Source organism: Aristolochia californica, unplaced genomic scaffold (genome assembly GCF_029961685.1).
Source record: "Aristolochia californica isolate CCGP_79_NKW_82.1479 unplaced genomic scaffold, dmAriCali1.0.hap1 SCAF_9, whole genome shotgun sequence".
Taxonomy (NCBI): Eukaryota; Viridiplantae; Streptophyta; class Magnoliopsida; order Piperales; family Aristolochiaceae; genus Aristolochia; species Aristolochia californica.
Window position 1 is genome coordinate 26,955,340 of NW_027182290.1, and position 72,089 is coordinate 27,027,428.

At 37.8% G+C, this 72,089-nt stretch overlaps 2 protein-coding genes across 3 annotated transcripts; both read left to right on the plus strand.

Moving 5' to 3' along the window:
* Positions 1–2,788: 2,788 nt before the first annotated feature.
* LOC137940458 (calcineurin B-like protein 3) lies at positions 2,789–43,288 on the plus strand. 2 transcript variants are annotated; one of them, XM_068785534.1, is made up of 10 exons: positions 2,789–3,003; positions 4,977–5,070; positions 18,337–18,491; positions 22,411–22,493; positions 22,610–22,669; positions 33,029–33,137; positions 34,078–34,130; positions 41,028–41,108; positions 41,360–41,472; positions 42,949–43,288. In XM_068785534.1, exons 3-10 carry the CDS (start codon positions 18,368–18,370, stop codon positions 43,004–43,006), a joined length of 681 nt encoding a protein of 226 aa, XP_068641635.1. In that variant the 5' UTR covers positions 2,789–3,003; positions 4,977–5,070; positions 18,337–18,367; the 3' UTR covers positions 43,007–43,288. The 2 variants fall into 2 exon arrangements, with proteins under 2 accessions (XP_068641635.1, XP_068641636.1); XM_068785535.1 differs by having other exon boundaries at positions 4,977–5,041.
* Positions 43,289–53,431: 10,143 nt separating this feature from the next.
* Positions 53,432–57,610, plus strand: LOC137941582 (hydroxyproline O-galactosyltransferase GALT6-like). Its single transcript, XM_068787054.1, has 7 exons — positions 53,432–54,899; positions 55,239–55,471; positions 55,600–55,890; positions 56,002–56,130; positions 56,220–56,393; positions 56,666–56,773; positions 56,874–57,610. The coding sequence occupies exons 1-7, from the start codon at positions 54,017–54,019 to the stop codon at positions 57,078–57,080; spliced, it is 2,025 nt and encodes a 674-aa protein (XP_068643155.1). The 5' UTR covers positions 53,432–54,016; the 3' UTR covers positions 57,081–57,610.
* Positions 57,611–72,089: the final 14,479 nt, after the last annotated feature.

Below are 72,089 nucleotides of genomic sequence, written 5' to 3' on the forward strand. Positions count from 1 at the left end.
GATTAAGCAAAACCATGCCAATAAGGGATTCCATGTATGATCGATCACTGCCTAGACATTGATCGACCATACATGTATTGCACATCGAGTAACTTTACTGCATGATCAATCGATTTGTGTACACAAATTGATCAACTTAACTTGTCAGACCCAACTGTAAAATATTGATCAATCATTCCAATCAATCAAATCAGTCATTTCTGACAAAAAAATAATTATTATACTTGATTGATCGATCATTCACTTACATTGATCAATCATTCACTTACATTGATCAATCATTCACTTACATTGATCGGTCAAAGAGATGTTGACTTTTTGCGAATGTGCAATAAAGGGTAGTTTGGCTTAGGGAACTTCTAAATACCCCTCCAAATATCTTAAGGACGTTGAGTTGTGCCTATATTTAAAATCTAAACTATGGAAAATTAATTTGAGCCTCACTTCCTCATTTTTATTGATTATAAGAGAAAATTCTGAAAATTGCCCAAACTTTCATTCTTTCTTCCACCAAGCTGCCTACACATATTGATTCGAGCTTAAATTTTGAAGACTTGGATCACACTTGGAAATTGGGTTGTCTCTCCAAAGCAATTCGTAAGTTTTTTTATTTTTCCTTTTTATTTTTCATTGGAAATATGTAAAGGTTGTCTATGATCTTAGTCTAGAAAGAAAAGAACCTCTAGAGCTAAAATCTAGTTGTAATATTTTGGGAGAGATTGAAATTGTGTAATAGGGTATTACACATGGCTTAAAGTGAACCAAAATCTCTTTTGTATTCCTCCAACTATTAGAGTAAGATAGTAGATATTCCTAAGCAAGCGTTCTTGGGTGGTGCTAACAATAGAGAAACATTGATAACAAAAATTATTTGTGTTCCTTTCTATGGTTGTGTGCTTATGTGTTAAATTTATAATTCACATTTAAATTCCATGATTCAAATGAATGATTAATTAAGCACATTAATAGTTTTTAATTATAAAATCTCAATTCATGCCTCCCCCACCTTGAAAGGCCACCTAAGCCAACAACTTGTATAGTTATCTAACTTTCCTTTTTTTTACTTCCTCTTGTTAAAAAATAAAATGAGATACTAATAAAGCATGATCAATCATTGACTCAAACATCGTCCATCATATAGAATGATAACACTAATGTTATAAAGCATAATTGATTATCTCATGTTGCATGATCAATCATACAAAACTTTGCAGAGCCAGTTCTACAAAGTATGATCACAATCGAATTGGATTGGTTGATCAACGAGTTTTCTAAATGGTTGAGAACTCATTGATTGATGCCCTGATCAATCAAATAGGCTTATGGAACATAAAAATTATAGTCGTTATACATGGTTGATCAATCATACATTTTCATTGATGAATTAACATTTTTTGTAGGATTTTGTTTATAGGAAAAAAATGGCTAATATACAAATAAGCTCCTACACTCTTAGATGACAAGGAGTTGAACTTACAGTGGCAAACCAAAGTTCTGAAAGTTTATTTATGGGCTCATAATTTCACTTTTACCCTTTTGAAGAAAAACTCCAATATCTCCTATATCCTACTTTGTCTTCGCATATTTGTATTCAAAGTTCCTTCAAGCTCCACTACATCTTCATCATGCTTAAAATTTTGGACGGTTGGATCTCACTAGGAGAAGTGCTATCTCTTTTTAAAAACGTTGTAAGTTTGTTTTTACTATTTTGTATTTTATACTTTCTTTTATATAGGTTATCTAGTACCTTAAATCTAGATTAATTGAAATTCTAAAAGCTGAAATCTAAAAGGGGAGTGCCAACTTGAGTCATAATCTAGTATGCATTGAATCTTTTAGAGAACCTGAAATCTCATTGTAATTTTTGTTAAGAGAGAAAATATTTCTAAAAATTAAATTATGTAATAAATTAATAAGTTAGTGACAAATCAATCAAAAGAATGATTTGTCATGATTTCCTAAAAATCAAGAAACAAATCATGAATGATTTTGATTTCTTAAATTAAAGAAATTTGAATCCTTACTTCAACTTATAAATAGGTTTGCATTGATGTAAAAAAATATTCTGATTCAATAGAAAATTTTCGGTTCTCTCTCTCTATCCGTGGATTGGGCTCCAAAGGCTGAACTACGTAAAATTATCTTGTATGTTTTGTTCCTTACATTTTTAATTTCATTTTTACAAAAAAATCCTTCAATTTTTAGCTAATAGATAATATTAGTAGCATTTTCCTGAGAAAAAAATTATTGGGTGGTGACTATGATTAGAGGAATATTGAGAGCAAAAACTTATTGTCTCCGTATAGTGTGTGTTTGTTTTATTATTTGTCACACTTAAGTTTTTAATTTAAAATCTCAATTCAGCCCTTCTTGAGAATAACACACTTTATAGGCCATGGTTATACGGTTTTGTGCAATCTGCAGGATGCATTTAGTTGTTAATCAATGACAAGGGAATTTATCATTCTTCTCAAAACCATATGGGTAGAAGCTTTCCATATATGAAAAAAAATTTAAAAAATTTAATTATTAATTTACCTTTTTATTTTACTCAATGTATTTGTCATATTAAACATCTATCAAGTTCATATGAAAAAAACCCTTAAAAAATATATGTGAATATCACATAAAAAGGGCCAGTAGTAGAAGTAAAAGTAGAAAGTAAAAATAACTCTTTGCAGAAGAGCTCGAAGACCCAACTTCGATGTAAATCTTTGGGCAGTTGGGCTAGCTTAAGCCTTAAAATTCGAGTTTCGATACTCCTCAATTTCTATTTAGTTATGAAATACTAAATATATATTTCGATGAACCATCCGTAACCCTATTCTTCCTCTTCCTCCAGGAATTAGGCTGGAAACTCCTATCGTTTTGTGCCTTCCGGTGACCCCTCCCATCATCTATTTTTAAAGAAAAAAACAGAAAAAAAGCATCCGTTCATACGGCGATCATATTCAAATTTCACTTCGAAAGGCGGTCTTCTGTATTTCCATAAAAAAGTTTCAGGTAAAATTTCCTGACCTTGGTTTGTTTCTAATAATTAAACTGGTTCTTTCTTTGCATTTTGTTTTTTCCAATTATTGTTTGTTGCCTGAAATCCGAACTTGGATGTGCTAGTTCGAAATTTTCCACATTTTGGTTTATATTACGTTGGTGAAGAAATTGGAACATCTTTGGGGTTCGGATTAGACGCTCGATGGAATGGAATCCACTTACTTTTCTCACTCGTGAATAAGTCCAAGGGAGATTGACCATACTTCGTTGGCTGCCGCTGTCTGGAGTGTGGTAGTAAACCCTTCCAACCAGACACAACAGTTCGTTGGAAAAAAATTCTTCGGTCACGGTCATATGATCAGACTATTTATTTTCTTCTGTCCATTTTTTACAGCTGTGCTCTTTTTGAGTGCTGAGGCCTTTCAGAGATAAGCCTATCTGCCGTCTGGGTAGCATGTGTATCAAAGAAATAAAAAGCTAATGCACTGGCCTGCTACACCAGTCTTATATTGCTCTTATTCATATTGCTTTCTTCAACAGATCATTAAAATACTGCTTCCAAGTCACTCTATTTTCTCTTGAATTTGATGAGTATATCATATACGAGATAGATTGGGATTGTTGCCAAATCCCAATTGCTATCTCGATTGCACATTTCCAGTGCCAAGTGCTCAAATCCAGATATCATAATCCTTAAACAAGAAGAAAAAATTATAGGCGTGGATACAGGGAAAATTGTGTATTTAACAATAAAACACGAGTAAACAGCATTGAAAAGCCCAGAGTGCTGAAATACCACTGAATTCATCATTTATAAACTTACTGTTGTTTTTTTAGTATTATCTTCTAGTACATAGAATAATTGCTGCACCACTGATTAGTGGACTTAGTTTTGGTTAATGCCGCTTGATTTGATTAATGAGTTTGATTGTTTGGTTTAATGTTTGAAACTGGACAAGCCATAATTGATGGTCTTTTGTTAACTTTTTTTTTTTTTAATTTTTCACTATAATGCTAAAAGAGTGCCTTACTATCATTGTGAAGACAATTTAGAAAATGCAAAAGTCATAACTAAAGAAGCATGTGATTTAGCGGACCAAACAAGATGCTAATGGGATGATAATAGATGGGCTCAGTTGGGTGGCCTTGGTAGTATGGGGCTTAGATATCTTAGATGTTTTGAGTTGTCGTTTTAGAGCTTCCATATAGATATTTCTCTTTGATACAGATGCTGATTGTTTTAGAAGTCAAGACACAACTGCCTCAGGAGGGTATGTATTTTTGCTACAAGCATGTTGTATCTTCCAGAAATACAAAATTTGAGTGAGTATTTGGAGATCACATGTTTTGATGGATAGTTTGGATGGACTCTTTGACCTCTGACTAACCTCTGCTCCAGATGATAATATAATTCGAACAGTCTGTCTGAGAGATAGATATTAGAATTTTGAAGGAAAATTGTGGGAAGTTTTGGTCTTGTTTGTTGGAGATTTTTTCCTACACTAGTGCCTATGCTTCAGCTATAGAGAGAGGAGAGCCACAGGAGATAAGTATCCTTTTGCTACTCTTTAATTTTTATTATTTCAATAGAAGAAGACACAGTAATTGTATGCAGTAATTTGATTTGAATATATCATCTCTCAGATTTTTGGCTCTGTTGTCATTTGTTCCAACTAGTTTTGGGTCTAGTTGGAACAAGTCCTGTAATCAGCCCTTAATTCAAAAGGGCTTATCAATTTGTTCACAAGTAACTCTTGCTTTCTTCCATTTTTTTCTTTCTTTCATGTTTTTTATGTGCATGCTCTACATTCATCTATGTTTTACTTAAATGAAGGGGAGGAATCCTTTGTGTTTTAGATTCAAGTAGTCTGGCCACTGATGAAATTTGGGATCCATCTTATTATTTAAAGATTCTTTCACATGACTCTCATTTCTTGATGGTAGATTTCTCATCCTTCATTTTATTTTTATTTTTTTATCAACAGAAGATAAAGTTGCAGGAGATGTTCGACAAATGGAGTTTTATCCGCTACTGTTAACTATCCCAAAGGTTCAAACATGGCGTGTTTCTAATTTCCTGTAAGATATTAATTCATAGTTTAAACGTGGATGAAATTTAGAGGACGCAGTTAATAGAGATGAATGTGGGGGTGAAATAACCTTACGTAGAAGAGGTTAGATGTGTTATTGAATGGTGATGTAAATCAAAATGAGGTGCAAGTATGTTATCCTTTACAATGTGCAAAAGATTATCCCTCTTGAACCTTCAGCTCTTAATCTTTGTACCCTTAGATCTTGAGCTCTTTAACCCCACCAACTCCTCCCCTTACCACAACTGGTAGTCCATGTTTTGTTGTTCTGTATGCTTAAAACGCTTCCAGTAGCTTGTTAGTATCATTTAGCAATGCTTTTTAGCCGTACCCTATGTTCACAATTACTAAAAGGCCTCTATAAATTAACCTCTTTTTTGAGATATGTGTGGACCATGTTATAGGTTTGGGTATTTTGCTGGCTCCAAGTTTTGATCTATTATGATGTGTGATATATAAGTGTGTGCACATACTTAAAAAAAAGGAAAGATATACAAGGATATGTGTTTTTTTTCCTGTTAGAGGTTTTTGGAATCTTTGTAGTCTATGTGAATTTTCATTTTCAAAGACTTGGAAATGAAAAAAAATCAACTGTGGTATTTTCTAGATGATGTGTTTGTTTGGTGTTAATGTAGCATGTTAAACATTCTTGTTGACATTGCTTTTCTGTCAAGCTCTTGTTTGTATCTCTACTCATGGTCGTGCATACTTTTGGTATCAATGATTGAACTTTGCTATATCACTTTTTAATAATCTTTATTTTTTTTAGATATTATATTTTTAAGTGTTTCCTGAGTGGTCATTTAAAAAACAAAGTGTTTCCTGAGAGGATCTTTAAGCTCAAAATGGGAAGAGCGCTGAAAGGGGCCATTTGGGTATGCTCAATGTAATAGAGCTTTTATAAAGTACTTTTTTATTAAGTCTAATACATCTATGAGGTTTCTTCTTATGTAAAAAGCTTGTATGGAAAATAAAAGGGAATAGTTACTTCTTATACTTGAGCCCATAAATTGTGTTTGGATAACCTTATTTAAAAATTGCATCTTGACTTTAGCAAGACAAACATTTCCCTTCTTAAGTATATATTAATAGCTATTTTAAGAATCAAATGTTATAATTAATTTTATCTTATTTCCTGCACACAACAAAAATACAAACTTCAAATATAGTCAAAAAACTTTTTCTGTACGATTACCAAAAAAAACATGAAACATGACTTGCAATGGTTTTTGGTTATAATAACCTTTATTAATAGCTATGTGAAGAATCAAATGTCAAAATTAATTCTATCTTGTTTCCTTAACACAAACACAAATACTAACTCCTATTATAGCCAGAAAACTTTTCGTAGTGTAGTTACCAAAAATACCCTACCATGAAACATGACTTGCAATGGGTTTTTGGTATAATTACCTACATTTGGAACTAAGCAACCAAATGTGGCTGACTATTTACAACAAATAAATCTAAAAATATTATAATAAAAGTAGATGAATCTTAGCATCTCTGAACCACCATCATCTCAAAAGAAATTTCGAGTGCTCATTCCATTTTGAGCTTAGAGGCCCATTGAGAGAAATACACTAAAATAGACAAATTATATTAAAAATAAAAAATATTGAAATGCAGCAAAAATAATTCAATTGTTGAGACTTCATTTAATAGGAGGTTTGTCTAATTACTATAAAGGATAACTTTTTAGCTGATGAGACACTTGAAGATGGTATCTTTGATTCAGCAATTTTCTCAGGAAGCCCCTATATTGAAGGGAAGGAAATTGTGCCTGCAACAAACATGTGATAAAATTAAAAGAAGTCTGTGATCCAATGTGGTGTTTTTTTTTTATTTTGTTTTTTTTTATAAAGATGTATTTATATAAACAAGATAAATTACAGAAGAGGAGGGAGCAGATCCCTTACAACCAGCGATTATAGGGTAGCTCCTTGCTTGGCAAGCACATCTACTGCTGAATTTGCGGATCTCGGAATGTGAAACCAAATACAAGATACAATTGAGGTAATTTCTAAAATCTCCCGAAACATATCCCAATGTTGCCACGGGGGAGGGGAAATGTACACTCATACCATCCAATGACCACCTTTGAGTCCTGTTCGATATGAAGAGGACCACTGCACTTGTCTCTGAAAGAGCCCAGAGAGGAGGCCATGACGCTTTGCTAACGTAGAGTCGGATATGCCTAGAGGGCCGGCATATGAGAAAAACTAATTACCGAAATGATCCGAAGTAACCCCTCCGAAACCAGAAATCCCAGGATTACCAAGAGAAGAGCCATCAAAGTTCAACTTAAGTTAACTAGGTTTAGGAGGAATCCGTTCTTGCAAAACCGGGACCTTTGTCCCAGAGTGCATCATTGCCAAATTTCTCCAATTTTCACGGATAGGGGTGCCGACAAATGAGGAGAAAGACTTCTTAGTTAGAAGTCAAGTAGATATATGACCCACCACTCGGTCCGCGAGCCAATCTGCAGATTCACTTTTTGCATCAAATCATCTTCCATTGCGTTCATTCCAAAGCCCCCACGGGATGAAACTAGCACAAGCAGTGAACATCACATTTTCGAGGCTAGGTAGAGGGGTACCAATGAGTGACCTACTGAAGGAGATCAGATCAGCCGCCAAGCAGAATTGTAACCCCAACATACTAAGAATGGAACTCCACACCTTCCATGAGAATATACATTGAAGCAAAATGTGGCTTGCGGTTTTAGCTTTAGTGTTGTAAAAAGGGCAGAGGGGGTCAATTGAGGGGTGACCTCTTCTTCTAAGCACGTCTGCCGGTTGATCGGTCTCACCACTAGTGCCTATAAGGTGATTGCACGCCTCGCTAATTGCCTCAGGGCAGTTCTCCCTATTGCCATTCATCATGGCCAAAGTGCTTTTATCAAGGGAAGGAACATATTAGATTCAACCATGGCATGTCACGAGCTCATCCACCTTTTTAAGGTTTTAAAGCTCCCCAGATTCATCCTCAAGCTTGATTTTGAGAAAGCCTTCGACAGAGTTAACTGGAAGCTTCTGGACATTCTCTTGGAGAAGATGGGATTTGGGAAAAAACGGCTCTTCTGGATCCAAAGCTGCATCTCCGTTCTCCTCAACGGAACGATCTGCGGGTATTTTTAGGGATCCAAGGGAATCAGACAGGGAGACCCCCTTTCCCCCTTGCTTTTCAATGTGGTGGTAGAATATCTCTCTGCCTTGATCTAATCGGCCAAGAACTTGGGATGGTTCCTCTCCATAGCGGACTGTGCAACCTTTGATATACTGATCCTTCAATTTGCAGATGATACCATTTGATTTGGGGTTGGTACTATGGATCTGATCAGGAAGCTGCGTGCTATTTTGGGATTATTTGAATTGGCTTTTGGTCAAAACATCAACTGGAAGAAAACCACTCTCCTAGGCTACCGCATCGACTCATCCGTGCTCTGGGGCATGGTTGACTACTTGGGATGCTCTTTGGGAAATTTGCCAGTTACATGTCTAGGGCTCCCACTTTTTGATTCTTGGCCTTCAGTGTCGCTTTGGTCCCCCCTTATTGAGAAATTTGAGAAGAGACTAGCTACTTAAGAGGGGTAAGCTTTTATCTACATCGGGGCGTCTCACTCTCCTCAAGTTTTGTTTGACAGGGCTGCCAAACTATCTGTTATCATTCATGCACTATCCGGCCTCCATTTGCTCCAAGATTGACGCCATCCGTCGGCGCTTTCTATGGAACACCTTCGTTATAGGGGTGGTTTAGGCATTCGACCTACGAAGGAAATGATCAAAGCCCTTATGCTCAAATGGAATTGGAACTTTAATGTCAAGCATAATAGTCTATGGAGAGATATGGTTAGGTTTTACCTTCAATTTTCGGGTGCCTGGTGGAGAGAGGGTGGCGTCACTTGCCTCCTATCCCTGATATGAAAATTAGTTCAAAAGCTCCTCCCAGTATTCAGAGATGCAACTTCCTTTTACACAGGTAATGGAAGGACCCTCTTCTTCTAGTCGGATGAATGGTCCGGCCCCTGCCCCCTCTCTGAGGTCTTCTTGGGACTCTCTAGGGTGGATAGGGACTTCTCTTGTTTAGTGGTTGATTCTTGGAGGGAACAATCTTGGAGTTTCCGATTTTGTCAGGGACTAAATGATGAGGAAACTTCGCCTTTTTGTTCTCTACTCGCCAGACTTAGTAGCACTACTATCCATGAGCATGCAATTGATAAACTGACATGGAAGCCCAATATTAATGGCCGATTCACGGTTGCCTCCGCCTACTCTCATATCAAAAAGCAAGACTATAGTATGCATGAGCACAAGGCAAACCTTGCATGGAAGCTCTCAACACCTAGTAAAATCAAATTTTTTCGTGTGGACGACCATCAGGGGACAAATCCTCTCCTTTGACAACCTCCATAAAAGAGGCTACACCGCCCCTAATCGTACCTGTCCCCTTTGTGGTGTGTACGATGAGACAGTTTAGCATGTTCTCTTACATTGTGGGTTTTCTTGGAAGTCTGGATGAAGATCTTTTAGAAGATTGGACTCTAAATAGGGCTACACCAGGATCTCTTCGACACCTATGAGATGGTTATGGGGATCCGCCTTCCTAGGTGGGGTAAGTTAATTCTCTTGGCATGCCTTCTGCATGTCCCATGGTGCCTATGGCTCGAGTGAAATAACCGGAGATTCAACTCTAAGACTAGCACCCCGGACAATACGGCTTCTTATGCAGTAGGCCTTATCTTGAGCTGGTTACATACTGGGAAGAATTTGCCTCTCTATCGGGTGTTTTCCTTCAGGAAAACTGGAGTTTGATCACTCTTATGGCGGGCTCCTATAGGACTTTGGTTATGAAAACTTGGGATCCTCCCCTTTGTGACAACATCAAACTCAATTTTGATGCCAGTATTTTAGGCTGGCCTAGGCCGGTTGGAGCCGATGGTGTTTTCAGAGATAGCAGTGGAGCCCCTATTCTATCTTATGCTGGGCTGGTGGGCATTGCTGATTCAAATATTGCTGAAGTGAACGCTTTTCTATTCGGCCTCTAAATATTCAAGGATCGTCTCCATGGCAAGTTGATTATTGAAGGAGACTCAAAGACTATCATCAATTGGTGTTCAAAAGATAGCTCCTCCCCTGGGCGCCTCTGGCCTATCATTAATTGTATTGCTGACATTGTATCATCTATTCATTATGATTGGAATCTCATTCCTAGATCAGCCAATTATTTGGTTAATAAATTAGCAAAATTAAGAACCTCCCAACAATCTCTCATTGTTTGGGAAGGCTTCCCCCTTTTGTAATATGCTCGTTTGAGCTTTTGTCTTAATAAAATTCAGCATCATTAAAAATAAAGAAAAGTAAAACTTCAATCAGCCATAATACCCCCATCAATTCTTCATCAAACCTTGCCTTGCCCCAAATCACATACTTATTGCTCCATCTAATCAATGACCCAATCAATATTTCACCCAACCATCCAACAAAGCACTCTCCCAAACTTCCACTTTCCTTGAAAACTTATCCAAACCATTCATCATCGACACCCATCCATGATAATCATCATGAGCCAAACCAATCCAATCAAATTTCCAAATCAATCTCTGAGATTGGTGAAAATCATACACTACATATCTCTCAAAGCAGATTATTTATCCTCATAGAACTCCTTGGTCTGCTTTGTCCATTGTTCCTTGTTAAGTTGGGTCCAAGGCCCATCCCAAAATGACTAGCCAACTTAGGAAACCACTTTCCTAACTAATAAACTCAAGATTTTTGTACTCATTAATCCACGTGGGACTATTCCTTAACACTCCCCTTCACAGGTAGGCCCTCTTTTGTGGCTCTACAAGTGGATAGTTTTAGGTGTAGGCCCTCTTTTTGTGGCTCCATAAGTGGATAGTTTAGGTGTAGGCCCTCTTTTTGTGGCTCTACAAGTAGATAGTTTAGGTGTAGGCCTTCTTTTATGGTTCTACAAGTGGAGAGTTTAGGTGTAGGCTCACATATGAGTACTTGCTCTGATACCATGTTAAGTTGTTCCAAGGCCCGTCCCAAAATGACTAGCCAACTTAGGAAACCTCTTTCCTAACTAATAAACTCAAGATTTTTGTACTCAAGATTCCTTAACACTAAAACATATATCAGGAGAAACTTTTGTCAATCACCTACAACTCCAACAATCAACGCCCAATGCTGATGCTGATCCAGGTACTCCTATTTCCATCCAATGCCCATGTTGATGCTGATCCAGGTACTACTTCCATTCTTGGACAAAGGGATAGGTCGCCATCCAAAAGTTATGAGTCCTCCTCTATTTTAGGGTCTCCAAAAGAATTTTTTTTCTTGTGGAGTGCTTTGCATGGGAAAAATTTCACTTGTGATAATACGCTGTAGGGCTAGCGGCTTTTATCTCTAACCCTTTATGCTTTGTGGAGTTGAGAGCAAAACAACCAACCACTTGCTACTTCATTGCAGATTTTCTTGGTGCATTTGAAACAGATTTCTTGGGTTCGTTGGGATGAGTTTATGTATCACAACATCTATTTTTGAATTCCTTTATCTATGTTCAGGGATTCGTCTTCCTATGCGTGGGAAAATTATGATGCAAATTTGTTTAGGCTTCATTCCTTGGATGATCTGGTCGGAGAGGAATTTTAGACATTTTCAAGAAGTATCTTCTTCATGGGAGTTTTTGGCTGTGAAGGCTTTATCTCATGGAGTTATTTAATGATATTTCTAGTGACATGTTGACAAACAGCTGGGCTTAGATTGCTTTACATCATTCGGTTTCTCTCCCTAAGATGGTTGAATGGTTTCCTTCTGATTTTCATCCTATAAAGATTAAAATTTTGATGGATCATCTTTGGAGAACCTTGATCCTAAGGGTATGGTGGTGTATTTAGAGGATCTTCTGGCAGAATCTTGACATCCTTTTCGGGGCCTATTGGTATCTTTGACGCTTCTTCAGTAGAGCTTCTTGCTCTTAGGCAAGGTCTTTGTATTTCTTGTGAGAAATATTAAGGGCAATTTCATGGTGAAGGGGATTATGTAAGTGTGATTAGTTGGTGTGAGGGCAAGAAATCTCCTCCTTGGCGGCATTGGCTTTGTTTCTATGAGATTCAAGACTTTAGCTAGTGTTTTTGTTTGTAAATGGAGTTTGATTCCTAGATCTGCTAATAGCTTAGCTGATTCTTTAGTTAAGGAGGGGGTCTCTCTTCAATCTCTCCTTGTAAGAGATTCTCCTTTTTTATGTTTTTTTTGTTTGCCTCTTGGCTTCTTAATATAATCACGTTTTTTCTCAAAAAAATAGCAGAATTGGAGTGGCTAAGAAGAGTTGATATTTTCATATGAAAAGCAGCTTTTCTAATACCCCATCAAGTTCAAAGCTTGAACCACGAGATTGAAAAGGAGGGAGGAGAAAGGTTCCCTTGCCTGGGACCCTTGTTGCCCCATAGCGTCCATTGTTCCCTGATTTATTAGAATTTTAGAATTTTTTTTTGAAATTGTAAAATTTATAATTTAGTTGAGGTAATGCAACTATTTATCTATAGCCTTCATTTGCATCTAAGTCCTATCTTCTCCATAATCTTGTTTAAAAACCCAATTAACTTTTTTAACTGCTAACTCGAGGTCAAGCTTACCATGAGATTGAAAAGGAGAGGGGTGAAAGGGTCTCCTTGTTTGAGACCCTCGTTGCCCATAGTGTTCATTTCTTCCTTCATTTATTAGAATTGAGAATTTGGCTGAGGTAATGCAACTATTTACCATAGCCTCCATTTGCATCCGAGTTGCATCTTCTCCATAATCTTGTCTAAAAACCCAATTTACTCTTTTGAATGCTTACTCGAGGTCAAGCTTGAGGATGACTTTTGCTTTGAACTCTTTGATATGGTGATGAATGAGTTTATGAGCGGCTAAGGCAAAATCTAGGATCTGTCTACCTTTTTTTTTTTTTTAGGAAAGTGATGATTTTATTAAAACCAGAAGCAAAACAAACAAGATTAGGCAGACCTCCCCCTTACAAGAAGGGCATGGAGAGAGGCCCCTGCTTAGCTCAACCATCCGCAACAAAATTTGTAGATTTGGGTGGACCAAATACAAGGTGGACAAGAATGTCAAGAATGTAATAGTATACATCCCAATGATGCCATGATGGAGAAGAAAGAGAGGAGAACCATCCAACAATCATCGTAGAGTCTCCTTCAATGTGCTGTGGCCAGGAGAAGTGCTCGTGGAAGATGATGAAGCCTTTGAGGGGCTTGAAGCTCGACAACAGTGGAGTTAGAAATGCCCATAGGTCCAGAGTAGGACATGAGTTGATTACCACCTAAATCATGGAAGACACCACCGTAGCCTGCCATGCCAGGATTGCCGAGAGAACTACCTTCAAAATTCATCTTGATGAAGCTTGGATCAGGGGATTGCCACTCCTGCATCTCTAGAGGCTTCGTCGGGGAATGGAACCAAGAGGAGATGAGGCTAGCAATAGAGGAGATGATCCGACCACGGGAAAGATGCTTGGTGTTGAAGCGCCTATTGTTGCGTTCCATCCAAATGCCCTAGGGGATGAAGGCAACACAAGCTGAAATGATCATCTTTCCCAATTTAGGGAGGGGAACCCCGAGAAGCAAACTCCCAACCGAGAGGATGTCATTCGACAAGCAAAGTTGGAGCCCAAAACGACTGAGGATGCTCATCGACATGGCCACACAAGGGGCAAGAGGTGGACACACTGAGGTGGCAAGTAGTCTCCTCCCCATGGCCACACAAGGGGCAAGAGGTGGACACACTGAGGTTCCCACTGCGATGACGGTTGATTGCAGTGAGAATTCTGTTAAGCCCAACAATCCATAGGATGAATTTAACCTTTGGGGGAGCAGAGAGACGCCAAATAAGAGCCACCTCATGGTTGGGGTTGTCGAGGTTCATCCCTTGATGAGGGAGTAGGAGGAGGAGACAGAGAACATATCACTAACCTTTGGCCACCAAATCATCGAATCATCCAAAGCATCATGAGTCCTAGAAGAGGAAATCACCTCCAATAGGCGAGAGGCAAGAAGGGCATCTGCATCATCAAGACCCCGACGTAATCAGAGATCCCATGCTCCCTAACGCCAAGCTTCCGCGACCGTCAGGCAACATTGTGTGCAGGCCCGCCAGATGCTATCGAAAGAAACCTTCAAAGGCCTGGAACTAACCCACCAATCCTCCCAAAAGCGAATCGAGCGACCATTACCAATGTGGAGGCGAATGCCCGGGCCGAACAACGGGAGGAGAGGAAAAATAGGTCTCTAGATTGGAGATAGGGCAACTCTCCTCCCTCTCGAGGTCCACCACACCTCATGCTAGTTGAGCTTGAACGACACCATTGATTTCCAAAGCTTGTTGCCGACAGTGTTGAATTTCTAGATCCATTTGAGGAGGAGAGCCATATTCATATCCTTGGTGAGCCTAACACCCAAGCCCCCTATAGATTTGGAATTGCAAACATCCTTCCAACCCACCAGATGATACTTGAACTCAGTAGAGGAGCCTTGCCAAAGGAATCTCCTCATCAAACCGTCAATTTGGTGGCATATCGAAGTAGGACAATGCATAAACAAAAGGAAATAAGTTGGGATACCAGCCAAACAAGATTTGAGAAGGGTAAGCCTCTTAGCTTTAGAGAGGAGACGACCTCTCGGGAGATTCCAGCCTCTCAATAACCGGGCTTCATAGGTCCTTGTTGATGCGAGAGGTGAAGAAGTGGAGACAGAGGTAGGTGGGTGGAAGGGTAGAGAGGGAGCAACCCAAGAGATCCGCCATGGACTGAAGTTCCTTTGAGTTGATGTTGAACCCCAATAAAGTGGTCTTCTGCCAATTAACTTTCTGCCCTGAAGCAATCTCAAAAACGGCCAGTAAGGTCTTGTCCTTCATAATATAGTCCGAAGATCCAACCCCAATAATAGTATCATCCGCATACTAAAGGAGCGGAACGCTGAAAGCCTCAATGCTGCTAATCGGCTCCAGCCAGCCAACCTCCTTAGCCTTGTAGGTCATAGCTGAAAGGAGCTCAACCACAATATTGAATAAGAGGGGGAGGGGGGGAAGCAGATCCCCCTGCCGAATTCCCCTAGATCCTTTAAATAGAGGGAGAAGGAGGCTGAAGAGATACAAGTTCTCATCCAAAACCTCCAATGGTCTCCATATTCAATTTGGCTCAAAAGATTGTCGAAGAGGTCCCAAGTAACCCCGTCGAAATCCTGTTCTAGGTCCAACTTCAGCACAAAGCGAGGTTGTTAGAGCGGGAGTAATGATCAAAGAGTTCATATGTCACCATAGAGGAGTCCAGAATGTTCCATCCCCTAAGATCTGCATCAATGATGGAAGATCTATATGAGGTTACCTCATTACCAACTCATAGTGAGGTAACTCGGTTAGTCTTCTGGCTCGCGGAGGCGACGACATGAAAAAATTCAGTGTTGGTGTCCCCTTCTTTCAACCATTGGAAACGGGCACGTTGTTTCCATCACACTTTCTCCAAGTGAAGAAAAGCATGGAGACAAGTTTGTAGAGTAGTGTGAGAAGAGAATTCAGCATTTGAGAGATACCTTTGTTCTTTAGTCTGGTCCAAAATGCCAATCTGGGAGAGAAGGGAAGCTTTCTTAGCACCAAGGGAGGAATTCATGTTAGAAGCCCATGATTTTAATTTGTCTTTAAGGAGCTTTAGTTTTTGAGGGAGGTGTTGGAAGACCCACAAACCCACACGACCAGGGAAGACCCACATATCCAAGTGTGTTGGAAGATGGGCCCAAGCCCATAAGACCAAGGAAGGCCCACATATCCAAGTGTGTTGGAAGATGGGCCCAAACCCATAAGATATGGACCCACCATGATCACGTGAGGTGGCATGAGAAGCCTTACACAATAAGAAGTCTTACAGAGCCAGAATTATTATGGAAGCAGGTTTCATAGAAGAGTTTCAGTTTAAAGGTGTTTTAGTCATGTTAGTCTTCTATTTATATTGGGTTATTTAATTATGCTAAGACTTATCTTTAAGTGTTAGAGTTTGGGTGTAATTGGGACTTGACCACCAATCGGCCAGAAGATGATCAAAGTCCACATTTAGCATCCATGAGTTCTCAAAATGGAAAGGAGTTGGTCCCCATCTACCAAAAGATGTGGATAGGAGAATCGGCTAGTGGTCAGATCCCACATGATTAAGAACCTTGCCAGAAGCGTTGTCATAAAGTTGTAGCCAGTTAGCTCTCACAAGAAATCTGTCGAGCTTGGAAAGGATGGATTGGGGGGTTTCTGGGTGGTTGGGAGTTAGCAATTGTGAGGGATGTCCTTGATGGTTATGGTCTGAAGGAAAGGAGAAAGCTGCTGTGCTGGGGGGTTGGAAGAAGCGGTGGAGCTGAAGAGGTAAATGTGGTAGAAGTGGTGGGTTGTGACTGGGGGTTTGTCTCAAGTGAGTTTGGCCGAGGGGTAAGCCCTGTGACAGGGCTAGCCATAGGATAGGGGCTAGGTGCCCAGACACCATGTGGTGGATGACCCGGCCTAGCGATGACTTGGTCATTCTGAGTCAGTGGGGAGAAGTGCTGCAGTGAGGGGCTCTGATCCCGCATCCGGTGCCTGGCGCCATCAACAACAGACAAATCATCAAAGATTACCTTTGTCCAGAAACAATCGTTGTCAACCGAGAGCTGAAGGAATTGGGACCCTGACCAATGCTGCTCCAGGATGATGAGTAGTCTCGCCACGGTCCATGCGAGACAGCGAGGCAGACTCTGATGCTTAGTAGAGGAGCCTACCAAAAGAGGCGGCAATCCGCTGAAGAGTCTCCTCTCACCAAAGCTCGACCGGGATACCCCAAATCGAGATCCATTGCCCATATTGAGTGATAGGAGTTGATGGGTCCCAGTCAGTGAACCTTGCAAACGGCGCCTGGCAGCAAGATAAGGCGTTTAAAGCATTGGCCGAGTCGCGCATGTCTGTCTTTCCACGTAGGATCTGTCTACCTTTTAAGAAGGCTGTTAGATGCATGTTAATGAGCTTGCCCTTCACTCTTCTAATATGATATGCTAGGACTCTAGTAATGAGCTTGAAGGCGATAGATAGCGAGTGATAGGTCAACATCTCATGCTGAGAGGCCCTTTTAGTAATAACAGTTAGAAAGGAAATGATGATTGAGCTACTTGTGATACTGAACTTGAGGAATTTTTTAAACTTTTCCATGATGTCATCTTGGGTGTTCTCCTAGTTTGCCTTGAAGAATTCAGCTCCAAATTTGTTAGGCCCAACAACTTTATCGTTGGGCATAGCAATGATGGTGTCCTCAACTTTTTCTACCAACAAATTGGATTCGAGATGGGCAGCTGGCAGAAACTGTGATAGCGAGCAGAAGGTCCGAAAGGCAGATTATCTATGTAGAGGCAAGATAAGTGACTTCTAAGAATATTTGCAACTTGAGATGGGTCATTGGTAGTTTGTCCATCCACCTCTAATCTCTCAATTGTGTTTTTTTTGTAGAGGCAATAGTGTGGAAGAAGGCGGTGTAGCTTGATATCTTGTAGCTTAATAAGGACATCAGTCACTCAGTGGTGTCTTAACAAAAGACGAAACTTGTATAATAAAAAGACAAGATTGGAAAATCATAGTATGGCCATTGTTGATGGTTTGGTTATTATGGATTTGTGTTCTTGATGTGTTTGATGTGGTTATGCGTTAAATTGAATACAAATGTTTATTCATATTTTTTCATGTCTCTTGAACTTGGTCTCATGTACTTAGATCAGCCAATTCAGTTGCTGATTTGTGCTAAATTGCCCCTCCTCTCTCCCCCCACCCCCCCTCTACCTCCCTTCAATCTCTTGTTGTTAGGGGAGGCCTTCCTTGATGTATCCTCTTTCTCTTTGAAATAAAATTATCAACATTTAAAAAAGAAAAAGAAAAAGTGAAGATGTCTGTATCTTGACCATAAAGAATATCCTTTTGTCAAGCTACTCTCTTACATAAATATTGTTTTACTTATTTTTCTAGAGAGTTCTGAACTTCTTGAAGAACGAATGATTGTTTCTTGTAAGCTCAATAATAATGAGACATCTTCGTTGATGTCAACTTAGACAATGTACTTGACTCTTTTGGATTTATCCTTTGCATCTCGGCTAGGATCATCAGAAGCACTGAATAGTCAAAAAGTGGTTTCTATTATTATATGTTAATGTATGTACATTAAAAATTGGTCTATGTTGTGATGCTTCTTTGAACGACTGCAGGTATGGAGTATTTTGACACGAGACAAATATCATGTTGCAGTGCCTGGAGGGATTCAAGCATTTATTTTTTGTCTTGTTTAGGTGTTGTGATCTTGAATTGTACAAGCAGTCAAAGGGCCTTGAAGATCCTGAACTTTTAGCCAGGGAAACAGTTTGTATGTTTGATAAGTCTCTCCCTCTATCTCTGTAAATATGAACACATAAGTTTTTGATGTTTGGATCTGATAGGCTGGCTTCTATGTGTTCTTTAGGCTTCACAATCTTAATTTCCTCTTTTAGTTTATGTACTTGTTTTCATGGATCCCTTTTGTTCGTGCAGCCCGACGTAGTGGTTGTACTCCTTGGATTTGTTTGTCTATGTGGAAACTGCATTGAGAATTCTGAATTTTATATTTTGAGAAAAAAATTGACACGGTTTAGAGCACATTGCCACTGTTTTTTATTGATTGCCAATCATTATCTTGTTTGTTAAAAAGTTGATAATCTTATTGTAATTCTTAGAAGTTATAATCTAGAGTTTATGAAAATTGTTTATTTTCCAGGTAAAGTCATTTCTTGTAGAAAGTAGTTCCTAGGGTTTAAGGGGAGCATGGAAAAACTGTGTTGGCGTCGCTCTTGACCAACCACTTGAAGCAGGCCTTTTGCTTCCACTGAATCCATTCAGTGTGAAGAAGGCTCTGGAAGTTGCATTGCAGGGAGATGTGGCTGGAGAATTCTGAATAAGTAAGGCCTCTTTGCTTCTCAATCACATCCAGGGCAGCGATCTGAGACTGAAGAGAGGACTTGTGAGAGGTGGCATTAAAGTAGTGCTCTGAGGACCAAGATTTGAAGTGCTCTGAGGACCAAGATTTGAGTTTTTCTTTGAGACGCTTTAGCTTGCGCGGGAGGGACTAGCCGTCATAGTTGGGGTCTCCAAAAGCCCCCCCACCAAGAGGTGATGTTATCAGCAAAGTGCTTGTCTGCCAGCCAAGAATTGTCAAACCTGAACAAGGCAGGGCCCCATTTGTGAAGCTTGGTATCAATCTGAATGGGCTAGTGGTTGGAGCCAGATGGGAGGCCTGTCTGTTTGACCACGTGAACGTCTTGCCAGAGAGGTTGATATCTTCCAATTCAAAGCTATCAATAAAATTTGTAAACTGGCTCATGGTGGTGGAAATTCTGGTAACAAGGGGGAGTTCTCATAGCAAAAACGAATAGCGTTAAAGTCCCTGGTAAGGGGCCATGGAATGGGGTAGTGGGGCAGAAGATCGGTGACCTCTTCCTAGAAAGTGTGACGCTCCCAGTAACTGGTGGGACTGTAAATGCCAGCCAGACCCCAAGTGAACCTAGTGCATCTGTTGCGAAGCTTGATTCCTATAGAGTAGGAACCAATCAAATGATCTAAAACCTAAACCACGGAGGAGTTCCAAAGCAGAAGAAGGCCTCCGGAGGAGCCACTTGCATTAATAGCCAGCCATTCCAAGTTATTACATCCCCATAGATCATGAACAAAAGCGTCAGAAGGATTCTAACGTTTGGATTCTTGAAGGATTACAATAGAAGGGCGACTCCTTGAAAGGAGGCTTCGAACAGTGGCTCTCATTCGGGAGAATCCAATTCCTCGAATATTCCATGAGATTACAATCATTTCTTGCCTTTTTTGCTTAGTCCTGAGGCAGCCCTGCCTCCCAAGAGGTTATCACAGTAAATCATGCCCATTCTTCTAGCCAGTTCGGATATACGAGTCCAAGTTTCTTCATCGAACTGGTCTCGCTCATACTGCAATGCCAAGTAGAATTTCCGGTTCCTATCTACTAGCGGAGGGAAGCAAAACTATCCAAGGACCATGTCCCCCAGCTGGTGCGGAGGGCAGCTGGAGGGGGGTAATCAAGTGGATGGGGGGGATCTGGTGTTGGGAGGAAATGCCAGATGGCACGAGCGAGTTCTGTCCAGCCAAAGCTGGAGTTGGTGGCCTTGGGGATGGTTATGCGGGCCATCGTCGTGAGATCTTTGTGCTGTGAAATGTGGCACTCTGCGCGTCCTCCATGTTGAACAGTTCTAGGGACCCGACCAAAGCTCCCTGGCCCGAGTTGAGGGGTTGGAGTGCGGTCTGTCAGACTCGCTTGTTCTCTCTGTGTGATTGGAATTGTAGCTTTGAGGTGTGTGCGGAACGTCAGGAAGCCTCGAAACATCTTCTTTGCAGTTACAAGGTGCTGTCGCTTGCGGGAGGGGAGAAAGACAGCCTAACTCTGTCCACGGTAACGGCGTTGAGGCTGATCTTCCCGATTGAAAGGAGTTTCCGATCGGGAACAGCGGTTCCTTCCCCCACTCTAGTGCCACTGGAGCCTCTTCCCTCAGTCTGGTCTTTCTCGGCGAAGATCTTGCTCGCCGCTCGTCGATCCTTCCTCTTGCATTGCACCTCTCTCCCGCGTCGTATCTCTCTCTTGATCCTCTCTCCCGCATCGTATCTCTCTCTCGATCCTCTCTCTCTTGCGTCGCATCTCTCACTCCATCTGATTTCTCTCGCTCTCTTCACTCTTCGCACCTCTTGCACCTCTCTCTCGACTCTCGCATTGACATTTTTAACTCATAGTTTATCTTCTTCATTTGGTTAGCTCCAATTAAAATCTTTGTGTTGTGTCTATTTTGGGGTGGTTGATAGCAGAGCAATATAAATTCTGCAACCTTTGTAGTGTCTCCATGGAGAAGGGTACTGCAAGCTGACCATCTAGAGAGTTTTATGGAAGTCCATGATCTAACCGAATGTTGTAGTGCTATTGAGGTGAATTGCGGTCCTGCTTTTTTATGGATGTTGAGAATCCTTGGAGGCTGAAGTGTTTTCTTTCTTTAAATGGTCTCATTTCATCTTGCATCTCTTCCTCCTCTTTGACCCTGTAGATGAAGTGATGAATGGAACAGTTTTTTTTTTCTTTTTTATGGAAAAAAAAGAATAAGCTACTGAGTTTATGACCTTTGGAGTGGTTTGTCATTCTGAAGAAGGTGATGACTTAGATGGATAGAAAAACAAAGCCCCGTCGTTTGCTGGCTATCTGGAAGTTCTGAAACAACAAAGTCTATTGCTTGTTTCCAGATTAGCTCTTCTTCTTCTTCTTTTTTTTTTTTTTTTGTTTCTTTCATTTTTCACTTTTATGGAAGCATTCTGTTATTTTTTTTTAAAATTTTTTAACAAAAGAAAGCATTTTTCTCCTACTTAATATGGTGAAGGTGGGTCAGATAGTTTTATAGGTATCACAGACTTCATGTAACTAATGGTCTTTCATTTGTTTCCTTTCCTAATTAAAAGAAGAATTTTTGTAGATTTTAAGATGAAAAGAATGCATGGGGTTAATCAATTTTTTTGAATTTTCACTTGGCAATTCTTTTTAAGATATTGATTAATGGTCCAGGCACTCCTGCAAACCCATTGAGACTTGAGCCCAACATCTTATATTAGAAACCTGCCCATGCGACCATTGATCCAAATGCCCAATACAATTATTCATGCCATAACCACTCTGAAATGATTGAGTATTCTTCTAAATATATAATGACATATCCAGGCTGACTGAGAAAGCTGGAAGGAATTGATTGTTTGTAGGAGAGCAATTTTTATCATGGGGCAAAGAGACCATACAAAAGAAGGTTCAATTGGAAAAATGTTACATAATTGTAGTAGATAATTCATCTGACGGAATGTATCCATTCAACAGACTATTGGTGCTCTGTATTTGAAAAATAATCTTCTTGTATTTTCTATGCTTGGTTTCTATTTTCTAATTTGTTTCTTATTCTAACAGAAACTTCTCTCTCTCTCTCTCTCTTGTTTTAACATGACATTTGGTAACTGTAAAAAGGCATAGCATTCGGATATAATGTGTTACCATGGCATTGCTAGTACAATTGTTAATCATGTTTAGTGGCATCAGGATTATAAAATGTACGATTTAGTGCTTATGAAATTTGATCAGGTGTAGGCTCTAATGATGACAGACTTATATCATATACTAAAAAAGATAAATCTAATTTTGTTTCCCTGTTTTAGGAAGTTAACCTGAATCCAACTTCAGTTTATAACTCTGCTTTATCTGTTTACAGTCAGTGTTAGTGAAATAGAAGCACTATATGAACTGTTTAAGAAGATCAGCAGTGCTGTTATTGATGACGGTCTGATCAACAAGGTCAGTTTGGCTGTTTTGATTGTTGAATGGAGAATGAGAGTAAATTGATATATTTTGACCCAATCTACTTATTCAGTACTTCCATCTATGTTGATATAAGTTCTAACTAATTTTAGGAAGAGTTCCAATTGGCATTGTTCAAGACAAACAAAAAAGAGAGCTTATTTGCTGATCGGGTATGCTCTTTGATATTGAAATTATTGCTTTTATTTTTATTTATTTTTTGAAAATGAAGAAAAAAGATTCATTAAGTCCAAATAGAGAGTGTTATATAAAAAATGATTTTTATTGAGTTTTGCACATAGTTTCTTTGAATTTGGCTGAAATCTTTTTACAGTTGTGCTGAAAAAAATACTAACCTTTTACAATGAAATTGACTTTTCAGGTTGGTTAGACATTTATTGCATACGTTAGGTTAGCACTTCAAATCCTCATATTTTTCTGGGGGTGATTTTAAAGCTAGATATGGAAAAGGTTTTTGATATATATATATATATATATATATAATTCTGATGAAATTTATTGAACCGGGAGCCAAATAGCCCAAAAAAAGGAAAAAGAGAGAGGAAAGAAAGAAAATAAAGAAACATTGATATAAAAAAAAGAAAAAGATCAATGGGAGGGGGAAGCCATATTCATAAGATGGCTTTGAAGAGTTAACCCTCCCTTAAGAAAGTATTCCACCTTAAGTGTTTCTTTGGGACCCAAGAAGCTTGAGAGCCTGAAATAATATCAGCAATAAGAAGAAACTGATGTGTGAATCTCGAAAGAGGGTCACTTGAGCCTGCTTCCGAATGTTGATAGAGGATGAGAGCCCCCCTCAATATAGGTACTGCTTGAAATAAAGAGTAAGGCCATGAAGAACAGCCCCATCTCTTCAGCTTCAGTGGAGTCCCCCACACTTAAAGAGGCCTGAATACAATACCGAGCTGCAGCCATCATGGTGACAAGCAGCACTACCAATCCCTCCCAGCCCTGGATTCCCCAATCAAAATTGAGCTTCACTGAGCCTGGGAAGGAGGGATCTGAGATGTAATCCTGATGATACATATGGGGAAGCTAGTTGCAATGTTTGGCCAAATGAGGTGAAGAGCAGCACCTGTATAGTCCTAAAATCATCGGTGAACTGGGTTGTAGCAAAGACCATATGAATCAATTATTCAATGACAGTGCCTAGTGAACCATATTGGTTAGAGAAAATTCGGTTATTGCTCTCAAGCTGCAGACACCAGGGGACAGCAGCACTAACAATCTTCCAGAGTGAGGTGCCGAGCTTGGGAGGGAAACGGAGGAAATTTCAAAAAGTCATTCAGATATTTTTTTGGGGGAAACTGAGAGATAAGCCAAACCTCCTAAAAGAAGAGCACCACATTTCATAAACAAAGGGACAACTAAGTGGAGATGATCAATAGGTTCTTCAACTGCATCACTGAAATGGCAACTCTGATTTGGGGCCTGGAAAATGCAGCTGTGGAGAATGCCACTAGTGATCCCTTGCTGCGATTTCCAATGGAAGGCCTTCACCTCTGGGTGGCAATACTTTTGCAAGCAGCAGCTGGAGTCTTTCAGGAGGAGAGGCAGAATCATCAACAGGGGAGGCATAGGAGGAGGCTATGAAGAGCTTTCCTAAAGACTCATCAATAGGGGTAGCATCGAGTCGAGCCAAGCTTGAAACCTGCATATGTTCAAGCTTGGCTTGATCTGAATACTTCGAACTCGAGCTCAATATATAAATGTGTTAAATTTAGGATTCCTTTTGATGTAGGGATCCTAAATTTAATGCTCTGATACCATGTTAAATTTAGGATCCCTTTTCCAATATTCCGAGCAAAAAGGGGAAGAAGGCTCTCGGGTAGAGAGAAGAAGAGAAGAGGAACAAGGTGTGCGCCAAGCAAAGAGTGAGAGATTTACTCAAGAGAAAATTGTAGAACTTGATTAATTCCGAATTACAACACCTCTATTTATAGTAGAGGAAGTGATAGAGTCCTTAAACAATTAACCTTTAAATCTCCTAATTACATTTCAACTCTAACTCTCTAAGATAAGTCTATCATGAAAGGATTACACAATCTAATAGATTTATAATATAAGTTGAACTATAATTCTTCTTCAATAATGTGGAAATAAGGAGGAGGCCAGCTCGTGGCCTTATCCTTGTGGGTCCCACGTGATCTTCCAATTCATATTGATAAGATTCCAGCTCGTGGTATCTTTGTGGGTCCCACTTGATCTTCAAGTCTTCTAACTCATTTCAGTTTGTGCTTATTATCTTCTTAACTCGTGCTAGCTTGGGTGAGGACTCTTCTTGGCATCCCATGTCCTCATGGTGGGTCCCACCAGCTTGTGCACCATGGTGGGTCCCTCATTGTAACAAAATGCTATATATTTGCATAAAATTATACCAAAGTACTATACATCTACATAAAATTGTTGATAAACACTACATAAAATTATACATAAAAAATGTCCAATAATCTAACACAAAAAATTTAAATGAAATTACAATATCAAGCTTATGATCACTCAAACAAAAACTATAAATCTAGTATAAATTTAGATTAGTTAGATAAAAATTATAAACCAAATATTAAACTCAAAATTCGTAATTTTATTATTCACAACCACAAAATTTAACTGGTTTTAACAATGAGAACTCATTCCTAAAAAACTAAAATGAATGACTAACTCTAGCTTTTTCTCTTTGTACTAGAAAACAATATGCTAAGTCCCCGTTCACATGAGCAAAATCTCTACCTATGACAAAAACAAAGTTTCCATTATAGTGTCAGATGTTGAAAAGGGATACACAAATCGAAATTCAATATATAAACACGAACCCAAAAGGCATATATACATTTCAAACGGAGGATACATAAAGATACGAACTAACCCAAAAGGCTTATTCTTTTTCACTACGTATTCCTCTTCAAACGGTCATATTCATTTCATTTTCAGAAAAGGAATTTCAGCGGCAAGGTGAGCAAAGATTCTCTGAGAAGACCGATGTGTGTATTGGAAGGGGATACACAAATCCAAATCCAAATTTATCATAAAAAACTTTTGATCACTAAAAGGCACACAAATAAATATATTGGAAGGGGATACCCAAATCCAAATCCAAATTTATCATAAAAATCTTTTGATCACTAAAAGGCACACAAATAATTATCATTGATTTACCCAACCCTTGCCACTTGTTTGTTGTAATATAGGATACACAAACTAATCATATTGGTTAAAATGAACGCAAAAACAAATCCTAAAGAAATCAAACGAGATCAACTAAAATATTTTTAAAAGTGGATGTATGAAGACCAAATAACATTACAATGCATCGAGCTAGTAATCAAGGCGATGACAAAAGTTGGCATAAAACTCTTAATCATGAAGTCCAACACGATCAACGAATTCTAGTAATCTCCAAGAATTGTTAGAAATGATAACTCAAAAATCAATTTCCAGGAAGCATGCAAAATAGGGTAAAATTTCAATATCTTCTTGATAAAAAGAAAAATAGAAAAGAAAAAAATCAAACTTTTCACAAAACCAAATCTCTACATCCTCAAAATCATAAGAATTTTTTTTGACAGACTTACCTTTTACATCTCTTTTCTTCCATCGGCCACACCAACAGTGGCTTACAACCAGTTGAAGGATAAAGAATTGAAGAATGAAGAGGCTGAGGAATAGGGTAGGACGAGGTACGAAGAAAATCGGCATCACAATTTTAGAAAAGGGCATCCAGGGAGTTCGAAATCAATTTTTTCGAGTCAATCGCTCAGATTAATTACGAAATTGGAGAAACAGATTGTTGCAGAGGATTAGAGTTTGCATCAGTTGTGGTTTTCCTGTCAACTGGCCTTTGGATTTTTGAAGAAAATGTCCGACATCGAAGGAGGAATCGAAGACGAAGGGCGAACTTATCTAAAGTTGTGAAAGGGTTTAGCATTTAAGTAAACAAGTCGGATCGTGAGCTCGTGAACCGAACCATGACTCAGTAGAGTTCTGCTCATTTACTTAATTGAGCTCAAATGCTTGCTCGAACTCGATTCGAGACTAATTCGAATCGATCTGAACCAAGCCGCAGCCGAGCCAAGCTCGAGCTTTTCATGAACTAGCTCGGTTCGATGCCACCCCTACTCAGCAGTTCAGATTTGGTATTTGTCTCCTCTCCCAGTGTACCAAAATTGATTAAGGAGGCATTGGGGCCTTATAATATCAGAATCATTATCAATTTAATACCCTATATCTGAGTTTAGGTCCTGACCACCTCTTTATGCTGCAACTTTGGAATCAACATTTGAGATGGTAGGATTACTAACAGCACTGAAGATCAAGGGAAACATGTTAGCAAGTCAACCATTACTGGTCCATTTGTCATGATCACGACAACCAACACCAATTCTGATAGACCTTTAGAAGAAAAGGGGAGGGCCCCTCAGATAGCTTTCCTGATGGATGAGTTAGTTCGGGATTTGACTCTTGGCGGAAGATGCGGATTACACGAAAACTATTTCCAAAGGTCAGAACTGCTAGAGGTTTTGAAGCCTTCTTCACTGTGGAGGTCCAACATCCTCATGGTCCTTTTGAATCAACATCTTCATTCCCACCGCTTTTGACGAATTCGATTCGAGGGGACAACACTTGGATGAGGCCTCATAAAGCTACCCACTCAAGAGATCTGGTGAAGAAGAAAACCTTTCTACACTTTTTTTTAGGGAACCTTATAATTTGGATGTGACCACATAAAACATTGTGATGTTGCTATTGTAAATTGAAGTATGGGTTGCAGCCAGGAGGAGTGTGACTGGATTACCTCTGACCTCCAAATACTTTGTAACCCCACCATTTCTTTTTTGGGGAACAACAGGTGGTTGATCCGATTGGGCAATTATGTAGATTGTTAGATAATTCTTGCAACTTGGAGCTCATCTTTGCCTATTCTGTCCTCTTCAATTACCGTATGACATGGATCCACATCAACGAAATCCTTTAGAGTTCGGACGAAGATTTTTGGATTTCCAATTGAAGTTTGGATTGATGAGTTTTTTCGTCTATATTGACGGATCTCAACAAGGTCTCTATGGTCAACGATAATAAACAACATCATTGACCTTGCATTTTGCATGCATTAGAATTTTCTCCTATAATTGCAACATCAAGGACTGATGAGTGAATGTGGTTATGGGAGATGTCACTTTTGCAGTGCACTTGCAGCTTGAAGTTGTGGCTATGAATGAGCTTCTTGTCAGAGGTGAAGGCGAAGGTGAAGGTGAGGTGACTCGGTTGTGTCCCAATCTGCACACCAATATCTCCACCAACCCCATCTCCTGACAACATTAATAGCTCTCACCACACTACCCTTCATCCATTGATTACGAGCCACAATCATTAGAATACTCACATCACACCCCTCATCCATTGACTGCAAGTCATACCCTACCTAACCCGCCCATAAATACCAACATCAACCTCACTACCAAAAATAACTAGCCAGATATTGGGGAAACTAGGGAAAGTTCAACTCTAATTCACTCAACATCCTCCTGTTGAACCCTGCCACACAGTATAACACCACAATCCCATCAACCCTCTCCATTCTTCCCCTCACATACGCCAGAAAAAAAACCCTCCACGGACCACATACTGAACTCCAACATCTATGGCCAACTGACGTCTCTCCTCTCATTGATCTATGTCAAATTATGTGCTCCTCACCTTCTCATAGTGTTTGTTCATCAACTCATCACTCTACCTCTCTAAATTCCTTTGGATCCTCCCGTTTTTTGTCAACTCTTTAGTTGCTAGAGCCTACAATAAAGCTATAGGGAGATTGAGGGTGACAATTTTGATGCAAAGACAGTTGGTGGCGGGAGAAACAACGCAAAAAAACAGGGAAAATCTGAAGTGAACTCTCTTGGGATGGCCTTGAAGAAGTCCCAAACTTCTCACTTCTTGATTTTATTGAAGGCTAGAGGAAACAATATGATGAGGAAACTTGGCAATGGATGTTAGAGTTCGGAAACCGTTTTCACGAAGTTATGAGCAAAGATGTGAAAAATGAAGGAGTTGCATAAAAGAAGGTAAAAGATGATAGTGGTCTCAGGGAATGTCAAAGAGTCGGGAATCCTAGGAAGGAGCAGCTGTTAGAACTTTGTTGGAGTCAAGGAAAACTCTATTATTTGTTCTCCATGAAACAAAGATACAAACAACCACTAATTTAATTGTGTGGGATTTATGTTGCATTCCCCTACCAGATATGCTCTTGGAGCTGCAGGAGGTTTCTTATGGCTTGGGACAAAGCTATTTTGGAACTGGAAGATTATAAAATTGGAGAATTCTCCATCTGTATCAAGTTTAAGGATAGAGAAGCTGGGTCCACCTGTTGTCTTGGTGGTGTCTATGTGCCTTGTCGAAACAAGCAATGTGCTCACCTATGGGATGAGTTGTCCTAGGTGGTTTGTTGACAACTTCCTCGGTTATTTGCTTGGAATTTTAACACAATTCATTTTGTAATGAGAAATTCTGTCTTCTGTTGGCATCTCAGCTTCCATGAGATGTTTCTGTGATTTTATATGAACTTGTGAAGTGGAAGAAATCCTTACATTGGGCAAATTGTTTACTTGGAGCAATAAGCAGTTGACACTGATTTTATCTAAATTGGATAATTTTTTGTCTGCTAGATTATATTTGATAACTGGCCCATTTTGCTAGACACAAAATTGAGTGCTTGGCGAATAAACCTCTTTCATTACAAGAATTCATGGTTAGAAGACTAGATTTGCTGTAAACTCATGGAAGAATGGTGGAAAGAAGCCACTATTGAAAGACCGAAGTGTGGTCTCATTGCCATGAAGTTGAAGGTTCTGAAAAGGAAACTTTAAACCTGGGCCAAAGTCAAGAAAGGGACCATCTCTGCCCAAATGAACAAGTGGATGCCCTCTTCCTGCTTGAAGAAGATAAACTCGTCTCCTCCTCTGAGCTTTCTAATTTTGTCTCCGCTCCACCAAATTTCAGACTCTAAGCAACCATGATAGAGTCAAATGGAACCAATGAACAGAGCTCTACACTGAGGAATGCAGCAGCAGGCCAGCTCTCAGCCAACTTCCTCTTCAAAGCTTGACAAAGGCTCAACGAGAATGGCTTGAGGCACCTTTAACTCAGAACAAACTCGAGGAGGCAGTTACTCAAATGCCCTTGGGCAAGGTCCTTTGATTCGATGGCTTAACGGAGAGTTTCTTTGAGGTGGTCTTTTATGGCAGAAGATATTAAGCGAATGATGGATGAGTTCTACAAAAATGGGATAACATTCAGGAATTGTGGGGCATCTTTTGTCGTGTTAATTCCGAAGAAGGAGAATGTTGAATTGATATCTGATTTCGTCCAATTGGCTTTATCTCGGGTGCTTACAAGTTTGTGTTCAAAGTTTTGGAGAGGCTAAAACGTGTCCTACCTCATTTAATTAGCAAGGAGCAGAATTTGTTTATCCTTGATACTGCTATGGGAAGAGCATGAGATACTGGTCATGCAGAGTACGAACTCTCGAATAATGCACAAGTTGGATTTTAAGAAGGCCTTTGACAGAGTTTGCTTGAGTTATCTTGATCCTTGGCTCGATAGCATGGGCTTCGGGAAAAAATGGAGATAATGGATCTAAAGTTGCATCTCTTTGGTTCTTGATTCGATGGTTATTATTGATAGTGCTTGGGGATACTTCAAGGGTTCTAGGGGATCCCACCTCGCCTCTTCTATTTGACATCATGGCCAAAGGTCTTACCAATCTCTCTTGGCTTGCTATAAATATTGATTCTCTAATGCCTTTTTTAATGATGGAAGAATGAGCATATTTGGGGAGGGGACAGTGGAGCAGGCCATACACATCAAAGCTCTTCTCAATATCTATGAATTGATGTTTGGGTAAAGAATAAATTGGAGTGAAACAACTCTATATGGTTTGAATGTCCATCTGAGTCCTTTGGAGGCTATGGCTACTAAGCTTGGATGTTGCAATGGAACCCTTCCTGGTATATCTTGGATTGCCTCTATTTGTCGGCAGAATGGATAAAATTCTTTGGAACTCGGTCCTTCAGGAGCTGCATACTCGTCTCTCTACTTGGAAACACAGGCTTATTTCCAAAGCAGGTTGACTGACCCAAATTCAGTCCTATTTTTCTGGTATACTTGCCTACTCTCTCCATTCTCCATTGCCCAGTCACTGTAGCTAATCGGATTGAGAAGTTTGTTGGTACTTCCTTTGAAAGGGGTCAGCTGAGGGATTCAAGCATCATTTTGTGAAATGGACTCAAGCTTGCAAGCCAAATATTTATGAGATGTTGATAATTTGAAGGATCAAAGATTTTAGTACTGCTCTTTTAACAAAATGGTGCGGGCAAATTAACATTTTTTTATATTTACCTTGAGTTCCTTTGTCACGAAAAAGATAGGTGAAGATGGAGCTCACTGGTGGTTGGGTGGGGGCTCTCGTGGCTGGCTCTGTTGTCATTGGAGATACATTTATCATAATTTTAGTCACTTCACTCAGCACATCCAATTCTTTCTTGGCAATGGGAATTGGCTTTATTTTTGGTTTGATCTTTGGGTCAACAATTCTCCTTTGAAAGTTAGCTGTCCTCGACTCTTCAACTTGGCTTGAGATAAGATGGTCTTCCTCTCTAGCATCACTACTGTTGGAGCTTTTAGGATGCTAATTGGAGTTCCCTATTGTGAAGTGAACAACCATGACACCATTGACATACACAATCTTATCAAGAATCTGGATTGTCTTTATTTCTAGCAGGATCAACTGGATAAAATGATGTCGTGCCTGCAGCAAATGGCTCTTTTTCTCTTGCTTCTTGCTACAGCTATTGACCAAGGACTCCTCTTCCATTAGCCTGATGTTGTCTTCGCATGAAATGTTCCTTGTCCTCCAAAGATGCATTTCTTCATTTGGAGCTCTTCATGGAAAATTCCTGACTGGAGACAACCTTCTCAAGAGAGGTTCCTCCATTGTCAGTCCTCTTTGCGCCCTCTACAATTCAGTGGTTGAGTCAGTTGACTACCTGCTCCTTCGCTGTGATAATAATTGGAACATTTGGGGATATTTCTTTGATTCATTTTGCCCTCATATCTGAACACCTAGCACACTTTTTAGCTTCATAGAAATCTATTCCAACAACCTTCTCCTGATTCTTGGTTCCACCATGCGTAAACCTACTTTGGTATTCGTGCCTTGGGCAGTTTGGGGAGAGCGCAACCAGCACAGTTTCAGACAAAAGTCTTCTCTATGGAAGGTGGCTGCTGAATAATCAAATCCCAGCTGATTTGTTAGCTCTACACGTTGGAGTTATTTCAGGATGTGTAGGGGTGGTTTTTTAGAAGCAATTTGCCTCAGGTTGCCCTTCTCTAGAGGGTGACCTAAGCAAGTTGGATTTTGATGGATCGTCCCTTGGAAATTTTGGTCCTTCCGGCTTTGGTAGTGTTTTTATGAACTTTAGTAGCATGGTCCTTTCTTAGGCTGGGGCCTTGGGCATTTCTGATTCAACTTCAGTTGAGTTGCAAGCTCTATGTCATGGACTTAGAATTTTCAAGGATAGAATTCAGGGGCAGCTTCACGTTAAGCACTCTAATAGCACATTATCAGTTGGTGAATGGGAGCCAAGTCTCCCTTTTGATGGCATTGGCACCATTTATTTGGAGATTTTGGATTTGTCTTCCAATGTTGTTTGTAGTTGGAGTCATGTTCATGGATCAACAAATTTTCTTGCTGATTCTTTAGCTAGAGAGGAGGTTTCCTCCAATCCTTCATTGTAAGGGATCCCACTTTGTAGTGTTTTTCATGCTTGCCTTCGGGCTTTAATGAAAAATGTCTTTTCTAAGAAAAAATTATTCAAGCAAGCTTTATTTTAAGAAAGTGAGAAATTTATCAAGAGAAGAAAAATGTACAAAGGAGTGAAGTGACTAATAATACAAATGGAAGTAAAGAAAACAAACTAATGACATCAAAAGCAAAAGAGTCTGTGAATAAAACATTTTACAGATCAATGCCATGTCTCATCGAAGAATATACTATAACGTTGTTCAAGTAAACTTTTATCATATTGATACAAGAAAATACCAAATAATTGATGAGGATTAACATTTCTTTCTTCCTTCTCCCTCCTTTCTATTTTTCATATCTGTTAATCTTTCTTAAGTCATTGGACTCTAACAAGTGATGATACCAAAAATATCTTTGCGACAATTTGGTTCTTTCTGATTCTCCGCTTGCTACTAAAGATTTTTTGTGTTGACTTAATGATGGACTCATTTTGAGAATATCTGGTATAAGACATTCATTTTTGCTCTTTATAATTATATTTGGGTTGTCTCATATGTGATGTAAAGAATTCTTTGAGCAAGTAGCCTTAATTTTTTATTGTCTAGTGCTGCTGGTGCTGGCATGATTTTTATCTACTAAAAAAGAGAAGACACATATTTTTCTTTTTACAATTTCTACAGTAATATCTCTTTTGGTTTTGTTACACTTTTTACAGGTATTTGACTTGTTTGATACTAGGCACAATGGAATATTAGGCTTTGAGGAATTTGCACGTGCCCTGTCTGTCTTCCATCCTAATGCTCCTATTGATGATAAGATTGAATGTAAGTAGTTGTGCTTGTTCGCTTGCCTTTGGTGTGACACAGTACTGTGTGTCCATTATCTGGGTCCTTCTATGAGAGGTGATACTAAGTGTGATGGATAAGCCTGACATTGAGTGGAGCATAGGAGAAAAATGGTGTTTGTGGTATTTAATGGTTTATCAGTGCTCTCATGTGTACAATTTACTGGAAATAAAATTCTTTTAGGCTGTTTTTAGAACACAGAAATTGGGGAAAAAAGATAAGAAAGAGAAAAAGAAGAGAGAGAAACAAAAAGAGAAGAAAAGAAATTTATTTTCTCTTGTTTGTATGCCCATGGAAAATAAAAGAGAAAATAAACATGGTTTCTCTTGTTTGGACGCACAGGGAAAGTGGAAAAGAAAAGAAAAATTAATAATTTTTAAAATTTTAATAATTTAAACTATATACAAGCCTAAGAACAAAATTATTGTAAATACCAAAATATTATTTATAGACTTTTATTTGTAAATTTGTTATAAAGAAGCATACTATGATTTAATATTTTTATGAATTTGAATTTAAGACAATACTTTTGTCGTTTTATATTACAAATGATTATATTACTATAATTTGAATTTGAATGATTTTTATACTATGATAAATTTTCTCTCTTATTATTATTTTTTTTTTCCAAATTCCTTATTTTTTAAAGAGAGTCCATTAACTAAGAGAGAAAGTAAGTTTCTCATATAATTTCTTTTCTCTTCAAGAATCTGTGCTGCCAAACACTAGAAAAGGACTCTCTCCCCCTTTCTTTTCTTTTCTTTTCTGTGGTTTTCAAAGATGCCCTTAAGGTTCAAGTAGTATGAGTATATCTGTGCTTACTTTTATTTGGTAATTGTTGTTAGTTTCTTTACTTTCTGGTCATCAACTTCTGTATTTTTCCACTGTTTTTCCTACTTTATATGTTTTGGCCTTGCAGTTTCTTTTCAATTGTACGATCTCAAGCAACAAGGGTTCATTGAGAGACAAGAGGTGAGGTGTTGCTATCCTACACAATGTGATGATTATTTGTAGTAAACATATGCTTTTTCCTGTTTGAAATAGAGGTTACATATTGACATTTATCTATTCTTCATTGGAATTCTGATTATGATTGCTAAAATGCTCATGAAGAGACAGGTCTGTGCTCTCTCTGTCTCTCATACATGCGTTGTTAGGATAGTTTTACAAAAGGACTACAAAACTCCTGAACCAGTTAAAGTGAGGTTATCACAATATTTAAACAATAAGTTACTGCAACTAAATGAAAAACAGAATAGCAGCTGCTCAGTCTAATTCTGATGCTGCCCCACATGCTGGTGCATATAAGTCACAGATGCCTAACTTGCCACACTTCTTTCAATTGTGCTGAAGCCAATGTTTTGGTGAAGATGTTTGAAATTGGATTCTTTGAGGGAACATACTTCATCCCTTAGGCAATGACAGTTTATTTCAATATGTTTTGTTCACTTGTGAAATATGCAGTGGATGCTTATAAGGATAGCAGCTTGATTGTCACAATGTAATTTCATAGGTTCTTCAAATTGCAAATACATTTCTTGTAGTGATGACTTTAACCACACTATTTCACAAATTACACGAGCCATGGTTCTATATTCTACCTTGACATTGATCTTGCTGCAACATTTTGTTTCTTACTCCCTCTTGTAATTAACTTTCCCTCTATTAAAGTACAATACTATTGAGGTAATTTCCTGCAATCTTGAGATCCAGCCCAATGTACAGTAGCAAAGCCTTCTATACGAATATTGTCATGTGACTTATATCGCTGCCCTTGTGCTTGTGACTTGTTCAAATTCCTTAAAATCCTTTCTAATGCGAACTTATGAGAAAACTCGAAGGTATGCATATACTGGCTTATTAACTCTACAAAATTAATGAAATATAATTGATATGTAAGTTTGGAATATGAGATAACCCAACGACAACCTTCTCAACTACAAGAAATTTCTGGTTTTCAAGTTCCAAATAAAGAACTCTGGTGATGTTTTGTAGTAGCAGTAGCTGACACAAAAGAAAAATCCACACAGAAATTATACTCAGCAAAAGAGAAAAAACAATGGTGCTCCAACAGCCAAAAGAGAAAATTTGTATTGAACTTAAAAATTAATTGTAAGTTACAACATGTCTCTCTATTTGTAAGCTGTAAAGCTATCGTGACCTTGCCAAAATAGGCAATATCACTTTGGTAGAATTTTCTTAGAATTATGACTTTCTAATTACAATTAGACCACACTAAGTAGAAACTACTTGCTAGAAAAAAATTCCAGCACTTAGAAACTACCAGCAATGGACTTACTAACTTTATGACTTTTCTAAATTTACCACAGATAAAGGAAACTACTAATCAAACACTTTCCTAATTAAAAATCCACTGATTGGACTGACTAACAAAATAGAAAAGTAACTAAAGTAGAAATGTAACTAAAAACTTGCTGATTTTACTTTTCTAAAAAGTGATTTTTCAAAAAAAGTTAAGTTGCTGCCCTTTTAGTCTTTCTCTTTTCTTTTCTGCTTCCTCCTTTTATAAACCTTAAATGGCTTAGAATGACTTAGTTTGTCCTCATATTTTTTAGCCATTTCCTCAAGAAATTAGTTATGTATTACTTTGCTAATGATGATCACTAGAAAAAAATGTGTGGGTATGATCGCAATTAGATAATTAACTTCTCTCATAACATTCTAAAAGATTAGGATCTTCAAATAAATCATCTCCATTTCAAAAAATAAAATAAAATAAAATAAATCATCTCCATCCAACTTTGCATTCAACTAGACATTAAGATCTATAGGTGCACTAACTGGCCGACAACCTAACACCCCAATCAAATCTTGATTGTGCCACTTCAATCTTGCTAAAGTATTTGAGAATCCTAAATTCTTTCTTTGGATATGCAAATGTAACCCAAGCTTTCAAGAAATAAATGTAACCCAGCCTTTGCGTTTGGATGCCTCGGGCCTGCTAGATTTGGCGGAGTGATTCATGACGAAAGTGGGAATCTTCTTTTATCATATGCGGGACCGATTGGTACATCAGATTCAACCAGTGCCGAGTTACACGGGCTGTATAATGGGTTAAAACTCTTCAAGCAAAATATGGAGGGCATTCTCTGCATTGAAGGCGATTCAAAGGTAGTTATCAATTGGTGTACGAATCCTTCAAAACTTCCTTGGCGGCATTGGGAGTTATATGAGGATATATGTACTTTAATTTCCCAAATGCATTGCAAGTGAAATTATATTCTTAGATTTGCTAATCATTTAACAGATAAACAAGCTAAACAGGGCGTTTCCCTCCAACAACTTGTTGTGGAGGAAGGCTACTTTAGCTAGGTATTGTATTATATCCTTTTTGCATATATATATATATATATATATATATATATATATTCACACACTTATTTCAAAAAAAAGAAAAACAATGTTAGGGGTAGCTATGGGTCTCGTTCAGGTTGGTTCCAGGTCAGGTCAACTTAAACTTGTTGTTAGACAGGTTGACCTGACCTAACCTGTTTATTAAACTGGACCATACCCTTTCAATTTCGGGTTACACCACTTAAATATTGATAAATAAGAAAATACAAGAAAATAAAAAAAAAGTGAATAAAATTAATGGATATGAATTGTGTAAAAGAATTGTATTGCGAAATTAGTTGTTTTAGTAGTAAAATCTAAAAAACTAAGCATTTGGTCTAGTTTAAATATATTGAACCAAATCATTTGAGTCCAATTTTTGCTCTTTTGATCAAGTAAAGGACCCATTTGGTCCTATGTCAAGTCTGAACCTGACCCATTCATTAATTGGATCATGTGATTAAACCCGTACCCAGTTTGTTTATAACTTGGTTTAGGTTCAGGTCAAATCAATGGGTCGGGTTCGAATTAAGTTATTGGGCTGGAAATTTTGCCACCCTTGAATGTCATTCATGTGTACAAGCATGAGTAGCAAACCCTCTATCTATCTTCTTCATAAACACCAAATTGTCCACTACACCTCTTGAATCCAAAGCCAATAATTATCGTACTAAACTTATCAAACCTTGCTCGTGGGAATTGCTTCAAGCCATAAATGGACTTGTTCAACTGACACTCTTTTTCTTCACCTCATCTGCTAATTCAGGTGGTTGTTTCATATATACTTCTTCTTGATGATATGCATTAAGAAACACTTCTTAACATCTAGTTGGTAAAGGGCCCAACTATACTTTCCCACAATGGGAATAAGAAACCCAACTAAATGTATCTTTGCCATTGGGATAAAAATCATAGGGTAATCTACTCCGTATGTCTGAGCGTATCATGTTGCAACTTAATGGGCCTTCAACTGCTCGATGCTTTCATCTAGTTGTGACTAATAGTAAATACCCCCTAATAACCAACTACTTTCTTGTTAGTTGGCAATTGTGTAAGAACTAAAGTATATATTTGATTTATAGCTTTCATCTCCTTCATTGCTAGACTCCTACCTAGATTATTGTCAGTTTGTTGGTATGTCTATGGGACAAATTAAAATGACAATATTTATGGAAAGAACAATAAGTTAGTGAAAATAGATGATTAGATACAAAATAAAAGATAATATGAGAAGAGCGATCTTTTATTGTGTACAAGATTATCATCTGAGGACATCTTCAAAAAGATTATCATCTGCGGACCATAAACAACGTGTCAAAATTGTAGGTGGATGTACCTCTATATGATCATCAAACGTCACAAATGGAGCAAGTTGATGAACACTTGTTTCTACTCATCTAGAGGTAGAGGTTGATTTTGTTGCTTGTACTTCCAAACAAGTCTTTGCTAAATTCTATGTTGAAAGTAGGTATGGAAGAGTCTTACATGACTCTCAAAATAAAAAGTCTTATAGAGCAATAATCCTTATGGCAGAATCTTACAAGAGTCCAAGGCTGTAAGTATCCCAAAAGTGACTCAGTTAAAGATGTTTTAGTTATGTTAATCTTTTGTTTATATTCTATTATTTAATTACACTAGGACTATTTTTAAGTGTTAGACTTTGGGTGTAACTGGGGCATGGTAGTATATAGTTTAACCCCATTCAACTTGTTTCTTCTATTATAAATAGAGGTTCATTGTACTCAGTTATAATCAAATCAGTAAATTATTTCTCTTTTCCAGAAAATTAACATATTATCAAAGAAGGGTCTATAAATTGATACAACTCAATTTAAAGAGATGATGTGTTCCTCTCTCCTAGTCAGGTTTTTAGTTTATTTTATTTTTTCTCAGCTTTTGCCATAGTTTACTTTTGTTTTTTCACCTCGTGAGACTCCTGCACTTGTTCTCCTCAATCTTCTTTTTTTACTTGATGAAATACCAAACAGTTTGATACGTTGTTGCATGTCTAGTTTAATTTTTCACCTTTTCGTTAGGCCCCTCTTACGTTTTTGTATGTGCACTTCTATTTTTTGTGCCTACAGTCTATCTCCAAAGCTTATGAGTTATCATCAATGGGTCAACTCCACTTTTGCCCCATTTTTTTTATTTTTGACGTTTTTGAAGTCTTGTAAGGAAGAGGAATCTGATCAGACTGCACCTTTTTATTTGTGGGTCAGAAAATTTTGGAGATGTAACACGTCAAGTTGGTTGCTGAGTTGTTTACTCCCTTCTGGATGTATCTATTGCCTGAGATGTCTTTGGTGTCAGCATTGTCGTTGTGGCCTTCTCTTCCTCAACCAAGTTGGCCTGTTCCATGTCCCAAGTGGAGTGCACAGTTTAAAAACTTGTAAAAAGTATCCGTTCCTCTGAAATCTTATCTTAACAAAATATCCAACTCACTTGCAGTATAGCTCGATGGAGGGACTGCTCGAGGAACAAAAGAGGCATCCTTCATTAACTGCCCAATGTGATGCCGTGTCTTGTGTAGCTTCTCACATAGCATAGACGTATCCTTGGTTGTTATTACAATTCTACTGTTACAGTTTCCTTCTAACTCTATTACCATGGTGTTTATTTTATCTACCTTTTATCCCCCCATAAACTTTTTTAATTTGGTGTACCTTTCTTCTACCATCTCTTTTTGGACTATCATTTTCCCTTTTAGGCTAATCCCTTGTTAAGTTAATCAGGTTGGTTCTTTTTCTATATTTGGGTGTTTTAAAGTCCATTGAGACTTTTTTACTACTGCCCTTACATGGGTTTTTTTATCGCAATCATTTGAGTGATAGGTGTTACCCTATGTTCGAATCCTTTGTTGGTTTAGACTCTTTTTTATCACCCATATTTTTTATATTTTAGAGTTTGTCTATAGAGTACTTACCTTTTGAACACCTTGATGAAGAAGATAATTCCTACAACAATTTTTTTGTTTCAAGCTAGGATCACTGTCATTACTGCCCAGCTTGAAGGGGAGAATAGAAGAACAAGTATGGTGGACAAGGTAGGAGACATAATCTACAATGAAGAATTCCTAGTGTAATCAAATTTTTACTTGTCTAGAATATCTAAGTCAGAGGGAGTACAATATAAAGAATTTTTTCTGGAAGACTAATAATCTTTTTCCTTGCAAAGTTATAAACTTTAGCTTGAGGGGAGTGTTGAAGAGTAGGTATGGGAGAGTCTTACATGACTCTCACAACAAGAAGTTTCATAGCGCTACAATTCATGTGGCAGAATCTTATAGGAGTCTCATAAGTGGAAGTCTCACAAAAGTGACTCAGTTAAAAGGTGTTTTAGTTATGTTATTCTTTTGTTTATGTTCAATTGTTTAATTACTCTAGGACTTATCTTTAAGAGTTAAACTTTGGGTGTGAATGGGATTTGGGTAGTTTATTTTGAATTTGATTCTACTTGTTTCTTCTATTATAAATAGTGACTCATTGTACTCAGTTGCAATCAAGTCAATGAATTATTTCTCTTCGCTAGAAATTCAACATTCTTCAAGGAGAAGTTTTGAAGAAGAGAAGAAGAGAGAAGATAAAATTGGAAAATAGGAGGAGAACATAAATTGACCCCAAATTGTCATGTTAAACCGTTTAAATGAAAATTTTATATGATATGACTAAACTGCTTCTCTAGGCCTGCCTATACAGAAATACTAATTAAACCAGCAAACTAACAAAATAAAACAGACCCAATTACATTCTGTTTGCCCACGAAACCCATTTAGCCTAGAGGGGACACATGTACATATGTGAAAAAACCAGAATACCTTTTAACTTCAATGGTTCTGAACAGTGAGCTATAGGAGGTGTATTTATTTATGAGGACCTTGACCATTGTGACTCACTGGAATAATAGAGCATCTTAAAAATAGTGACATCAGTTGAAGTGAACAACTTCTTAAGAGTAGGATGTTGATGCATTTCTTTTTTTGGGGGTACTCCCAAAAAGTATGCTTAATTGCAGGAAGAGCAAGTTTATTTTCCAAGAGATAAAAGTATCAAGAAACATTTCCAAACACTCATGAGTTGATGGAAAGGGATTCTCGCTTTAGGAATAGAACTAGAAATCAAAGTTGTCGTCTGCTCGATGACATCCATTTTATCTGATAACAAGCAGTGAGTACAGGTGGCACAAAATTGAGGTACATTAATAGCACTGGAGAAAAATTTGGTATTATTTTACCTTTCTGCTACACCATTAATGTGGTGCATATACACATGATGTTTGGTGTGGAATTTTGTTTCAATACAGAAGGATGAAAATTTTGAGGAGATTATGACAAGGGCAGTGATATGATATTGTTTGCTATAAACCCAGAGGTTGCTACTAGCACTGGAGTTTAAGACAAGAACAGTGATATGATACTGTTTCCTGTTAAAAAAAATTATATTTTATTGCTCACTTGTTACTGAGGTTCTTAAAAGCCTTTAAAGAGGACTAGCTAATACTTTGGTATCTGATTTGTAGGTGAAGCAAATGGTAGTGGCCACTCTTGCAGAATCTGGAATGAACCTTTCTGATGATGTCATAGAAAGTATCATTGATAAGGTGACGAGTTTATTATATGCTTTTGTTTTCCTTATTTCTTTGTGTGCTAGAATCTGTGCCTGATTATGTTCAAACTTTTAGTTATCGAATTTTGTTTCTTGTTTATTCAAAACTGAGATAAGTGCCAATTTTTCTGGAAGCACTCCCTATAATGTATAATTGCTATTACCCTTTTAATCCTTGTGAGGTCATCAAATTTTATTTGTTTGCTTGTTGTATATGTAGTAATTTGGTTGAGTGTTTTGTTCCAGACATTTGAGGAGGCTGATACCAAACATGATGGAAAGATTGATAAGGAAGAATGGCGGACCCTTGTATTACGACACCCTTCTCTTTTGAAGAACATGACCCTCCAATATCTCAAGTACGTTTCATAATATTCTGCATGTTGATTTTCTATTTGATATAACTGAATGTGGGAAATTTCATGGTCATGTAGTGTGGGTATGCGAATTATTGTAGTACCATGATGTAATTGTGGACTTTACTGTATTGTGGTTTGTATTTTTGGAGCAATCTGATAGTTTTAGTTATTCAAGATATGAGGGACGGATTCACTGCATGTGGACGTGCATCACATATGTAGGGGGGCAAAAGGGGTTGGTTGTGCTTGTAGATTGTAAACTAAGTCTTCTTCATAAAATGCCCTTATTTAAGTTTACTTTGTTTTTCTTTAAAGCTATTTCAGTCTTTTCTTGTTAAAAAAGAACGAGATATGTATCAGTTAGTTTTATTTCAAAAATTTTCTTTGTAATAAAATCCTTTTAAAAGCAAGTGTTGTTTTGAATATTATAGGGTAGTGAGTTATAAAACCTGCAGTTTGGGTTTGGAAAATTTGTCACTGCCCTATATGCATGTAGTGTTTTTTCTCCCTCATGCTGTCTCCACCCTGCAGGGTGAGAGTCTGATCACTTCCCTTCCCCTCCTTTAGTGGATGGGTTTGGGGCAGTTTTCCATTTTAACCCACTCCATGTGCACAATCACATATAAAATGGGCTTATTGAATTCCAATAGGTGATGAAAGAGTGAAAAAGGACAAGGATAGGGTGTTTGGTTTGTTGGTGAGGTTGAAGTTGGTCTGGTTGAATGAGTACTTGCCTAGATTAACTTCTCATATTCCTTAAAAAGAAAAAAGAAAAAAAAAATGAAGAAGCAGCTTCTCAATTAAGGTGATTCCATTCTACTCTGCTTAAAGTCTAGTTAAACTTTGTGGGAAAGTAAAAGTCAGGTGTCGTTGAGTGCAGTTAGGAGTTGTTTCTTAGTTCCTTTTCAAAAAAAAAAAAGTTGTTTCTTAGTTATACTTTTATTTTAGTATCTTGTACATCTAAAGGACAGTATTCCTACACTTCTCTTCACTCTTCTTCCTTCAATACTCTCTCTTTCGTTTTGTGTCTATCCAATGGCTACTAATTACTAATTATATTGGCCTGCCATGCCTAGTTGTTAGGTTTTTTTTTCTGTTCTAACCCAAGGAGAGTGATTTGTTCTCAATGATGGGTAGTAAGAGTGTGGAGGGCCAAGCTGTCGGCCTTCAAGTGCATGTGGTCCATTCATAGTCAAGAGGCTGTGGAATAAATTTTTCCTTTAACTGGCTTCATTTGCATTTGGGAGGGATGACACAGACTTGCTCCAGCCTCTTCTGCGGGAGTGAGAACTAGTGACGAAGCCTTAACTATCTGGCTTCATCAGCAGAAACTGCCATCATTTCTATCCATTTAGAGAAGAGTATTGATTGTTTTTGTTGTGTTGGTACTACTTATGATATCTCTGCAATATTATGTAAACTTATTGTACAATCTGTGTGTTTTGTTTGTTGACCTGGCTTTTTATCTTTGGGCAGGGACATCACAACCACGTTTCCAAGCTTTGTGTTCCATTCGCAGGTAGATGACACCTGAGGTTTCGTATCTATCAGAAGGTATTTGGGTTTTGTTGGTAGTTGTTTATCATGTGGATTCTGTAAATCTAGTCGGCTTTGAAGAACACGGCTTCATTAGGTTTGGGGTTGTCTAGCGAACTTGATAATTAATTCTCTTGTTCAACAATTACTTAAACATGTCAACTTTTGTGATTGCATACATTTGGCTAGTTTGGTCGAAGACGAGGTAAAGAGTGTTATTTTATTTTTGGTATAACTAGGCTATTGAGAATCAAATCTATGGCAAGCTATTTTGATAACACTTGGCTGAAGAAGTAGATCGACAGGCCCATTCGCCCGTTGAAAATCACCATGAATACATGTACGCGAGTTTTAGATTAGTTTCGTTGATTTTTGGGTCAACGTAATGTAGCAATTTGCCTCTAGTCCCTTATATAGTTTCTATTAAGAAAATCTATGATTTGTTGGTTAAAGAACTGAAATTCTTGCTCTCTTTCGGTCTTTCAATCTTTGTTCCTCTTCAATTCTATCTTGGGTCCTGCTAATGTGCTTTGAATGCGAAAGTCACCCCCAAACCCGTTAGCACACGAGAGTAAGTAGTAAGTTAAAGTGAATTTACTTCCACTCATTTATGAGAAATGACACCCCTTCCGGGTGAATTCGCTATCGCTTGACTGATCGCACCCATTCTTTTAGATGCCTGCCTTTTTGCTTTGTTAAAATCTATCTTAGTTTATTAATAGAAAGTTAAACCAAACTATCTTATAAAAGTTAAACTTGTCATACTAGTTTTACAAATTAAATATCCTCTTTTTATTTATATAAATTCATGATTTTTAATATGATTATTATTTTAAGAGTGAGAATTTAGATATTATAAAATTAAAAAAATTTAATTAAGCATTTAGATATTATAAAATTAAGTATTTATTTAATTATTTTATTAAAAATAGTCTTAATTGAATTTTTAATTATTTATTAATTTAGACAAGTTAAAATATATCTTAGTTTATTAATAGAAAAGTTAAGTTAAATCCACTAGACTAATTCTATATAATAAAATACCCTCTTTTTTATTTGTAGCTACCACATGATTGATTTTGCTTGGAGGAACTTAACACATATTTTTTCAAGATTTTTTTTGTAATTCTCTTCTTCTATGTAGGTGCCTCTTTTATTTACATTTATATATTCATTCTAAACAATAAAGGTTTGGTGGCCTAATGGTAAAGGCATTGAACTTATAGAAGTTTCTTGGTCAAATCCCAAAAGAATCATTACTATGTTAGTTTTTCATTATTTTGAATGACTGGCTTTAGTAGCGAGTAGAATCATTACTATGCTAGTATTTCTTTCTTTTGAATGACTGGCTTTAATATGTAGGCGTTGTCTTAAAACTCATTTTTGTCAAATAATAACTCTCTTTTGAACTGTGTTGGAAGATATGAATATGTTGGATGGTCATTGATGTAATTAGCTTATGTTTTATTTATTCTTCACTCTTACTAGGGTGACAAGTATAATTGTAATTTTATTACTTTTAACTTTTATAAATATAGCTTCAGGGAGGATTTGGACGAAATCCATAACCCCATTCTTCCTCCTCTTTTCTCCCCAAAGTGTAATTTTTTTTTTTACCCAAGATATAATTTATGGAGTCTTGAAAGTCAATATGGTATCAAAGCTTAGATTTTTAGGACTCCTGGTTATGATTTTGTAGAAGTCGACATACAGGACTTGCATGACAAAGATAAGTTTATCTCTTATTTTTTATTATGAAGCAGTTGATACTTCATGCTTCCCTTCAGTATTGTTTGTTGCTAATCTACTAGTATGTTTGCTACTTTGTTGGATGTACTTGTTGGTATTTTAAGTTGCTATGTTTCTCCAAAGATCGGTATACTAGGCTGAACTTGTTTTTCCTCTTTAAGTTGTTAGATAGAACCTTTAAAACCAACTGCAAGAGACCTTGTTTCTATACCTTGGAAAAACTAATCCGTTGGTTGTCCTTGTATCAGTCAAGGCTTAAGATCTATGAAACCATTTGTGTTTTTTTAGAGGCTGAAATTGAAGGACCTTGCAACCAAATCAGCGCTTTGAAGTCGCTTTGGTATCATATGCGAATTTGGAATGGTATAAGAGGCAAACAACCTTCTTGTTCTGATGTCTGATTGCAGTAGTGGAAGACAAACACATTTATAACCTTTTCCTGACGAGTACAATAACAAGGTTGTTTAAACGATTCCAGAAATGCGATCATGGTTTGAGAGCTAATTCCAAAACGAGCTTACTCTGTAGTTTCCGCTTCCGCTTCCTCTTCCTCATGGTCATCGTGGTATTTGGCTGATGGTATTCTCTTGGTTGATCTTGCACTCTATTATTGTTAAGCTCTCTGCTTTCACATGCAGCTATGTCGTGCAACTTTGACTTTTGGTTCACAACATGATTCACAGGGAACTTTATTACACAGCTAGGCTTATTTGGTGTCATTCTGAGTTGATTTCGTGAGTTATCTGGTTGTGTTGATCAACCTGAATCAATAGTAATTCATCTCCTTCACTGGCGTGCAATCTTCGTAGCTGGTTGATTGCCTTTTGATATATTGGGAAGTTTCCTTACCTTCACTGGCTCGTCTTCAATCCAGCACATCAATCCGATTTACAGAAATCAACAACCAACGTCATTAGCAACCATCTTATTTATGGAAGTTGCTGGTGGATAAGATTTTGTATCTTTATTTTTTTGAACACCTTCGTTGCAAGTCATCTGGTATCATCATCGTCATTCCTTGTTGCTACAAACTTGGAAGTGTGTTATATTAATTTATATTTGGAAGCTCTCGGATTCATTTTGAATCTGGTTCAAATTTACTATGGTCTTCAATGTTGCTTATTGGATTGCTTATTTCGAGCATTATTCTATTGTAATTGGCTTCTATTGTTGGTATCCCAAGCTGGTATCCCAAGCTTTAGACATTATCTTGTTGGCATCGTTGTTGATCATTCGATACAATATCAATGCTTGATTATCTTGCCGATGCTGATTCACCGTAACAAGTCTGCATTCCACTCAGTTTCGGCTTCTACTTCTTGACATGGAATGATGTTCAACTTTGGCTTACATCTCTTGCATCGTTATCCACTCAGCTTTTGGAAACATTGACTCAATATCGTGACTGAGTGATTTATGCGACTTAGAGCTAGTGATCAGAGGTGAGAAATCTGGAGTGCTCTGATTGACGAACCAAGCTTGGGGCAGACATCCATCTCGCATTATTTTGTGAGAACTGATCTGGCTGACTCAATACCTGACTCAGGTCAACTCAGACGCACGAATCAGGCCGATTTGGTCGACTTGCTCTCTGCCTTTGGTATACTGGTCCCAATCCCGAGTACTATACCGATTCCTCCCAGAACTCGACTGTATTGGTTTGAAACCAACTCGACGTAACTCATGCTCACTCACCCTTGACTCTGTCCCTTGACTCCGACTTGATTATTACCTTGGATTATCCTCAGTTTATTACTTGGTGCACAACTTCTTTATACTAAGATGGACTCACTGGAGATTATTTCATGTGTCCTTATTATTCTTAAAGACTACAATTATTTAACGGTTATCTGATGCTATTTAACTGCACATTTAGTACGTGTTATTAGTGTATTGGCCCATTTTCTCATTTTTGATTGAGACATTATTATTGAAGAAGAAATCCTGGGTTGCTTGCCTTGGGTTCAGTATTTGCTGACTGTTGTCGACATTGGTTCATTGGTTCGTCTGATAAAGAATTTGAATCACTTAAAAATAAAGAGCACGGTGACCCCGACTTCTTCATCTTATCTTCCTATTGATTCCCCATTACCCTTTTTTTATTTGGCAGTCTTTCTCTTACTATCTTTTATTTGACTCTCAATTACCCCTATGACTAATCATTTCGTGCGTTGGTCCTTTTTATATATAAGGGTGTTTTAAAGTCCGTTGAGACTTTTTATTGGTACCCTTGGTTTTTTTTCGCTGTCTTGTGAATGACAGACATTACCAACTTTAGTTCTTATTATCACTATATTTGTTCGAAATCATTTGAGGTTGGTTTCGACTTATGTTTTATCACCCAGTTCTACCATTTGAGAGTTTGTGCCTAGTTTCGTACTTATCCCTGGGACACCATGATGGAATAGTGTATTACTACATCTATGTTAATTGTTTCAAGTTGGGATCATGCTATTACCTCCTAGCTTGAGGGAGAGTGTTGGAAGATATGAATATATTAGAGGGTCATTGATGTAATTAATTTATGTTTTCTATCTTTTCTTTAGTCTTATTAGGATGAAGGGTATAATTATAATATTATTACTTTTACCATCTATAAATATAACTTACGGGGGAGGGTTTGGACAAAGTCCATAACTCCATTCTTCCTTCTCTTTTCTCCCCAACGTGTGTTATCTTCTTTATCTAAGATGTAATTTATGGAGTCCTGAAAATCAACAAATTGCAATTATCTGATAACATAAGTTTATGTGTTGCATATTCCACTACAAAGTAATAAAATAATCTTTTATTATTTACATAGTAGTATAATATTAGTACATAGTGTTGTTTACCAAAGCATGAAAGTTATTTTTGTATGTCCATAGTGGATACTTGATGAGCATAATGGGTTCTTAATGGGTACCCATTAAGCACCCATTAACAAGGTTTATAAACAAGCTGTCTTGGAATGATAATAACGCCCATTAAATATTCTTTACTCATATAATATAATATAAAATGCCAAAAAGTGCTCTTTGATAGTTTTTATTTATGTAAAAAAATAAATAAATAATCATATACAATTTACATACTTTATTTATATAATATAACATATAATAACAATAATGCCCTTTCATTTTCTTTAAAATTATAAAATAAAATAAATTCAAAAATACCCTTTCATATGTTTTAAGTATATAATAAAAATAAGAATACCATTTTAATTTTTAATACTTTATTTATATAATATCATATAAAATGATGAAAATAACCTTTCACTAAGTATAGATTTTTTTTTAAAGAAAAAGAAGTTACAAATATTTACCAAAACCACAATTTGAAGTGAAAGATGAACAGATGTTATCATGCCAACAACATATGAAAATCTTTAATATGTAATATTCCAAACAATCAAATGAAGCAACTCTAATGCATTCATTTTCAGGTATTCCAATGGCCAATCCGTAACATTAGTTTCATCTCTAGTCTAGGCAGCCCTCTTGAATTTCATGTCTACAATTGATTGAACCTCTTGAATTTCTCTAGTTTGGGTAGCCCTCTTGAAACAAAAACATCTTTGCTTTGCATTAAGAACCGAAACCAACTAGTCTCTGATTCATGGTTTTGTGTTAGCTAAGGTTGTCAATAGAATCAACATGGGTGACTTGAGATTGCACAATGATACCTAGCACAAAACAACCAAGTCTTACATGCTAATGCCAACCTTTCATCCTGTTCCAACAACAAATTGAAGTATAGACAATATTATAAATCATAATATTTTTATTTCTTTGAATTTCAAATTATGGGTATTTTTTATATTTTTTCCCAAACCAAGTGGGATGAGAGTATATGACCTCCTGGATACTTGTTAGACCATGTTAGCAGTTTCTTTGTTCTAATTTGTTAAGTGCAGGAAACCGACCGAGTTCTCTTTTTTCCTAATATTTGAGACTTACTCAGGTTCTAAGCTTTCTAATGCAGCTTCTAGTCTAAAGAAAAAGAAAGTCCTTTGGCTTGTGATCCAGGACTCTAGAAACCCATGTGCTTTTGAGTCTCTATAAATATTATCAAACATAAAAAAAAAGGTGCATATAACTCATGTTGGTAGGAAGAAGCAAATACATGAAAAATAAAACAAGAGTTTGAAGGCAAACAAAGATTGCTCTCGATCACCCATTTTATGCCACAGTTATGATAAACAACTGCTAAAGTAATTAGAAAAAATTCAGAAAATAGAGTAAGTTCTAGTATGTTTAACCTCTTAAGTTTATTGTCCCCAACCCATCAAGAGAAGTAGGATGATGAAAAGGGTTTTCGTGTTGCCAAATTCATACTTCATATTTCATGGTTCATACCAAACTAGTGTCTAATTCTTGTAACTCGAATTAAATATAGACATAGAACATGTGAAAAATAATTTTCAAATACAAAATATTTTATAAAGAAACATAGAAGTACATTTTAAGAACCTTTAAAAAACTAACTTTGAATTTTATAACATTTGTGGAGAAAGACCAGAACCATTAGAGTTAAAAGCCATCCATGTGAGAAGGGTGACACTACGGTAAATAAGCCAACTGTCCAATAAGAGGCGGCTTGACTTTGTATTTATACAAGTCGGTGAACATATCTTTTTGTCATTTTTCTTTTAAGAAGTCTAACTAAGGCATCATTGACATTGTAAACATGACCATTAGAGTTAAAAGTCATCCACGTGTGAAGAGTGACACTATGGTAACTAGGGTAGCTCTCTAATAAGAGGTGGCATGACTTTTTATTCATACAAACTGGTGTATATATCTTTATGTTATTTTCATTTTAAGAGTTCTAACTCAAAGGCATCATTGACATTGTAAACATCACTTGACAACTATACATATAAACCCAATGGGCATGGGGACTCTAGCCTTTATTTTCTCTAGTTCCTCTTGTTGACAATAGGTTAGTTCCCATGTTGCTTTTAATGTCAACAAAACTTAATTCATCTAACAATTTGCAAACCAAAGTATTTCAGATGTTTCATCTTCAAGAGTCAATGCATCTCAAAGTCTAAAGCTTCAAAATGATCAAACCTAACTCAAAACCTCAAGCATCATTGAAGGACGTTTCTTGAAGAAGCGCCCCCAAAAAAGAAGATAACAAGAAGACTAGAGTTCAAGTGTAATATTCAAATGTCCAAACTTAGTCACAAATGTAAGAGAGTATTTTAAACTCTCTTCTTCTAGTACAATTGTGAAATTAGACCTTTAGGTCATAAATTGCATATAGACATATTTAGAAACATCATAAACATCATTTAGAACATATTAGATCACTTAGAGAAAAATATTCCCACGCTTTAAAAGTTAACATAATTGAATTGACATTGGAATGATCAATCATCCAAAATTATGCAAGCCAGAAATACAAAGCATGACCGATCAACCATAGTCGATTGATCAATCATCCAGAATATGGCCATTTCTTGTTATAAAACATGATCAATCATTTCTTCCTAGGTAAAAAAATTTCACATAGAATGATTAGTCATCCCACCTGATTAATTGATCAGACAAACATTACCAATAAGGGATATAAAGCATAATCGATCATTGGAAATACACTGACCGATCATACTTATATTTCACAACTAGAGGGAATTTTGATTAATTGATCATTCACTTGTCAATGATCGATCAACTTAACTTTTCTGAACCAGCGACAACATATTGATCGATCAATAAGTTATTGTCTGATAGAAAACAAAAAGTCAAACTTCTATATTTCGAATCCACACCCACGAAGAAAGATGGGAAGAACAAAACAAAGCAAAACAAGAAGTCCTCTCCTATTCTTTACATTAGATGCCACTATTGCAATGAGATGGGTCACTATGCCCACATTTGTAAAATTTTTGAATTTAGGATCCAATCAGAAGAACTTTAGATCAACGAGGAAGAAGAAGAAAAAGAGAGTAAGGAGAGGAGAAAAAGAAGAACGTAGAAGGAGAGAGTTTGGATTAAGGGAAAAATGGTTTGTGTCAAATAAGAAAAAGGAAGGTTGGACGAATTTGTAGAAGAAGATGAGAGAGCTTAGCCAATGCCTTTATTTATAGTTTTACAATGCTCATAGGGCTACAACTTGATAAAACAAAAGACATAAAAGAATACATATTTACACCTCTGTGTCATCTTTATGAAAAATACCATATTATATACATATGCCACTCCTTTGACGTGTGGGCTTCTTGTCTTGAGCCCATCTTCCAACACTCCCCCTCAAGCTGGAGGAGAAAAGACATCATAAACAACTTGCCACATATAAAAGATAAGATTTTAGATGTAACGAGATTAGTGAGAATATCAGCTACTTGCTCTTGAGATGAAACATGTTTGAGGTAGATTATTCCTACTTGAAACTTCTCCCATATAAAGTGATAATCCACCTTAATATGTTTAGTTCTTTCATGGAAGACTGAATTTGATGTAATATGAATGGTTGCTTGGTTATCACAATGCAGACCCATGGAACCTCTTTTATAAAATCCCAATTCGGTAAGAAGGGTCTTAATCCATAAGAGTTCACTAACTGCAAGGGCCATAGCTTTGTATTCTGTTTCGAGGCTAGATCTTGCAACCACATTTTTCTTCTTACTTTTCTATGTAACCAAGTTTCCTCCAACAGAGTACAATATCCTAATGTAGGTTTCCTATCATTAGGTGATCTAGCCCAATCTGCACCTAAGAAACCTTCTATGTTGAAGTGCCCATGTTTTTTATACAACAATCCTCTTCCCGGAGCTCATTTTAGGTTTCGTATTCTCTCTAACGCCTGCTAGTGGGTAATTTGTGGTTTGTGCATGAATTGACTCATCACACTTACAACATATGATATGTCCGACCTAGTTACCATGAGATAGATTAGTTTTTCCATGAGTCTTTGATATTTGCCAATATCAATATCTTCTCAAGTCGTGACACACAATTTTACATTTGTATCCATAGGTATGTCAATTGGTCGACAACCCTTAATTCCTATTTCTTCAAGGAGATCCAAGATATATTTTCGCTGAGACAATATTATCCCATGCTTGTATTGAAGAATTTTAATGCCCAAAACATATTTAAGCATACCCAGATCTTTAGTCTTGAACTTCTTGTATGCTCTGAGTATCATCAACAGTTAAAATAATTTCATCAACATATACAGCCAATAATATTTTCCCTTTGACAGTATCTTTAAAATATACTGGATGATCGATTGAGCACCAATGAACACCAAACCGCAGAAGTGTTTGACTAAATTTATCAAACCAAGCCCGAGGGAACTGTTTAAGCCCATATAAAGATTTTTTTAACCTGCATATTAACTCTCCCTCAACCACATAACAAGGTGGTTGAACCATATAAATTTCTTCACATATATCACTATTTAAAAAGGCGTTTTTGACATCCAATTGATATATGGGTCATGTTGACTTAGCAGGAATAGATAAAATGATACGTACCGAATTAAATTTGGCAGCAGGAGAGAAGGTCTCCTTATAATCTATCCCATAGATATATATTTACTAACACAATAATAGTTGGTCGTCTTACCCCCACATCCTACATGTTTGGAATATCCCATGTTTTTGTACTAGCTCAAGGAGTATTGAGAAAAATAGATTTTTCTCAGTATTTATTAGTTAAACATTTTTTTGCAAGTTTAGTCTATATTTATTTATTTATTTATTATTATTATTATTTCAGGGTTGGATGCTTAAACGTAGGGGTGGCATCGAGCCGAGCCGAGCCCAAACTTGCCTATGTTAGAGCTGAGCCTAGTTTAAATATTTCGAACTCGAGCTCGAGCCGAGACTAGCCTCAAGCCTAAAATTGTTATCGAGCTCGAGCCGAGCTCGAGTTTCAACATTCATTTAAAAATTTTAAAAAATTACATGTCTCGAGTTCGAGCTCCAACATACATTTAAAACTTTTCACAAAATACATATAAAATAAATAATATATAAAATTGGGTATACATTTTACATAAAATTGGGCATGACCTCTACTTAAAATTGAGCATAAGGGTGGCATCGAATCCAGCGGAATCTAAGCCTTCCTATGTTCGAGCCGACCTAGCCTCAAGCCTAAAATTGTAATCGAGCTCGAGCTCTAACCGAGTTCGAAGTTAACCTATATTTAATACTCTACATAAAATATATGTCAACGTAGGAAACTCTAACTATTTTATGGTTTTCGCCTAGACAACGGGGAGCGAAGGTGTAGCGCCAACGATGGAAGAAATCGATCTCCAACTCTAGAGATAAACCGAGCCGAACTCGAGCCGGGTCAGTTAGAAGCCACCTAATGTAAATAATAAAATATTATTGTATTACTTTGTTTACGGTCCATTATAATAACAATTAGTCGTCCAATTTAACGGAATGTGGCCGCCTGACCTCGTCAAAATGATGGAATTCTGTTCAAACTTCCAACTTCAAAGCCGCGATTTTTCGCCGACATGCAGGTGGGCCCCCTGCTACGAGTTGCAACGAAAAAGGTCATTGGAATCATCGAAACGCATAAGTGTAGTAATAAAATAAACTATTAAAAAAGGATAATCAGCACAACGGCCATCTGTCACTTCCGTGGCTGCCAGGCGTTCTTACCGCTCATGCACATTCCACTCTTCCTTTTCAAAAAACCATTCATCTTCAACCTTCGTTTTCTTTAAATTTCTTCGCAAATTATTGTTAATTAGGCACCGGCATTGATTCGAAAGAGACAAACAGGGAATATAAAGATTTCTAGAATCACAAACCAGGCCACTCCTCGCATAATTTTGACTGAAAAAATTATGATGGGAAGAATTCGGGAGAGAGAGAGGAGCAGGGGACAACATCTGTCCGTTGGCCTTCCTTCCTCTTCTTCTTCCGGTCGCGGGCTTCCACGCGCCTCTCCTACCTTTCTTTTCGCTATTTATTATTCTCTACCAATATGATCGGCGGATTTTCCAATTTCCGGACACCACTTTTCGTAACCCATCTCCCCCCTTTTGCCCTTTGTTATTTTATGCAGGCTCTCCAACTGTTCTTTCCTTTCATACAAAAGGAGACAGGCGTAAACAGCGACCTCCTGTCGTCGATCTCTTCTTCTATTGGACCTGTGGGATCTGGGGTTCGGGATTCCTGAATGTCCAAATTCGGCAAGATTAGAGGCCTCTGCCGGCGTTAATTCGGGTTCTGGGGCAAAGGAAGGGGAAGTTTTAGCGTTTAGGGTTCTTCAAAGATTAAGAGAGGTTCTGCTTGAAGATGAAGAGAGGCAAGATAGACGTTGTTTTCTCTGTGAGTCGTCAGAGAAGTTTTCAGATTCTGATCGGCCTTGGCCTCCTCTATTTCGTTGTTGTGACGTTGGAAATTCCTTTCGTCTTTCGTGAAAACGATAACAGAAACACTTCCAGTGATGAGCTCACCGGCTTTATCAGTGAGTCCGTGTCCTCGTTACAGAGCGAGGAAGATCGGCAAGAGATAGACGCCCCGATGCGACCCAGGAAGCTGTCTTTTAAGGCTCCTGATGGAGAGTCACTCAGGCCTTCCGTCCAGTCCAGGGCGTCCGCTAATCTTAACATACTTTCTGGTTTAAAGTTTATGGTGAACTTAAATGGTTCGCAAGGTGACCAAAACCGGGGCTTCTCTGAGCTGCAGAAGTCGGCAAAGGATGCATGGGAGTTGGGGGCGACATTTTGGAAGGAACTCGTGGAGGGGGTATCCTCTAATGTGCTTGAATCAAAGAAGGCACAGGAGAATCTGACGGAATCCTGCCCGCACTCGATTTCCTTGACGGGAGCTGAATTTTCGGAGAAAGGGAAGCTTCTGGTGGTTCCTTGTGGCCTTACTTTGGGTTCTCATATTACTCTTGTGGGAAAGCCCAATCGAGCTCATGAGGAGTATGATCCAAAGATATCACCTTTGAAGGACGGCTCGGAGTCAATGGCGGTTTCGCAGTTTATGATGGAATTGCAGGGATTGAAGACCGTGGATGGGGAGGATCCACCGAGGATTTTGCATTTCAACCCTCGGTTGAAGGGTGATTGGAGCGGCAAGCCAGTAATCGAGCAGAATACCTGCTACAGAATGCAATGGGGATCAGCTCTGAGGTGCGAGGGATGGAAATCCAAGGCCGACGAAGAAACCGGTATCTTAAGCTCTTACCTTTTATTTTTATTTTTTATGTTGCATATAAACCCTTGATCCGATGGACTTGACTTTTGTTACTATCATTTGTTAAATTTGATGGGATTCGGCCAAAATTCCAGGCATTCCGTGGAAAAATTTGCTCATGTTGAGATTCCTCATCCTCATATCTTAAGCCAATCTTAATATTAGTTGAAGTGGCGAAGAGGAAAATTATGACTTTTAAGTATCAATGAAATATGACCGGCTGAGTTAAAACTGAATTGAGAGCTCATACGGCTCAATGGAACTTCAGTTTTGGTGTCTACCTTATCTAAGTGTTTCTTACATTTGCTTGCAGTTGATGGCCTAGTCAAATGTGAAAGGTGGATCCGAGATGATGACAATCGATCAGAGGAATCGAAGACCACCTGGTGGTTGAACAGGCTTATAGGTCGAACAAAGAAGGTTTCAGTTGATTGGCCATATCCTTTTGTGGAGGAAAAGCTGTTTGTTCTCACCCTTAGTGCTGGTTTGGAAGGTTATCATGTCAACGTCGATGGGAGGCATATCACTTCTTTCCCGTACCGAACAGTGAGTGTTAGCAGTATTCTTTTTTTATCATTTTCGCATTGACTAAAACAGCAATGAGAGTGCGAGTTGATTGTGTCAATTATTTAAGAGTTTGGTATGTTTCTCACTTGCTTTTGTTATTCTTTCAGGGATTTGTGCTTGAGGATGCAACTGGTTTATCCTTAAATGGGGATCTTGAAGTCCATTCTATATTTGCTGCTTCCTTACCCACTTCACACCCAAGTTTTGCCCCACAAAGGCATCTTGAAAAGTCAACCAGGTGGCAGGCACCTCCTCTGCCCCATGGTCCAGTGGAGCTCTTCATTGGTATACTTTCTGCTGGCAACCATTTTGCAGAGCGTATGGCTGTAAGGAAGTCTTGGCTGCAGTTTAAGCAGATCAAATCTTCAAATGTCGTTGCCCGATTTTTTGTTGCATTGGTACTGATACTCCATTCTTTGAATCATGTATGACTTTCTTCCACTCCTCAAGATCCAAACGAGAGACTAATTATTGTTTTCTGTCTCTGTTTCATTTTTGTCATGGAAAAGAATGGAAGAAAGGAGGTGAATGTGGAGCTAAAGAAAGAAGCAGAGTTTTTTGGGGACATTGTTATAGTTCCTTTCATGGACAGCTATGACCTTGTGGTCTTGAAAACTGTTGCCATATGTGAATATGGAGTAAGTGGAAGTGGCAATGAAATTGGTAGCTTAATATTGAAGTTTGAAATGCCCTGGATTGAAAAGCTTCATGTTCGTTATTTGTGCAGGTTATGAGAGCGGCAGCCAAGTACATTATGAAGTGTGACGATGACACATTTGTTAGAGTAGATTCTGTGCTAAAGGAAGTAAACAAAGTTCCCAATGATAAAAGCTTATATATTGGAAACATAAACTATTATCATAAGCCCTTGCGCTTTGGAAAATGGGCTGTGACATATGAGGTAAGGACTCGCATCCCTTGTGAACTGAATCTACTTGTTCCCTTCTGTATTCAGCTGTTAGGTTCCTTTTTACCTTATTTAATTCTCATGTATGCCATTGTGTGCTATAAAGCTTATTCTAATGTGAGGGTTGTTTCATTTTTTATGCTTTTGCTCAACGTGGATTCTAAATGCTCCACTGGCAGGGCAAGTTTGAGGCGAGATGGAAATGGAATAAGAGAACTGTTTATTATGTTTGTATTTATGTCCCTGTTTTCATTTCCATGTGCCAGGAATGGCCTGAAGAAGATTATCCACCCTATGCAAATGGTCCAGGCTATGTTGTGTCATCGGATATTGCACGATTTATTTTGTCCGAGTTTGGGAAACACACCTTGAGAGTAAGGGCCAGGAAACTGAAAACTGAACTCTCCCTTTCTCTTCTCTCCCTCTCCTTTTTAAAAAAGATTTAATTGTTGACCACGAATGGTTCTAATGCAGCTATTCAAGATGGAAGACGTGGGCATGGGCATGTGGGTAGAGCAATTTAATGCCTCGAAACCTGTGGTATATGTACATGATTTGAAGTTTTGCCAGTTTGGTTGTATAGACGATTACTTTACAGCTCATTACCAGTCACCGAGACAGATGATATGTATGTGGGACAAGTTACTGGCAGGACGGGCACAATGCTGCAACATGAGATGACTGACTATCAGGAAAGGATCACTTAAAATGGAATTTTCCAGTTGTTACAACAGCTGTAAATTTTGTGAAGAAGTGCAGCCTCAATATCTCCATATTCGTTCATTCTTCCTTCCCTTGTTCTTAATCGTTCTGCCTGTTCGGAAGAGGAAGATGATGGGCTGTTTGCTAGATAAATGGTTGGGGCGTGTAATTGTGAGACTTCATTACCTCTCTCGGGTGGTTGGTAAATTCTATTACATGAGCTGAGAGAAGTGGCCGTCAAAGGAATGTTTATACAGAGCTCTCCAATCAAACTGGTAAAAATTGGAAGAAATTGGAAGCCTCTTGTATTGTTCACCAGATTGTCAAATTCATATACAGTGTATAGATGTCTCTTTCCGTTTTGACAGAGTTTCATGTGTCTTTTATATTTTTGCACGAGAATCATTACCATGCTGGCATATGTTCTGGATTTCATGATTCATGAAATGGAAGTTTCATTGTTCATGAATGTACTCTTTGGTTTTTACTAATTGATCTTCTTCTTATCATCGATTTGTTGAATTTATGATCCCATACTTAAAACCTCGGGCAAAATGAGAGAGTGAGAAGAGAAGGGATAGAGAAGAGAAAAAAAACAAAAAGAGAGAGAACTCAGATAGAGAGGAGAGAAGAGAAAAGAGACTTTAGGCTAGAGAGAGATTCTTCTATGAGTTGAGAAAAGGAGAGCTTGATTGAATCTTTCAACCAAGACCCTTATTTATACTATTTTTATTACACATTTAAGGAAACTCCTCAATCAATTAGGATCCCTAATGTCCCTAATTATATCAATAATGATTAACTAAATTATATAAATCAAAGGAATATAAATCAATTATATTAATCAAGGAAGATTGTCAAATCTTCCAACTCATGTGATGAAGATTCCAACTCGTGTGGTCATGGTGAGTTTGGTCCCACCTTGTAACACTCCCCCTCAAGTTGCGGGTGAGAAAACATTGTAAATGTCCAACTTGTTGTAAATGGTGGACAAGATCTTATGAGTAACTGGCTTGGTGAGAATGTCTGCAATTTACCTTTGTGAAGAGATATGTTTGAGAGATAATATGCCGGTTTAGAATTTCTCTCGTATAAATTGACACTCTACCTCAATGTGTTTTGTTCTCTCATGGAAGATCGGATTTGAGGTGATATGTATGGCCGCCTGATTATTGCACTGTAGATCCATATGAGGTTCTTTATAGAATCCTAATTTAGTGAGAAGGGATATGATCTATAGAAGCTCACTAACTATGTGCGCCATGGCCCTATATTCTACTTTTGCACTGGACTTTGCAACTACATTTTGCTTCTTGCTTCTCCATGTAACCAAGTTCCATCCAACCATTGCAAAATATCCCCAAGTAGATTTTTTGTCATTTGGGATTTGGCCCAATCTGCATCTAAGAACCCTTCTATATTGAAGTGACCATGGTTCTTATAGAGAAGCTCTCTTCCAAGAACTTCTTTCAAATATCGCAATATTCTTTATAATGCTTGCCAATGAGTCAGTTGTGGTTTGTGCATGTATTGACACTCCACACTTACTGCATATGATATATCCGACCTTGTTACATAGAGATAAATGAGTTTTCCCACAAGCCTTTGATATTTTCTGATATCCACGTCTTCACCAGTGCCTACAGATAATTTTGTATGTGAATCCATAGGGGTTTCTGTTGGTCTACACCATATCATTCATGTCTCCTCCAGTAGATCATGGACATACTGCATTTGAGATAGTATAATCCCATGTTTAGATTATAGTACTTCAATACCCAAAAAGTATTTAAGTAGTCCAAAATCTTTTGTCTTGAATTCTTCACATATATTTTCCTTGGTTTTCTGAATGCCCTCAAGATCATTGCTGGTTAAGATAACATCATCAACATATATGACCAAAATCACTTTCCCTTTAGGTGTGTCTTTAAGAAACACGGAGTAATCTACGGAACATCTGTGAAATCCGATCCGTATCAGTACTTGACTAAATTTATCAAACCATGCACGAGGACACTTTTCAGACCATAAAGGGATTTCTTCAATCGACATATCGATTCCCCCACAACCACAAATCCAGGTGGTTGTTGTGTTACAAGGTGGGACCCACCATAATTACAAGAGCTGGTGGGACCCACTATGATAATGTGAGGTGTCATGATGAGTCATCGCACAAGCTGGAATCATTATCACACGAGTTGGAAGATTTGGCAATCTTCCTTGATTAATTTAATCAATTTATCTTCCCTTAATTTATGTAGATTTAGATAATCATAAGGGTCTTAGTTGAAAGGTTCAATAAAACTCTCTACTTTTCAACTCGTGAAGAATCTCTCTCTAGCCTAAACTCTTTTTTTTTCTCTTCTCTCCTCTCTACCCGAACTCTCTCTCTCTCTCTCTCTCTCTCTTTTTCTTCTACCTATCTCATATTGCTCAAGGTTTCAATCATGGGGTCCTAAATTCAACATTATATCAAATCATCAAATTTAAGATCCCCACATCAAAAGAATGTTTTAAGAACTTATGATCAAAACTACTCATAGAAGGCTTTTTGTGAAGCAAGATTGAAGTTTGTGAGATAAGTTTTTCATCCTCGTTATTATTACTTCCTGCTCCTGGTTTTCGAATCTTTAGAAGATGGTTCAGAGATTACTTTATTTCTGTCTTCATCTTATGAAATTATTGAGATTTACGCATATCGGATTAGAAGAAGTCTACCAAGGCAATTTTGTCGGTTTCCAAGTTCTTGGCTGAAAATCGGTTTATATTGAGATTTTCTGCATAAAAGTTATAATTTCGTAGGAACAAGATTTTCTTGATCAAGAAAATTGCTCTTAAGCCTATTATGAGTGGTTTTTTATCCACTGGATTTCAAAAATCTAATTACTTAGCTTCCATTCCAAGCTTCTCTATGAATCGAGTTGTTTGAAAAACTCTACTCAGTTAATTTTTTGAGAGCCACGAGTTGGTTGATTGTTCTTGGAAAATCAAGAATAGAATATTGTGTTTTAAATAAAAAGAATCAAGCATTACAAAGTAAGAAAGAAAGTGGTCCTATGAAAGTCTAGTTGACGCTTATCCATTTGAAGAAAGATTGTTGTTTTAAAGATACCACAATATCTTCTTTATTAGGCCCGATTTTATTTGATTTTTTGATCAATCATATCTTGCCTAATTCATGAGGAACTGAGTCGAGACTGGTTTATCCCAAGCTGGAGTCAAATATAATTTTGGAATGATCTTGGAAAGATCTAATTCGGAATTGCTACCTTACCTTACTTGTTGTCATGCTCATTGATTGATTTTTGCTATTCTCTACAAGGAAGACTAGAGAGTTAATCATAGATATTTTTTGCCAGCAAGTTGACTGGTCCAAGAGGGTTCCCTTCTTGCCTAAGGACATGATAAGTTTGGGTTCTCCTCCCATCTACCCGAGCTAGCCTTGGCTGCACTTGAATCGCCAAGCCGCTTACTCAGGCTACTTCAAATTTGAGTACATTATTACCCTTGGATTACCTCTTATGGTTGAAGAATACGTAGGTAGCAAGAATGATATTCTCAAGATTATTACCATACCCTTGTGAGGGATATCAAATTTCTTGAGTTGGTCCACATCGATTCGACGGTTCCTTATAACAAGGGACCTACTTGGTCACCTCACCAAACTTGGGCCTCCCATTGATGAAGAAGATGTTGTTTATGCTAAGTGGTTAAAAAATGACACTTTGGTAATTAGTGGGCTCAACAACAGCATGGAAGAACCTATCTCCAACAATGTTATTCATCTCGACACTGCCAAACAAATTTAGGAGATATGTGTTAAGTTGTACTCTAGCTCCGACAACTTACACAAGCCATAAGATATTCCCCAAAGAATGTTCAATACTAAACAAGGAAAAAATATCCATGAATATTTGGCTCGTTTTAGAGGCCTTCTTCACATAATTGAAGCTAGCTCAGCCTACCTCCAGCGATGTCTCTATCCAAGACAAACATAAGGAAGCCTTAGACACTGCCATTTGTCTAGCAAACATTAAGCCATATCTCGAAGTTGTTAAAAGTCAACTCTATTAAGTTGTGGAGCTTAATTAACGCCTTATGTTGAGTTGGGTTTTATGATCTTAATCCGAGGAGCATCTTGAGTTGCAGCCCAAGAAGTTAGAGAGAAACACTTGTAAGTGTGCGATTTCTCTTATAAATTATTTCATTTTCATAGTGGATTAATGCAACGGTGGAAGATAGGATGTAGTCTCACCTTGAGACGAACCTGTATAAATCTTGTTATGCTTTTCCGTGCTTGCTTTTATTATTATTGCTCTCGTTAGTTTGGAATTAGGGCGTCTAATTCCTAACAACTGGTATCAGAGCTTTGTTCATGATTGACAGCAATGGCTGGCAGAGAAGGATCGACACTTGGAATCGACAAGTTTGATGGTATAAATTTTGCGTTCTAGAGGATGCAGATCGAAGATTATTTGTATAGTAAAAAGCCGCACGCACCACTTCTGGATATGAAACTAGAAGGTATGAAAGATGATGAGTGGAATCTCGTCGATAGATAGGTGTTGGGAGTAATCCGATTAACACTGTTGAAGAACTTTTCTCACAATGTGGCGTCAGAGAAAACCATAGCGAGGATGACGAAAATTTCATCCAACATATATGAGAAGTCTTCCACAAATAATAAGGTACATCTCATGAAAAATATCTTCAATTCAAAGATAATAGAAAATACATCAATGAGATCGCATTTGAATGAGTTTAGCACGATTGTTAATCAATTGACCTCAGTTCAAATTAAATTTGATGATGAAGTTTGTACTTTAATTCTTTTGGCGTATCTGCCAAATTGTTGGCAACCATGAGGGTTGCGGTCAGCAACTCTGTAGGCAATGGAAAATTGATTTTTAATAATGTTTGGGATACCATTCTAGCGGAGGAAGTTCGTATAAGGACTCCGGAGAATCATCGACATCTAATTCTGCCCTAAGTGTTGATACTAGGGGTAAGAACTTTGAGAGGAATTCCAACAAGGGCAACGATAGAGGGAAGTCAAGGAATGGAAGAAGCTAGTCCAAATTTGGAAGGAATGTGGAGTGCTAGAATTGTGGCAAGTCTGGCCACATAAAGAAGAACTACAGAGCACCGAAGAAGGATGTGATGCTACAAATGCGGTGGCTGAAGAAGTACAAGATGTTTTACTCTTGTCGGTTGATAGCCCTATTGGTTCTTGGGTGTTTAGATTCAGGGGCTTCTTTCCACACCACTGCGCATTGTGAGATCATGAAGAATTACCTTACTAGAGATCACAAGAAGGTGTATCTTGCTGATGGTGAACCTTTGTGATATTGTCGGTATTGGTAATGTCAGTTTGAGGATGTCAAACGGGTCAGTGTGGAAAATTCACAAGGTGAAACATGTGCCAAAATTGATGCGTAATCTGATCTCAGTAGGGCAGCTTGATGATGAAGGTCATAATGTGACTTTTAATGGTGATGCCTTGAAAGTCACTAAGGGAGTCATAATTGTTACACGCGGAGTTAAAACTAGAACTCTTTACATCACTTTTAGTTGCAGAGACACGGTTGCAGTTGCTGATGTTGTTACTGATTCTGACCTGTGGCATTATAGGCTCAATCACATGAGTGAAAAGGGAATGAAAGTACTTTAGTTTAAAGGGTAGCTACCAGGGTGGAAACTGTAAACAACAATTTTGTGTGAAGGCTGTATTTTTGGTAAGCAGAAAAGGGTTAGCTTTTCTAAGGCTAGAAATGAACAAAAAACATCAAAATTGGAGTTGGTTCATAGAACTGTGTAAGGGCCTTCAACTGTTACTTCCCTTGGTGGTTATAACTACTATGTGACATTTATTGATGATGTAAGCAGAAAGGTATGGGTTTATTTTCTGAAAAAGAAATCTGATGTCTTTGTGTTATGAACTCAATAGAAGTCTGAGTGATGCAGAGGTGTAGTGGCTGAGTTATTTAGTATTAAGTTAATTGATTTCCTTTCTATTTACTTTTACTTCAATTTTTATTTCAATTGATGAGTTAGTATGTTGTAGGGGCATTATTATAATTCTTTCTCTTGAACCCTTGTTAGCGTAAACCCAACTTAAGGGGTGAAAGGAATGAGAAAAGGCAAGTCTTGATTTTAGTCTAAATAAGGTTTTGAGTTCTCCTAAACTAGCTTAGGGGTGTGTGTTCTCCTTAACGAACCTAGGGTTTTCAAGCTTCCCTTTGGCTTAATTTTTCTCTTCTCTTCTTCTTCCCTACGAATCATTGTGTTAGATCTGGGACCATAACAACTGGTATCAGAGCGGGAACACAATGAGTGATTCTTCAACCCTAAAGGAAATGCAGGTCATACTCCAGGATATGCGCAAAATAGCATGTAAGATGCTTCAGGATATCCACGAAATAGTATGTAAGATGCATCAGGATATGCGCCAATCTTCCATTAAAATGTTTGAAGAATTGGCTGCAATCGAAACGCATCTTGCTAAGGCCTCAGAGAGGAAGGTCACTCGACCTGAAATCTTTGAGCAGGGAAATCCAGAGCCGAAGTCCAGGGCCTAGAAATTCTAAGTCGTGGAACCTGGAAATCCAAATTGGAGGGTTATTGTGCAAAGATCTCATCGGAACAACCCGAATTGGGTTCGACTTCAATTCTCCCATGTTCACGGAAACCTAATCTTCTTCCATAAATTGAGAATGGAAATTTCCGAAGTGGTGGAGCTCCATGCTAAATTTTGGCCAAGACTTGTTGCGGTTCACCGTCGGAAAATGGTCCCACCGTTAGTGGTTTATGCGAACATGAAGGCAAAAAATCCAGAGATTTTCATTTTGAAGTGGAAATTGTTACCGTGGCAAAAGGAGAATCCGAAGTGAGCTCGAGAGCAAGAGCAGGGGCGAAGATCCTTGGGACTTGAAACACTCCTTGGGGTCGATTGATTCCGTGACCCATGGAGACCCGTCTTGTCCTCGACGCCGACACACCCAATTTGTTCGGAAAATACAAGCTCGGTAGGCTCATCAGCTAGGGATCCTTCGCCAAAGTTTATTACGCCAAGTCTGTCGTGGATGGCACAACATTCGCCGTCAAGGTCATCGACAAGAAGAGCCTGGAGGAGACCACCATGGTTCCGAGAATCCTCCGTGAGCTCTCCATCATTCAGGACTGGGACTTTGATTATGTTTTCCAAAATAATCAAAGACTGAAGTTCGAAAGGTTTGTGGCGGTGAATGTTCTCTCAAACTTTGCTTCATTAAGTAGTGGAATTAGACAACGTCCTATAATTTTTTTGCAATATTTTGGAAAGATTGGGAAAATGGACGAGGCATGGCAGTTGTTTGAAGAATTGCCCGAGAAAAATGTTAAAGATGACTCATTGAAGGATTTACCTGTAAATCATCAGGTTAGATCAAGTTCTCGAGATGAAAAGTCTGTACCTGCAAAGGAGTGGGCTACTGCCGTAGACCCTACATGGCCATATGTGCTAAAGACACATTTCAATGGTACTCTACCGAGATGGACCCAGCAGAGGCAGCTATAACAAAGAATGACATTTTACATTTCATGTCTCTTGCTTATTTGCTGGTCAGCATAATCTGGCTATCTCAATATATGAAAGTTTGGAATGACATACTCCAGATTCAGCACTGTAACATTGTTGTTATTGCACTAGGTTTGGGTTTGTTTGAAATGACCCTTTGATACCTAGACTATGCATACTTCAATGCAACAAGGACAAGACCAGTTGGGATCACATCTTGCGTGGTTACAACAGGAGCTATAAGGATGACAATTTCACGTCTTATTATACTTTGTGTTCCCATGGAAGTGGTCGATGAAGTTACATCTTCTACCACTTGAGGGTGAGGTAAAGAGGAGGCCAAGCAAGAAGTGGTAGAACTGGCTCTGGTTCTTCAACGCCAAATAATCGGGTCTGCAATCACTATGGTGGACTAAACCATCTAGTAGACACCTATTGGAAGATTCATGGCAAACTAGACTGGGTCACTGCCAACTAGGTCTTGGTTAATAATGAGAAATATGAAGACAAATATGGGTTACCAAAAGGAAAGAAAACTGTAACCGATGATGATTATGAATTATTGCGAAGGATGAAGACTTTGATGATATCTTCTCTTTCATCTTACTATTGTTGAGGCCACAACTACTTCAGGTATGATATCTACCATTTCCTTCTCTTCATCCCGGATAGTCAACTCAGGGGCCTCTAAACATCTTATAGGTAATAAGAGTTTGTTACAATTCATGTCTCCATGTTTACTAGACAAGTTTATTACCATAGTCGACGAATCCCAAACCAAAGTTCTTGGGAAGGGATCCTTCTCTGTTACGCCCTCACATCCGCTTATTGATGTCTTATTTGTCCCCCAATTTTCCTTAAATTTTTTGTTTGTTAGCCAGTTAACACAATAGTTTAATTGTTCCATCACCTTCTCAACTTCTTCTTGTTTTTTCTAGAATCTAACTACGAAATGGGTGATTGGTGGAGGCCATGAATAAGGGGGACCATTATTAGTTAGACTTGCTTCCAATGACTGCGATTTCCACTTCTCAAACAGAGGCAAGATATGACACAACCGGTTCAGATATCCATTACAAGCATCGCTTCAACACTTATTTCCATATTTAAAAACCTTGTCTGGTTTAAATTGTGAAGTCTGTCAGTTGAGCAAACACTAGAGGACAACATATTCTCCTTGAGCTGAACTTAAAGGTGTTGCTCCCTTTTCCTTAATTTAGTCAGATGTTTGGGGACTCAAATATATCTCAAGTTAAGTATTGGTTAATTATGTCGATGACTTCACTTGAGTCACAAGGCCATTTATGTTTAAAGACCCGCCTAATTTTTTTTAATATATAAGTCCTTTCATGCTATGGTGTCCACTCAGTTTGGAAAAAAATACCAGTGTTTCGGTTAGATAATGTCAGAGAGTACCTATGTAGTGAATTTCAATCACTTTTTCAAGATAATGGCATTATCCATCAGACATCATGTGCCTACACCCCTCAACAAAATGGAGTAGCCAAAAGTAAAAACTAACAACTCCTTGAGGTAGCTCGGCGCCTATTATACTCTATGAAGATGCCCTATTTTTACTGGCCTCATGCCATACTCACATCCTGTTTCCTTATCTTCAGTACTCAGGTATAAATCCCCATACTCATTATTATTTCTGAATGATGATCTCTTCTCCCTTCCCTTGAAGGTCTTTCATTTCACTTGTTTTCTTCATGTCACCTCCCCTTAGAAGAGTAAGCTTGACCCTAAGTCTCATAAGTGTATCTTTTTGGGTTACTCTAGTACCCAAAAGGGTTATGTCTGCTACAATCTTTCTCTTCATAAGTTAATTATTTCTAGGGATGTCACCTTTTTTTAGGACACAACTTTTTATTCTTCAAAAGATGCTCCTTTAGGTCTTTCATCATTTCAAGCTGCTCTAAAGCTCATTGTGCCACTTGATGCGGATCTACTTCAGGCCCCTGAAGCATCGGCCGATACCACTCCTGTGGAGTTTACGGATCCCTCCAAGGTAAACCCATCTTCCCTTGTTGTATTTAGCTGACAATTTGATACTAGACTCATAGCTTTGAGGAAGTAGGGCTTGCACTAGGCCCTCCACTTCTCATCCTATATCCAATTTTGTTTCTCACCATCATTTGTCTTCTTCATGCTATCAATTTCTTGCATCGATTTCTTCCATCTCTGTTCCATAGTCGTATCAGGAGGCTCTGAGACATCCAGGATAGAAGGCGACAATGGAAGAAGAGATGCATGTACTATATGAGAATTAGACTTGGGCTCTAGTTCCTCTTCCTCTTGGCAAGAAACCTATGGTCTGTAAATGGGTTTTCAGTATCAAATACAATCCGAATGGTTCTGTAACTCACCTCAAGGTCTGACTCGTTGCAAAGGGGCATACTCAGTGTGATGGAGTGGATTATGATGAAACATTCTACCTATTGGCCAAATTAAACTTAGTACATATCTTATTATCTCTTGCTGTTAATTCCTCTTGGTCGGTATATTAATTGGATGTAAAGAATATCCTTTTGAATGGGACATTAAATAAGAGAAATATATGCATCAACCACCAAGTTTTGTGATTGAGGGGGAGTCAATATGCAGATTGAGGAAGTCTTTATATGGGCTGAAATAGTCTCCTCGAGCTTGTTTTGACAAATTTAGCCAAACAATGTTGCATTTTGGATTCAATCGGTGTTCAGTAAATCATTTTGTCTTTGTTAGGAATACCTTAAAAAGTAAAGCATTATTGGCAATTTATGTGGATGATATCATCTTAACTGCTAGTGATGCAAACACCATAAAAGAAGTCAAAGAAAAGATATGCAAAGAATTTAAAATGAAGGATCTTGGACTTCTAAAATACTTTACTTTCTGGGTATTGTGGTCTTCCAGTCAAAGTATGAGATTGTATTATCTCAGAGGAAGTATGTTTTGAATCTACTTAAGGACACATGGATGATGGGGTGTCGACCAACAAACACTCCTATGGATGCCAATATAAAGCTATATACAAGCTCTGGAGAAGATGTTGATATAGGTAAATATCATAGGCTTGTGGGAAAACTGATTTACCTCACAGTGACCAGACTGGAAATATCATATGCAGTAAGTGTGGTGAGTCAGTATATGCACAAACCACAATTTAACCATTGGTAAACTTTGGAGAGGATACTAAGATATTTAAAAGGAGCTCCGGGGAAAGGGTTTCTCTATAAGAATCATGGCCACTTCAACATAGAAGGTTTTTCATATGTAGATTGGGCTAGATCACCTGATGACAGAAAGTCTAGTTCTAAGTATTGTACCTTAGTTGGAGGTAACCCGGTTACATGGAGAAACAAAAAGTAGAATGTTGTTGTGAGATCTAGTGCAAAAGCAGAGTACAAAGCTAAGACCCACACAGTCAATGAGCTTCTATAGATCATATCCCTTCTTACTGAATTGGGTTTCTATAAAGGAACTTCTACAAAATTATATTGTGACAAGTAGACAACTATTCATATCATTTCAAATTCAGTCTTCCACAAGACGACAAAACATATTCAAGTAGACTCCCACTTTATATGGGAGAAATTTCAGGTTGGTATCTTATCTCTCAGACATGGTTCATCAGAAGGGCAGGTGGAAGACATTCTTATGAAACCAATCACATTCAAGATTTTAACCACTATATGCAGCAAGTTGGGTATCTATAATATTTTCTCTCTCCCAGCTTGAGGGGGAGTGTTGGAAGACATCTCAAAGTGGCACAAATGTAAATACTTCTCCCACATCAAGAGATGGCAAATGAGGTAATTAAGTCATTTTCATAAGGATGGCACAAGGGTGTAATTAAGGAGGATGATATATATCTACTTATGTCTTTTGTTTTACAAAGCTTGTAGCCCTAAGGGCATTGTAATCATTGTGAACTTCTTTCTGCAACTATAAATAGAGGTTCAAGGCATGGGGTAGAGTATTATGTCTCTCCCCTTCTCTCAAACTCTTCCCTAGCCTTTTCTCTTCTCCCAAGCTCTCTCTCTCCATCTCTCTAGTCATCTCTCCCCTTTACCTCATTCCTTCTCTCCTCCTCTCATTTCTTCTCCTCTCTCACTACCTTGTCATGGGATCATAAATCCAATAGAAAAGTATGATATGATAGTTCAAAATCCATCAACGAAAGGAACTCAGAAAGAAGAAAACTATAGGAAAAAATGAAAAATCTTTCTTCTTCTTCTTCTTCTTCTTCTTCTTCTTCTTCCCTTTCTTCTCCATCTTTTTCTGCTTTTCTATGTTAGATCCTTGCTCGCTCTGATATCATGTTGATTTCTAGGTCCTTCACATAATAATAACAAGAGATTTAGAGAAGAAAGAAGAGAGGAGGAGAGAAGAAGAGATCTAGCTCGTGGAGAGGCAAGGAGGAGAAACCTTGGGAGACAAAGAAGAGAGGAAAAGGGGAGAGAAGAGGGAACGCGAATTTGTGCTTATGAGGATTGAGCTTAATGTGCTGCCCCATGCCCTGAGGCTCTATTTATAGTTTTGAAAGGGTGTTTACAAATACTACAATGCCCTTAGGGCTACATCCTTCAAAAGAAAAAGACATAAGATATACACCAGCTTGTATTATTACAACTTTATGACATCTTTATTATTACAACTCTATGACATATTTATAGAAGTTTTCCTTATTTATTACCCATGCCACCACATGTCTTATTTACTATCCAAGTCACCCTGCACGAGGATGACCCTTTTAACAACAGATGTTGTTGAGTCCTCTACTATGATGTCTCAAGGTAAAAGATGGTTCACTTCAGGGAGAGGTTGAACTAAAAATTACAGAGGTAGAGGTAGAGGCCTGAGTTTTGGAGAGGCCTTGAGAGACTCATCTATTCCTCGAGTTTACTTTTAGTGTGGTTTAAATAACCATCTGGTTTAGAAGCATTAAAAACATAATGGAAAATTGACTCACATGAATCAAGCATCATTTTTTACAAAAGCTAAAACAAATGCTAACCTCATCCTCAAGTCCTCTTCCTGCCACTATTGCTACTATAGGTATGTCATTTTATTTTTCATGTCCCAATACTTCAAATTGGATTATTGATTTATGTGCCTCTGAACATATTACTGGAGACTAGGTAACTTGTCCACCATATTTCCACATCCTACTAATCAAGTTGTTCAACTGGTGATGGCTCTCATACCAAACTTCAAGGAATTGGTTCTCATCACCATCCCCATCCTTACATATTCCTAATGTTATGTTTGTTCAAAAATTTCGCTTGTCTTATGTCAATTAGTCAAATCATAAAAAAACTTGATTTTTCTTATCACCTTTCATCTTTCTTATTGTATTTTTATGACAACCCAACCAAGCAAGTGATTAGTGATTGGTAGAGACCATGAACACCATTTAAACGGTCTAGCAACAATGTCTGAAAGGTGTCGAAGGATGCTCAATGTAGCAAGCAAGCTAGCCCATATGACCAAATAGAGTGAATCCAATTGTTCGACCAGCAAGAAAGAAAAAACTCTCTATTGAAGTTCATTCGCCTAGACGACCAAAAATTATTATAGCAAGAAGAGAAAAAGAAGAAAACAAGCATAATGAAGAAGTTTGTTCGATCATCCAATGAAGAAAAAAGCCATTGAAAGGATCCATTCAATGAACTATTTGGAAAACCTAGTCAAAGAAGACAAACATACTTGTGAGAGAAAAAGTATTGTGAAAACTGCTCAACCATCTATTCAAATAGATTAAAGATGATGAAAGATGTGCTTATTAAAGACTATTCGACGAATCCATAGACATTTGAATGGCATGTTCAAGAAAAGTTGTGGAACAAATTGAAAGCTTTGATCTTGCCAAGATAGTTCTTCAAAATTTGTAATTGACTGATCTATGTGACTAGTAGCTCAATAAGAAAAATTTAAGTATTTTCTCAAATTTTCTAATCAAGATTATACCAAGATTTATAAAAGGACAAGAGGTCTTAAGCTCAATAGTTCAACTTTTTAATATTGAGAACTTGTCAATTTAAGTTGTTTTCATTCCAAACAAGATCACTCTCAACTCCGAAGGCTCCCATAACCACTCCAAGGCACGCGTACACTTAGAAAACAAATTTGGAGATTGATTTAGGTTTTGAAAAGACAATCCCCATAAGAGCTAAGAAATTCCTTGCTTTTTATTTTGAAATCATAATTCACTTACTTTGCATCTTTTCTGATAAAATCATATTTCACTTACTTTGGAATCACATTATTCATTCTAGCAAGTTGATTTATTAGGGCATCTGAATTGTTGTGCATCATTTGGGGATGGAATTTTAAATTCAAGTATCAATGCTTTTATTTTAAAATCTTTTGATTGATACTTGTCAAGTGTAGTTGAACTAGCTCAATTGCATTTTGAAATCATCTATGAATTTTAATTTTACTTCTTCTAGGCTTCTATTTTGAAATCAAGTTACACATTAAGTTGCTTTAACTCAGCTCCCCTATTTGAAAAAACCAATCCAATTTACTTTAAAGTTTTATTTTGAAATCCGGTCAATCAAAGACATATTGGGTTGTTATTTGAATAGTATATGCCTATAGGATTGGTTGTGCTTATCTGAGTTGTGCTTGCATTGTAAAATCTACCTATCTTATAGGAAGTTGTAAAAAAGGGTTGAAATATAAGCAACTAATCCTTGTAAGTATTGGTCAAGCCTTATATAGATAAGACCATCTCTTACCTTAATTTGATCAAGTTTTTGTGGTTGAGGATTAGTTGTTGTGAAATCCTTCGTAGGTCTAACTTGTGTTACTTAGTTGGCTGTTATATTTCTTGAGGGCAAAGCCGGTGATCCTTGTTTGCTATTTGTGAGTCGTATGTCTTTGTGTGGATCTAGGTTGGTGTGTCTACTGAGCTACTGTAATTCTTTTTGTGAGTCTAGATTTGAACAACCTAGTTAGTTGCTAAAAAATCCATTTGTGGGTCTAGACTGTGTGACTAGTTTATTATCATAAATCTATGTGAGCCTGATTTTTTTATAAATTAGGAGCAGTTCTAAGTGATTTTAGCTAGCTAGACCAAGGGGAATCAGTTGGGGCAGTTGTATGCATGTGAAGGGACATGTTTGGGGGGACAGTTTCCATGTGTATAACCACCTCCTCATCTATAAATAGGGAAGTTGGACAAGTGCTTCACACTTGGGAGAGACCAGTGCAACTTCTTGGACCATTCTAGATGGTGAGTATTAGCATAGGCTTATCCTTTGTGTGTGAATCTTGTGTACAACTTAGATTGAGTAGGGAAGTTATCTCTCAGGGGCATTACTAGGCCTGTGTTAGGTAAGTACCTTTTGTTTAGCTTTGAGTATTTACCCACATAACATTCCTAGCCACTTTTTTCAAGAAGGGAATATAATGTCTCCTTTTTGCACCTCGTTGCTGATAAA

Excerpts from the sequence above, each read along its gene's own strand:
- LOC137941582 (XM_068787054.1), top strand. The coding sequence starts at position 54,017 with ATGAAGAGAGGCAAGATAGACGTTGTTTTCTCTGTGAGTCGTCAGAGA. Across the intron at positions 54,900-55,238 it reads CAAGGCCGACGAAGAAACCG|TTGATGGCCTAGTCAAATGT; the intron begins GTATCTTAAGCT and ends ATTTGCTTGCAG. Across the intron at positions 56,394-56,665 it reads AATGGGCTGTGACATATGAG|GAATGGCCTGAAGAAGATTA; the intron begins GTAAGGACTCGC and ends TCCATGTGCCAG.
- LOC137940458 (XM_068785534.1), top strand. The coding sequence starts at position 18,368 with ATGTTGCAGTGCCTGGAGGGATTCAAGCATTTATTTTTTGTCTTGTTT. Across the intron at positions 22,494-22,609 it reads ATGACGGTCTGATCAACAAG|GAAGAGTTCCAATTGGCATT; the intron begins GTCAGTTTGGCT and ends AACTAATTTTAG. Across the intron at positions 34,131-41,027 it reads GGTTCATTGAGAGACAAGAG|GTGAAGCAAATGGTAGTGGC; the intron begins GTGAGGTGTTGC and ends TCTGATTTGTAG.